Consider the following 71,868-nt stretch of genomic DNA (forward strand, 5'->3'; position numbering starts at 1 on the left):
GCTCTCAGTCTGAAGAAGGGTCTCGACCCAAAACATCACCTGTTCCTTCTCTCCAGAGATGCTACCTGTCCCACTGAGTTACTCCAGCATTTTGTGTCTATCTTTAGAGTTCTGTTCTGGCCACCATGTTATAGGAAATATGTTGTCAAGCTGGAAAGGGTGCAGAGAAGACTTACAAGGATGCTGCTCAGGTACGAAGACCTGAGGTATAGGGAGGGGTTGAGCAGGCTAGGACTCTATTCCATAGAGCGCAGGAGGATGAGGGGTAATCTTATACAGCTGTACAAAATCATGAGAGGAATAGCTCGGGTAGATGCACAGAGTCTCTTGCCCAGAGTATGGGGATCGAGAACCAGAGGATATGGGTTTAAGGTGAAGGGGGGAATGATTTAACAGGAACCTGAGGGGTAACTTTTTCACACAAAGGTAGGTGTATGGAACAAGCTGCCGGATGAGGTAGTTGAGACGGGTGCTATTGCAACGTTTAATAAACATTGGGACAGGTACATGGATCGGACAAGTTTGGAGGGGTATGGGCCAAATGCAGGCAGGTGGGACTAGTGTAGATGGGACGTGTTGGCTGATGTGGGCAAGTTGGGCTGAAGGACCTGTTTCCACACTGTATGGCTCTATTCCTCCTTAAGCTACACCCAACCCCTCTAGTTTTTCCACCAGTGTTATTTTTTTTATCTATCTTTGACTCCTCAAAGTAAAGCCAGGTGCAATATAAGCGCTGATTCCCTCGCCAGATTAACTTTCTGGCAGGTCGCAAGTTAATCAAGAGCCTGAACTTCTGCCTTGTGTAATTTAGCTGGTACCTGGACAATTCTCTGCTTCGACCTAAGCCATCAGGTAGAATATACATTCAAACTATTGCAGCATGACACTCCATTAGACTCTTAACAACAGCCAGGAACCTCATAGTGGAAAAAAAAGATGCACTGATGATGTGTAAAGTTATTAAATGCAAGAGTGTCTGAGACAGCTCGTTCTGCATTAGCACCTGTTTTCTCCTCCTTGTGTTCCTGACCTTGCTGTCAAGGCGAGAGAAATAGATTTAGCCTGACATTTCCCCTTTAATGTCTCATGTCGTTATCAGATCTAACAGGAAGTAAACTTTGACCGAGTTCTCTACATTGCTAGTGGCTAACACGAGGTGGGACGAAATGTGGCTTAGTGCAGTGTTGTTGTTGGTGCTGCTGCTTTTGTATTTTATGTTTAGAAGATTTCGCCGGGCGCCCCCCGTGAGTCCCAATCCTTTCGCCACCGACACCAGGAGAACCTCAGCGCCTCTGGTGTGCGACCAAGAAGCGAGGAAGCAGGTTCTCCACAAAGGTATTATAAATGCTGCCTCATGCTCCACACTTCCACAGCAGGGAAGTTGAAACTGGGATAAAGTGGCACAAAAAAAACAAAAAACTCTCTAGCATGTTAGCTGTTTTGGAAACGTCAGTCATTCATAAAACAGGTTCCTTTAGAGCTAGTGTAGTTGTTTTGGAAACGTTACTCATTCCTCCTTTAGAGCTAGTGGGCACTTAAAGATTTAACTGCTTATGTCCTTTTTAAAACAAAACTCTCACCGTTTTTAATTTATTAGACAATGAATGGTTAATTGTGCTGCAAATCAATTGTGATTTTTTTTAAATGTCAGAAATAAAAAGCCTCTGTTTAGAAAAAAAAAATACAATTATCTACAAATATATTGTAGTTATTACCAATGGAATATTATATGATCAAAACATGCTTTATATTTTTACATAGGAACTGGTTTCAAGATCGTTTAATTTGTCCTCCAGATTATTATTTCATGAAAGAGAAAAGAAAGTATAAAATGAATGTGTTTCTTATTCAGCTTTGGCCCCTTGTACAGTACTTTGGACCTTGATTTATATCCAACAGACATGTTTATAGAAAAGCTTTTATTATTTGGGGTGTTACTGGTGAAAATACGAAAGGAATATTCCTGCTGTTTGTGTTTATGGTTCCAAGTGCTCAAGGTTAGAACAAAGAACATAGAGCCAAGAACAGTCTCGTCAGCTGACAATGTACACCCCAGACATGAGGTCATGTTAAACCACCTGATCAATATCTCTCTCCTCCATGCAAATCCACGTGCATGTCTAAAAGCCTCTAAACACCACTACTGTATCTGCCTCCAATATCGCCCCAGGCAGCACATTCCAGGCATCCACCTCTCTCTGTTAAAGGAAAACTTGCCCCACTCAACCCCTTTAAAATTTGCCCCTCTCACCCTAAAGTGATGCCCTCTAGTCTTTAACATTTCCTACCTAGGGAGGATAAGGTTCTGATAGTTTATCTCTCCTCTCTATGCCCTTCATAATTATATTTACGTCTACTTTTATATACTTCTACCGGGTCTTTCCTTGGCCTCCATTTGCTGTAAATGTTTCTAATATGTCTTTGTGGCTCTCTTTAGGTTTTTCTGCAAATAAGGTTCCAGGGCATTTGGATGCTATTGTGATCGGCAGTGGAATTGGAGGCCTCGCAGCGGCAGCAATATTGGCAAAGTCTGGCAAGCGTGTTCTAGTGCTGGAGCAACATGACCAAGCTGGAGGCTGCTGTCACACCTTCATTAAAAAGGGCTTTGAATTTGATATTGGTAAGAACCTCGTGATTGATATTTACTTTAGAAAGCTGGTTTCCTGTTTTGTGTGCTATTTAAGTATTTAAATCCTCTCATCCCTCCAAACCTGTCCAAGTGCCTTTTAAATGCTGCCCCAGTACGTGTCTCAACCACCTCCTCTGGTAGCTCATACCCACTAGCCTGTGAGTGAAATGGTTGCTCCTCAGGTTCCTATTCAATCTTGCCCCTCTTCCCTTAAATTTTACCCCTCTCCATGTTTCTTTTCTCTTCAAAGGTTTCAGAGGTCTTTTATTGTCAATTAAGGTACAGTGATATTCGTATTACCGTACAGATACCTAATAAATGGTCGTGAATATACTTTTTTCCCCCCCCCCAATCATCCCGCGGGCCGGATTGGACCCCTTCGCGGACCGGATAGTTTGACACCCCTGCTGTAAGTGAACAAATTGTGACTGGAAGAATCCCTTCTGCCTGCAAGTGATCCACATCCTTCTATTCATGTACCTATTCTTTTGAAGAGAACTTGCATGGAAACTACATACGGAGCTAATCTTGCCATAGACGACGGTGGTTCTGACTTGTTGTACACAGTTGACAAGAGGGAAAGGAGTATCAAAGGTGTAAATTTGAAACCTGATCCTTCCATGGCCAATTTAAATCCAAACCAGACAGGACAACTTAATTTTTTTAATTATATATCCCCGAGCAGCCCTACACTTGAGGGGTAGTCAGGACTTGCGGGCTTGGTTTGGGGAGACCCCACAAGAGGTCAGCTGTGGGAGGCTCCCCCTCCCCTGGGGAAGTTTCTGAAAGTCAAGGTACACCACATCCATGCTGACTCGGAACGATCCTGTTACTGCTATCCAAATGCTCTGCAATTTCGTCTTTTATAATTGACTCCAGCATCTTCCCCACCACTGATGTCAGACTAACTGGTCTAACTAGGGCTGAAGAGGGCCTGAAAGGAGGGGACAAGAGTTCGCGGGTTAACCAGAATGGAGGTGAAGGCTGCAATGGGCCTTTGTGGCCAGATGCAGCTGGGACTGTAAAATGGTGCCAAAATGGCGACTTTTGTATACGGTCTCTGTGGGCTGTTCTGTGCATTCTTTCGTTTAATCAGGGAATTGTGCTTGTGTATGGTGACAGTCTTGCTGATCTGTCTGCAAAAAAACCCAGACAAATCACTGTACCTTGCTATACGTGATAATAAAGAGACCATTGGATGTGTGGATTGAGGTGGTTGTGTTTTCTCTGCGTGGCCATACGTGTTGGAACTCTTCGCACTTTGTTTGTTTCAGGAATTCATTATGTAGGGGAACTCCATGAGCAGTCCTTACTGCGGACTCTGGTCGACCAGATCACAGATGGGCAACTGGAATGGGTGAAAATGGATGATGTGTTTGACCATGTAGTCCTGGGGGAACACCATTCTCGGCGCACGTATCAGATATGCAGCGGAGAAAAACATTATCAACATTGCTTGCAGTCGCAGTTTCCCGAGGAAAACGAAGCTATTGATAAATATCTGAGACTTATAAAGGTAACTTTTTCCACCAGGAAATTAAGTTGGTTTGAAGTATTTATTTATGTTGAACGTAGCACAGGAACAGCCCCTTCATCGCACAATATCCGTGCCGCACATAATGCCAAGTTAAACTAATCTCCCCTGCCTGCACATGATCCCATATCCCTTAATTCCCTGCATATCCAGGTGTCTGTTAAATACCCCAATCACATCCGCCTCCACCACTAACCCTGGCAGCAGGTAGCAGGCACGCGCCATCTGTGTTTTCAATAAAAAGGCCCCCACGCATCTCCTTTAAACTTTGCCCCTCTCATCTTAAAGTTATACTCTCTAGTCTTTGACATTTCCGCCCTGGGGGATAAAGGTTCTGACTGTCCATCCTATGCATGCCTCTCAACTTTTTCTACACTTCTATTAGGTGTCCTTTCAGCCTCTGATGCTGCAGATAAAACAATCCAAGTTTGCCCAACCTCTCCTGGCAATGAAGAGTTTCAGGTGTCAACCTCCGAATATTGATAAAGGCTGTATAGAGATAGTGGAAACTGGTCCTTTGGCCCACCGAGCCCGTGCCGACCAGCCCCATATATTAGCACTATCCTACACACTAGGGATATTTTACCGAAGCCAACTCACCTACAAACCTGTACGTCTTCGGACATAAATCGAAGAAAGGTCATGGGGAGAACGTACAAACTCTGCAGACAGCACCCACAGTCAGGATTGAAGCCGGCTCTTTGGCACTGTAAGGCAGCAACTCTACCGCTGTGCCACTGTTTTGTGTGCAGAAGATGGGATTTGATCTTTCCAACATGCTTTGCTTATTTTTCTACAGATGGTCGCAAAAAGATTACCGCAGTTGGTTATAATAAAAATGATCCCTCTTCAACTGGCCAGGTTCCTCATCAGGACTGGCATCATCCACTGGTTCACATCAATTTTCAAGCTGGCTTCTACCTCACTTTCCGATTTGGTGAATAGCCTGACAAAAAACAAAGACCTTCGAACCGTCATGTGTTACATCTGTGGGGATTATGGTAATGTGCTTTTATTATGTCTGTTTTCGCCTCGTAAAATAGCTTACTTTTAACTTTCTTTTCTTGCATTGTTTAATTCTGACAGTGTTCATTTCTTTTAGCTGTTGTTTGTGGAATATGTACATCTAGGCAGCGCGGTGGTGCAGGGGATAGTGTTGCTGCCTCGGCTCGCCTCGATCCTCACCTCTGGTATTGTTTGTGTGGAGTTTCTCTCCAGCCAACCTGAGTTCACTCCAGGTGCTCCAGTTTCTTCCCAAAGATGTAGGTTACCAGCTAGTGTAAATTAGTCCAGATTAATAGTAAGATAAATTAATGGGAAGATAGACACAAAATGCACTAGTAACTCAGCGGGACAGGCAGCATCTCTGGAGAGAAGGAATGGGTGACGTTTCAGGTCGATATCTTTCTTTAGACTCTGAAGAAACATCACCCACTTCTTCAGTCTGAAGAAGGGTCTCGACCCGAAACGTCGCCCATTCCTTTTCTCCTGAGATGCTGCCTGACCTGCTGAGTTACTCCAGCATTTTGTGAATAAATACCTTCGATGATGCCAGGTTAAAGTAATCTCCTCTGCCTGAATGTAACCTATATCCCTCCATTCTTTGCCCATCCATGTACCTGACTAAAGGCCTCTTGAATGCCGTATCATATCAAACTCCATACTTTGACAGTGTGTTTCAGACACCAACTGCTCTCTATGTAAAAAAAACCTTGGCCCGCACAACACCTTTAAACATGCCCTCTCACAAAGCTCTGCCCTTTAGTCTTTAACATTTCCACCCTGGGGGGAAAAGGTTCTGTCTAGCCTATACATGCCACTCTAACATGCTTCTATCAGGTCTCCCCTCAGCCTTTGATGCTCCAGAGAAAACTATCCTAGTTAGTCCAATCTCTCCTTATAGCTAATACAGGCCACTTTCTGTTCATACAGGCACCAGTCTGAAGAAAGATCCCAACCCTAAACATCGCACATCCATGTTCACCAGAGATGCTTCCTGACCTGCTGAGTTACTCCAGCACTTTGTGTCTTTTTTAGCATTTGGGTAAACCTCTTCTGCATCCACTCCAGAACCTTCACATTCACTATGAATAGAACCCAAAAAAAAGCTGTCAAAACGTTAGGTTACACTTACTGTACAATTTGGTGAATATTCTGTACTTTGGGCGCTGCTGTCTTTTGGTAAACCCATTGGGTATTCTCCATCTGTACTGCCCTTGTTTTCCTTCTGCAGGAGTGATGCCGAGAAACGCCAGCTTTCTCATGCACGCCGTTGTTGTGCAGCACTACCTGAAAGGTGCGTGGTACCCAAAAGGAGGGGCCAGCGAGATTGCCTTTCACATCATCCCGGTTATTAGGAGAAGTGGAGGAGATGTCCTTATGCGGGCTCCCGTTCAACGTATACTCGTCAACGAAGGTGGAGAAGCGTACGGTGGGTGTGAATTCAATGCTTTCATCACCGGAAGAGGAATGAGACAAACAAGTCCACTTGTTTTAACTTTAGCTAATCAAGTTTTATCCTTTCTTGGTAGGTGTGACTGTGAAGAAAGGTGAAGATGAAGTAAACCTGTTTGCTCCCATTGTGATTTCTGATGCAGGAATATTTAATACTTACGAGAAACTGCTACCTTGTGAAGTGCAAAGTAAACCAGGTGTGTAATTAGAGAGTTTTATTTTATTGCAAAATACACCGAGACAAGCAAGCATATAGTTTAAAGCCCATCACTCATGATCAACTGGAGCGATCGGGCTTGAATACACTGGAATTTAGAAGGATGAGGGGGGATCTTATTGAAACATATAAGATAATTAGGGGATTGGACACATTAGAGGCAGGAAACATGTTCCCAATGTTGGGGGAGTCCAGAACAAGGGGCCACAGTTTAAGAATAAGGGGTAGGCCATTTAGAACGGAGATGAGGAAGAACTTTTTCAGTCAGAGAGTGGTGAAGGCAGTGGAGGCCAGTTCGTTGGATGCTTTCAAGAGAGAGCTGGATAGAGCTCTTAAGGATAGCGGAGTGAGGGGGTATGGGGAGAAGGCAGGAACGGGGTACTGATTGAGAGTGATCAGCCATGATCGCATTGAATGGCGGTGCTGGCTCGAAGGGCTGAATGGCCTACTCCTGCACCTATTGTCTATTGTCTATTTGATTCTTCCTTGCTTATTCAGCAGTTTCATGTTAAATAATGATAATAGTTTCCTTTTAATGGGTCTACAACAAACTTTTCCTTCTCTTCCATGCTCTGTTTAACAGAAGGCCTAGTTAAGCTAACAAGTATTTAGAAGATTAATATGATTTGAGTTTAGACTTTAGCCCTTATGATTATTATTAGTCCATTTATTTTTAAATATATCCATCGCGTGATCGGATTCAAATCGTGTCTTATCGTCTATTTATTATTGTCACATGTACTGAGGTACAGTGAAAAGCATGCTATTCAATCAAATCGGATAATGCTGCACTTGAGTACAGTCAAGACGCGCAGGAATACAATGGGTAGAGCAAAGGGAAAATACCAGATTGCACAATATAGTTCCTCAGCATAGTCGGGTAACAGTTCCAGAGGAAAAAGTCCGTTGTCTGCAATAAAGTAGGTTGGAAGATTAAGACATATCAGTACTTGAATTGTTTACCCCATATACTAACACTATCCTGCCCACTAGTGACAATTTACTATTTTTTACCGAAGCCAGTTAAGCTACAAGCCCATTTATTCACAAGATGCTGGAGTAACTCAGCAGGTCAGGCAGCATCTCGGGAGAGAAGGAATGGGTGACGTTTCGGGTCGAGACCCTTCTTCAGACTGATGTCAGGGGGGCGGGACAAAGGAAGGATATAGGTGGAGACAGGAAGATAGAGGGAGATCTGGGAAGGAGGAGGGGAAGGGAGGGACAGAGGAACTATCTAAAGTTAAGCTACAAACCCATATGACTTTGGAGTGTGGGAGGAAACCGGAGCACCCGGAGAAAACCCATGCAGATCACTGGGAGAACGTACAAACTACAGGTAGACAGCACCCATGGTCAGGATTGAACCCGGCTCTCTGATGCTGTAAGGCAGCAACTCTAACGCTGCGCCACCCCTAAATAATGAGGAAGTAGAAGCAATTTATTGTTTGGGAGGGTTGTAGAATGATGTTACCCGAGAACTGGTCAAACTCTCGTGTCTTGGTTGTAGAAGCATTTGAGCAAAGCTACCTAGTAACGGAGCCATTTTTACTATGGAAAGACATAAATTCATTCTGGTCAAAGAGACCAGATTGTGTTATTCACAAAATGCTGGAGTAACTCAGCAGGTCAGGCAGCATCTCGGGAGAGAAGGAATGGGTGACGTTTTGGGTCGAGACCCTTCTTCAGACTGATGTCAGGGGGGCGGGGACCAGATTGTGTTGATCTGCACTATTTAAAATCCATTTTTTAATTCCCCATTTAAGAAAAGTAACATAGCATCACAAATCGTCCTGATTAAATGGCATTCGCTGTGCCTGGAATTTGAGAGTGGTGAGGCTAAGAAAACTGCACCACATAAGAATTTTCATGACATCGCAGGTCATTACAATGGAAAACATCATTCAAACAAAATTGGGTGGCAGGGAGGCGCAGGGGTAGAGTTGCTGCCTTGCAGCGCTTACAACGCCGGAGACCCGGGTTCGATCCCAACTATGGGTGCTGTCTGTGCGGAGTTTGTATATTCTACCGGTGGCTTTTCTCCGAGATCTTCGTTTTTTTCCCACTATCCAAAGACATACATGTATGTAGGTAAATTGGCTTGGTAAATGTACAAATTGTCCCTAGTGTGTGTGGGATAGTGTTAATGCGCGGGGATCGTTGGTCAGCGTGGACTCGGTGGGCCGAAGGGCCTGTTTCCATGCTGTATCTCTAAACTAAACATTCATATTAACACCAGCCCCAATATCTGGGAGCGTGAAAATAATTCCTTCAATGGAAGGCCGATCCGATGGTGATTGATCTTTCTGTTTGCCCCACAGCAATCCAGGCACAGCTGAGCTCAGTACAACACGGACTGGGAGGATTCAGCGTGTTTGTCGGTCTTGATGGCTCGAAGGAGGAGCTGGGGTTGAAAGCAGCAAATTACTGGTTCATTAAGGAAAACAATATTGACGATATGTAAGTCAATTTAGTGTTTTAATTGATTACATTTTCTCCTATGTATTACATTCAATTGTTGTGAAATAACATGAATATGATCCATAAAAATACCATGCAATTCCCTATGGAGAAGTGTGACTGGATGTCTCAATCGAATCATGAATTTTCATTCATAATCTGTGTTTGTCATATTTAGTTTCGTTTAGAGATACAGCATGTAGTCAGGCCCTTCGGCCCACCGGGTCCGTGCCGACCAGCGATCCCCGCATGTTAACACTATCCCACACACACTAGGGTCATTTTTTGCACTTACCAAGCCAATTAACCTACATACAATAGACAATAGACAATAGGTGCAGGAGGAGGCCATTCGGCCCTTCGAGCCAGCACCGCCATTCAATGTGATCATGGCTGATCATTCTCAATCAGTACCCCGTTCCTGCCTTCTCCCCATACCCCCTGTACGTCTTTGGAGTGTGGGAGGAAACCGAAGATCTCGGAGAAAACCCACGCAGGTCATGGGGAGGCATACAAACTCCGTACAGACAGCACCCGTAGTCGGGATCGAACCCGATAAATATTTTGCTAGGTTTGAACATAGAATTGGAACTAATTTGCCATTAGTGCAGAAAATGACTGAAGTTTCATGGTTCAGGAACCAGGATATGTACTTCCCTTTGGTATGTACAACAGTAAATACACCAAGGGAGAGATGTTGATAAAAATAACCCATCAACCAGACTTTTTACATTTCTCTCATTAGTGTCGTTTAAGAAGCTCGAGAACAGAGGCAGGGAATGGAGAGACGTGGATCATGTGCAGCCAGTTGAGATTCGTTTACCTTGGCATCATGTTTGGTGCAGACATTGTGCGATGTTTAAATTTTTTTTAAATTCCAGGTTTCTGAGAAAATTCCACGTCATTTACTGAGTAAACCATTACCTATACTTTTCTTCATTGGCATTATTTCAGATTCATTAAATACTTGTCACTCAAGAATGAAGATCTAATCCAAGAACGTCCAATGATGTTTGTCTCCTTTCCGTCAGCTAAAGATCCTGCCTGGGATGACAGATATGCAGGTAATTAGCAGCCGGCATTGATTAAATATCAATATTGCCCAGTGCACGTGTCTCTTTCCAATAGCTTGTTAAGAAAAGGCAAGATAATTTTGAGATAATATCAGACATCTTGTTCACAAGATGAACTGATCTCACTCTTAACATCAGGAACCCCGTAAACCATGTGTCGGAAGGAACTGCAGATGCTGGTTTAAACCGAAGATAGATACAAAATGCTGGAGTAACTCAGCGGGACAGGCAGCATCTCTGGAGCGAAGGAGTGGGTGACGTTTTGGGTCGAGACCCTTCAGTCTGAAGAAGAAGCTCGACCCGAAACATCACCCATTCCTTCTCTCCAGAGATGCTGCCTGTCCCGCTGAGTTACTCCTGCATTGTGTGTCTAGCCCAGTAAACCATACTGCTTAAGTTGGAAGGGACATTCCAGCCAGAGTCTTGCCACAGATTCAGTCCACGATGGGTGGAAGCCACCATTGATTTTGGGTGTAAATAAGAACAGGTTCAGATGCAGTGATAATTAACCTATACCTAATAATAGTACCTATTGCTAACATAACAGGCAGTCCTTTGGTGGGGCAGATGGTAGAGTTCGCACCTCATAGCGTCAGAGACCCAGGTTCAATCCTGACCTCGGGTGCTTCTGTGTGGAATTAGTACGTTCTCCCTGTGACCCCATGGGTTTCCTTCGGGGCCTCCGATTTCCTCCCACATCCCAAAGAACTGTGGGTTAGTAGGTTAATTGGCCCCTGTAAATGCCCCCGGTGTGTAAGGAATCGATGCAAAAATGGGATAACATAACTAGTGTGAACGGGTGACCGATGGACGGCGTGGACTTGGTGGGCCAAAGGGCCTGCTGCCATACTACATGTCTAAACTAAACTAAAATCAAAAGTGACCACTTAGATTAGGTATTCAGATGCTTATTGGGAAGCATATAACAATGGCCCAACACCTTGGTTATATATTTTATCATAATTGAGGAAGGAACTATAACAATGAAACTCCTTGCATAAGTACCATGTTCCCCTTACCACAACCTCAGTGGTTCAATGGTGCTTTATTGTCGCATGTGCAAATGCACAGTGAGATCCTCAGCTAAGCACAATCGCCGATTAGCAAAGTGTACAGAAATAATCCACTGAGACCGCATGCAAGAGGCGCACGGTTATGGCGCCATTTCCAAAGTCCGGTCTACATCCTAGATCCTGGCAAGCACCAGCCTGCAGCAGGGCCTCCAGCTGCTGCCTTCCTTGGACGTGTGGAGCGACCAGCAATCCGACATCCCGCTCCTTGCCCGTTCACCTTTGTGCCCCTGAGGTGCCTTCCGCAGGTGAGATTGAGGGCGCGGTGGACCAGACCCCGGTGCCTCTCCTACTGGCCTTCCTCCTTGTGACCACCATCACCAACTCCATCCTCTCTGGTCTCGGGTCTTCGGGAGATCAGCAGGGGCCTGCTCGGTGGCTTCCCCACCACTGGCCGTGGCCCGCCAGGGGTTTGTGCCCTCCGGGAGCTGCTGTCACCTGGTCTGCCAGAAGCAGCAACCATCAGCCTGGGGAGAGACTGAACCTGCCAGGGATAACTTAGCTAAGGTAGACACAAAATACTGGAGAAACTCAGCGGGCCAGGCAGCATCTCTGGAGAGAAGGAATGTGTGACGTTTCGGGTCGAGACCCTTCAGACTGAGGTAGAGTCTCGACCTGAAACGTCACCCATTCCTTCTCTACAGAGATGCTGCCTGTCCTGTTAAGTTACTCCACCATTTTGTGCCTACCTTCGATTTAAGCCAGCATTCGAGTCTCTCAGATCCATAACACCAGATTATCCCCCAAGGGTTATTCTGAATAATTAAATAATAAGAAAACAGTTCAAAGGATCTCTTCTTTGATTAATAAAAACATTTTTTTTGTATTTGAAGGCAAGTCCAGTATGATTATAATTACATTTGTACGCTATGAGTGGTTTGAAAAATGGAAAGATGAACGTGTGAAGAAACGAGGAGAAGACTATGAGAATTTAAAGATGGCCATTGCCAGAGGGTTGATAGACCAAACCACTGAGTACTTTCCACAACTCAAAGACAAGGTATGTTTACTTAACTTTGTGCACTAACAAAGTAACTTGTTTGCAATGATAAAATATTAAATGGTGAAAGTTACCTTCATAGTGTATAAAATCATGAGAGGAATAAATCGGGTAGATGCACAGAATTTTGCCCAGAGTAGGGGAATCAAGGACATAGGTTCAAGGTGAAGGGGGAAAGATTTAATGGGAATCTGAGGGATAACTTTTTCACACAAAGGGTGGTGGGGGTATGGAACAACCTGCCAGAGGAACCTGTCAGTCTGAAGAAGGGTCTCGACCCGAAAAGTCACCCATTCCTTCTCTCCCGAGATGCTGCCTGACCTGCTGAGTTACTCCAGCATTTTGTGAATAAATACCTTTGATTTGTACCAGCATCTGCAGTTATTTTCTTATACAACCTGCCAGAGGAGGTAGTTGAGGCTGCGACTGTTCCAACGTTTGAGAAACAGTTAGACAGGTACATGGATCAGACAAGCTTGGAGGGATATGGACCAAATGCAGGCAGGTGGGACTAGTGTAGCTGGGACATGTTTACCGGTGTGGGCAAGTTGGGCTGAAGGGCCTGTTTCCACACTGCATCACTCTATGACTATGAGTAGTAATGCAAGAGTGAAACATTGTATTGAAGTTTATATTACTGTAAAGTTTGTTCATGGATTGAAGGGTTAACAGTTATGAGTAGAAACCTTCAAGGCTTTTTTAGGAGAAATGTAATTGTGGACAAGGGGAAATAAGATGATGAACGAAAGGACATTATGTACTTTTGTTGGTGAAGTAGGTGAATTAAATTAATCAGTACAACAGTAGAAAGCATTGAGAACAAAATTAGTCCACTCGTTGCATGACAGAGGTTGGGAATTGACTGCATCAAAGGTTGATGGAGGTAGAAATCCTGATTACATTTTATATATTATATACTTTGATGAGCCATAACCCGCTGATCTATGGTCTGAGAGCTGGGAAATAGAATTAACCCAAATTCCTTTCATGACTGGCAAATGGCAAAAAAGTTGCTGTCGTAATTGTATTGCAAGAGCAAAATAATTATAGACAATAGACAATAGGTGCAGGAGTAGGCCATTCGGCCCTTCGAGCCAGCACCACCATTCAATGTGATCATGGCTGATCATTCTCACTCAGTACCCCGTTCCTGCCTTCTCCCCATACCCCCTGACTCCGCTATCCTTAAGAGCTCTATCTAGCTCTCTCTTGAGTGCATTTGGAGAATTGACCTCCATTGCCTTCTATATTGAGGTTTATATTACTGTAAGGCAATCTAAGGTATTATTACAATGGATCAAATAGCTGATCTCCACTGTAAACCTCTATGATTCTCTGCCCCTTGTATCTGTGTCAAGTTGCAGCAAGGGCACAGTGGTAGAGTTTCTGCCTTACAGCGTCAGAGACCCAGGTTTGATCCTGACTATGGGTGCTTGTATGTGCGGAGTTTGTACGTTCTCCCCGTGACCTGCATGGGTTTTTTCCAGGATCTCTGGTTTCCTCCCACGCTCCAAAGACGTAGAGGTTTGTAGGTTAATTGGATTGGTATAATTGTAAAAGATTGTCCCTATTGCGTAGGGCAGTGTTAATGTGCGGGGATCGCTGGTCAGAGTGGACTGGGTGGGCTGAAGGCCCTGCTTCTATGCTGCATCTGTAAACTAAACTAAACTTGTAAATTGCATGTGTCATTTCTACTTCCAATTGTTTTGGACTAACTTGATAAGTTTGTGTTTGACTACATTCCAGATTGAGTACATCAAGGTTGGGTCTCCACTGAGCAATCAGTTCTACATCGCCGCTTCTTGTGGAGAAATGTACGGTGTTAACCATGATATGTCTCGTTTTGCTGCAGAGACTATTGCCACCTTTAGAGCAAAAACACCAATCACGAACCTTTATTTAACAGGTATGCCACCTTGCATCACACAGAAAGAATTTAGCATGCTATACAGATGCGGTAAGATTTTTCCAATTAGATTAGTTTAGAGTGCAATGAAATTCCACAAAGTAAACGGTATATGCACGACAATGATCAACGCAACAAAAACCGTTGAGGGCAAAGTAGTAGAAGATTTAGGATTTTCATGCTAAATCCAAGTCGTGCAAAGGGCTTAAAGTGCAGTAGTGGTATGTGCTAGAGTTTAAGGTAAGATTGTACATGGCCGCACCTCGGAGAGTGGGATGTGCAGGAGGAGATTGGTTCCGGAGTCTGTTAGCAATGGGGAAGAAGCTACTCTTAAGTTTGGAAGCACAAACTTTCAAGCTCCTGCATCTTCTCCTGGGAGGTAGGAGAGAGAGCAGGGAATGGCCAAGATGGCAGGCATCCATCATGAGACTTCCAGCCTTCCTGATGCCCCACACCATGAAGATAGACCGGATGGGTACGACGAGCCTGTGATAGACTGGGCTGTGTTTACCATTCCTTGAAGGTTCAGGAGGTCAAGAGCAGAGCAGTTGCCATTCCTGCTGAGATGCATCCCATCAGGAAACTTTCAACAGGCCATCTGTAGAAGTTGGAAAGAATCCTCGAGGCCATGCCGAATCTGCTCGGACACCCAAAAAAGCAAATCACAGCATCGGGCTGAAGGGAACAGGTTAGGTTGCTGGTGTTGTGGATGCTGAGGTACTTGCAGCTACCATCATGTTAAGTTGCTGGTGTGGTGGAAGCTGAGGTACTTGCAGCTCCCATCATGTTAGGTTGCTGGTGCTGTGGGTGCTGAGGTACTTGCAGCTACCATCATGTTAGGTTGCTGGTGTGGTGGAAGCTGAGGTACTTGCAGCTCCCATCTCTGCCGCTGCTCCAGTGATGACAGGGATATATATGTTCACTCCCTCACTTCGATATGTCAACGGCCAACTCTTTTGCCTTGTTGACGTTAAGGCCTAGGTTACTATCTTGACATGAAAATGCAAAACATGCTCTGTAATATATTGGATTTTAGCAACAAATGCATTCTCAGACTATGAGGCTATGTAATTGCATCTAGTGAGCGGGCCATTAATCAGGACGTGCGAGTTTGTTGGGGAACATAAGAATGAGCAGGAAAATGTAGACGGGAGGAAATGCAGATGCTGGCCTATAAACAAGGCAAAGTGCTGGAATAACCCGGTGGGTCAGGCAACATCTCCGCGGCACGTGGACAGGAGACGTTTCGTGTCGGGACCTTTCTTCCGTTTGTTTGTAGGAGGGAGAGGAAAGCTGGAAGGGAGGTGGGGGCGGGACAAAGCCAGGAACGTGATAAGGATATAGGTGAGGAGGATTTGATTGGCAGATGGATGGACAAAGACTGAAGATGAAAAGACAGAAGGCGATGAGATAAGAAGCGAAGAAGCATGACATGTGAAGCCAGAGGAAGGGATAGAGGTGGAAGGAGGGGCACAGGGAGGGGTAAATTACCTAGGTTAATTACCTAGAAATGGACAATTCAATGTTCCTACCATTAGATTGAAAACAAGCAGAATGAGAGAATGACCAATTCAATGAAATCTAGCGGGTGCTGGGGGAGGGAACATTTATCAAAACTCATGCTCATCGGGGAATGAAATCTGCCGCCTTTATCTGCTCTGGTTGATATGTGGCACTAGATCCACCAATATGGTTGATAAACACCCTTCATGGACGATAGCCAAGCAAGGCGCTCAAGTCAAGTGGGTGGATGGTCAATAAGTACTAGCCTTGTCTTTGAGGCCTGTGAATTAATAAATTAAAAAGTGCCATGTTTATTCATATTGCCAATGTGGTTCACAAAATGATGTGAAATGTGTTGTGATGCAATGTTTTGTTGTCATGCAAGGAAATTCTGGTCCGTTGTAAAGACCATTTATTTATATTATGAAGCTGAGGCTGGATAGACTAGGATTTATTTCCCCTGGAGATTGAGCGGTGATATTATGGAGATTCATAACATCATGGTTAAGGTGAGTAGACATGGACTTTTCTCCAGGTTAGGGGAATAGACAGCTACAGTACATAGGTTCACATTCATGTTCATAAGGCATAGGAGCAAAATCTCCTATTGACTCTTGCCTTTATCATTCCAGGTCAGGACATATTTTCGTGCGGTTTCTTGGGAGCCAGCCAAGGAGCCCTTATCTGTGCATCTGCCGTTCTTCATCGCAATCTATACTGGGATATCGGGAACCTAAAGAAGCAGATCAAAAGAGATGAAACAAAAAAGAAAGCTTAACAGTGCAAAGATAGCTCAACAGTGCATTGTTAAGGTGTTTAATCCTACTGCTTTAGTGATAACCTGCACTGACATCCAATTCCTAAGGGATGTCACAGATTTTGGACATATTTCTTTACAGAGCCACAGTTTTGGCATTCGGACAAGCATCATTGTAGAAGCAACTTTCTGAACCAACATACGGAAGATAACTGGACGATTAACATTCTGCTTAACAAATCTGGATCCAATTGCAATTTGCAAGCAACTGATTTTTAATCCACATCATCCATTAACATGTGCAAACTCATTTATTTTGCTTTCAGTTTTCAGAATTCACATTTCAGATTATTAATCATGTAAAATATAAAGAGTAATGATTTGCAAGTAAATGAGTCGTTTCGGAATTTAGACTTGAAGAATTAACTGTGTTAAGTAAACTTGAAGAGCTCGCACATAAAGAAAGCAATTACATACCTCGTGACTTATAATAGACAATAGGTGCAGGGGTAGGCCATTCGGCCCTTCGAGCCAGCACCACCATTCAATGTGATCATGGCTGATCATTCTCAATCAGTACCCCGTTCCTGCCCTCTCCCCATACCCCCTGACTCCGCTATCCTTAAGAGCTCTATCTCTTGACTTGACTGAATGTTATACAAATAAACACAAGTGGCATTTCATTGTTTCCATAAGTGACCTTTATTTTCCCACTGCGAGAAACATCTTTCATTCGTGTTAACGTCCTTCATAATCTTAGAGATGCATGAAGCTACAGATGCCAGAATCTTGAGCAAACCACAACGTGCTGAAGGAACTCAGTGGTCAGGCAGCATCTGTGGAGGGAATGGATAGATGGTGTTTTGGGGCAGGACCCTTCTACATAAAGGTCTGGCTTCAGATCTGTAATGTCCATTCCCTGCGCAGATGCTCAGAACGTTGTGCTTCATTCGTAATCTTGTACCTCTCAATCGTCCCTTCCCATTCCTGTAAACTCCATGAATGGAAGTTTTGCCTAATCAATGTCTCCTCGTAAAATTACTCCTCTCATTACAGGGATTAGTTTTATCGACCTCCTCTGACAAGGGTCGTGGGCATATGGAACGAGCTGCCAGAGGATGTAGTTGAGGCAGGTACTATCGCAACGTTTAAGGAACATTTGGACAGGTACATAGATAGGACAGGTTAAGAGAGGAATAGATCGGGTAGATGCACAGCATCTCTTGCCCAGAGTAGGGCAATCGAGGACCAGAGGACATAGGTTCAAGGTGAAGGAGAAAAGATTTTATAGGAATCTGAGGGGTAGCTTTTTCACACAAAGGTTGATGGGTGTATGGAACAAGCCGCCAGAGGAGGTAGTTGAGGCTGAGACTATCCCAACGTTTTAAGAAACAGTTAGACAGGTACATGGATAGGATGAGTTTGCAGGGATATGGATGAAGCGCAGGCAGGTGGGACTAGTGTAGCTGGGCAAGTTGAGACGAAGGGCCTGTTTCCACGCGGTATCACACTATGACTCTAAGAGGGATATGGGCTAAATGCAGGCAGGTGGGACTAGTGTAGATGAGATATTTAGGCCGGTGTGGGCACATTGAGCTGAAGAGCCTGTTTCAATGCTATAAGGCTCTATAACATCTTCCATAAAAAGAGTATTCCATAAGCTTAGATTCAATACAAAGGTACTTTAACTTTTCCCTGATGATGCCTTTAGTTGTGCAAGCCCTGGCTCAAGGCAAAGACTAATAGGGGTCCATTTAACCCCATTCTGAAATTAGGCGCAGAATTTACATTAAAGTCACCTTTAAACAACTCCCTTAACAATGTGATCTATAACAACCATTTACACATAACTGCAATGGTGTACAGTTTAAAAAAAAATGTTATAATGGCTTCAAATGTTTCCAAAAAAATTGGCCTGTTTATTTCTCCTCCTCTTCCAGCACATTCTGACAGGCTCATCGGGGAATGAAATCTGCCGCCTTTATCTGCTCTGGTTGATATGTGGCACTAGATCCACCAATATGGTTGATAAACACCCTTCATGGACGTCAGCCAATCAAGACACTCAAGTCAAGTGGATGGATGGTCAATAAGTACTAGCCTTGTCTTTGAGGCTTGTGAATTAATAAATTTAAAAGTGTCATTTTTATTCATATTGCCAATGTGGTGGTTTGGTTTGTCTAATGTACCGTGTTGGCCATCTCCATGAACTGTCGGGGGTTAAATGTAATGGTTGCCGTTTAAAATCGAGGGTTCGGAATCCAACATGAATCCCCCAATCCACAGGTTGACTTCCATTGGTTGGGTTTCTACTTCGAGATGACTGGAAGGTTCCCCAACTGAAACATCGCCTGTCCATTCCCTCCCCTAATGCTGTAGATACAATGAGCTGGAGTAACTCAGCAGGTCGGGCAGCATCTCTAGAGAAAAGGAATGGGTGACGTTTTGGGTCAATCTGAAGAAGGGTCCTGACCCGAAATGTCACCCCTCCTTTTTCTCCAGAGATGCCGCCCGACCCGCTGAGTTACTCCAGCACTTTGTGTGTGTGTCTCTCTCTCTCCTGTATTAACCAGCATCTGCAGTTCCTTTCCACACTGTTCCCAGTTGCTAGCTGACCAGCTGAATTCCTCCAGCATTTTGTAGTTTTGTTCACCGCCATCAAGTTTCTCCATTGAGTTTTATTAAGAGTGGCTGCAACCTTGTGCGTCTGGTGAAGTCCCTTGCACCAGCACAAAAGAGGGCGAATTTGTTGAACCTAATCACCTATTCAAAAAATAAAATTACAGGGGCAGCTAGCTACCCCTGTAATGAGCAGTGAGTGAAACTACTCTGAACATTTTTATCAATCTCAGCAGGAATATCCAGCATGACATTGGTGCAATCTCATTGCAGCTATTGCTGTGTGCAAAACTAACGTGAATGACAAAGTGAAAGACATATTTTCCAGTAAACTAATTTCTAAGGGGGGGTGAGACACGTGCAGTGAGAGGGCGGAGTCGACCTGGAAGCCACTGGATCGAATGGTTATTGAACAACGTCGCCCAAATCTCCAAAGGCAAGGTGCCTGGCTGCAAAAGACCCTCTGGGGCGTTGTCTAGATCAATGATCAGCAGGGGTTTCTGCAACTTGGCATCTTTATTTTTGAAGTCACCTTTCTTCTTGAATATATGCATCTTGTAAAGTGAAGAAGTCGAGTTAAGTTTGATGTCGAAAATCAATGTTTTAATTTGCAAAATTTAATGTATTGCCAAAAAAAAAAACATGCTGGAATGTTTTGGCAGTGAATTCATCTATGTCTGGAGAACAGGACTTACATTTTTATAATCTCTGCGTGTAAACAATCGCTTCGATTGTCACTTTGGCACAATAATAACATTGAGTAGTCAGGAAAACTGTTGGTATTTCTCGATCAAATGCAAATTTTAGCTCAAAAGTTAAATTCCTTACAATGCTGTGCTTCAAACCCCAGTCGAGTGGTAATATCTGATTTTTTTTTTAATGTTGTATTAAAATTATTGCAAGATGTAGTCATTTTTAATCATTTGAAATGTTTGCAAACATTTGAATTTTAAAAAAAACCTCTGTTTTGAACGCTGCCCATTTAGCATCTCTGGGGTAGGATTTGTAAATATATATATGTATATATTTTTTAAAAGATGTGTTCTGGTTATTGGAGAGAGATGGAAGCGGTGTTTCGTTTATTTAACTAGCATTTTGCAAATCTGAGCTTCGGCTTTAAAATCTCTGAAGGATTTGCAATTTAATAGATTGCAAATTGTCCCGCAGTTCCTTCAACTAAAGCAGTGAAAACAGCATCTTTCCCAGCATTTATGTTGCTTTTGCAGAGTGCAGGTCGCATGGAGCCATGCCAATTATAAATATTTCACGTTTTTGCAAAATATTACTTGCAAAAAATATTTTTTAATGATTTTGAATTAAAACGTGATGAATGTCATCGATAATATGTTACATTGTTAGTAAAGAAATTGCCCGTACAAGCAGCTATTTGGAAAAACCCCAGAGATAATTCATTATATCCTGGGTGAGACAGTGTTTTCTAATTTATTTATCCAAACCTCTGCATGTTCCCCGCTGACTTCCTCCTCCATGGAACCCCAGACTGTTTAAATATCCCTGTTTCTGCTCTTGCCTGCAGAAGGATACAATTGCCTTCTATCAGGTTATCCTTGTTTAATCCAGGCAAAAGAAACCAGTCAGTTCACTCTCTCCCCATCTAATGCATAGAGTTCAAGGAGTGGACAACCATCATCACTTCCATGGCAATCTAATAAACCTCATGATGGCATCTTATAATCTACACGTACACATTTTGCAAGTTTTGGAAATGTAAGGCCTATATTAAAATTAAAGATTGCGTATTGTTTTTTTCAGAGGTGATAGAGACTTGAAACCGAGCTCGTTGTATGAGATGGACGTTTGTGAAGCATTGCAAGACCCTGAATAATTTAGTTTATTGTTTAGTTTAGTCTATTATTGCCACATGTGCCAAGTTACAGTGAAAAGCCTTTTTGTAACGTACTATCCAGTCAGTGAAAAGACTATACATAATTACAATCAAGCCGTCCACAGTGTACAGGATAAAGGGTTTCACATTTTTTAGTGCAAGATAAAATCTAGAAAAATTGGGTTAATGCTGGTTTGAAGGTCTTCAGTGTGGTGTCAGGACCGCTGTCTCGTAGGTGAGACACCAGCTCTTGTATCTCTGGATCGGCAGCTTGGCGTGTGGTCTCTAATGGGTGGGTGTCATTCTTTGGAGGAGTTGGTGATAGTCTCCATTGACCTGGCCAACTCCCATGTTGCATGCCTGTGGCATTGACGTTCCTAAACCAGGCTCCGTGCAGCTGGAGTAAGGAAACTTAATGGTGCAATTCCAGCAACGTCTCTGCTCCGCACCTTAATGGCACTGTCTTGGACCTGAGGTATCTGTTTGCAACTGTGTGTGACTGAGGAATGGCCTGGATGGATTGTCCAAAGATGGACAATCATCATCAATAAAAAAAGACACGAGGTAAACAGGTTTCATGCATCTCCTGCCACTGAGGTTTTCACGAATGCTGCCTGGATTAGTGAGGATTGGCTACAAGGAGAGGTTGGACAGGCTTAAATTGTTTCCCCTGGAACACCAAAGGTTGAGGGGAGACCTAAAATGATGCAGGCATAGATGGGGTAGACCGTCAGAACCTTATTTGCAGTATGGAAATGTCAAAGAATAGAGGGCATAGGTCTATGGTGAAAAGGGCAAAGCATAAAGGAGATCAGTTTCTTTTACACAGAGGATGGTGGGTATCTGAAACATGCTGCCATGGGTGGTGGTGGAGACACACGGATATACAGGGAATGGAGGGATATGGATCATGTTGCCGGAGAGATTAGTTTATCTTGGCATCATGTTTGCACAGATATTATGGGCCATAGGGCCTGTTCCTGTGCTGTAATGTTCCGTGTCCTGTGAAAGTTCAGTGCCAATTGATTTTAAATACTTTGGTCTACGAAACATGTTTTTCCACTGTGGGTATTTGCCTTTCTTTTCATACCTTATTTGTTGAAAAAGGTGGTGAGTGATGCCACAGGACGGCTGTTATATCCTCGGTAGACACAAAATGCTGGAGTAACTCAGCGGGTTAGGCAGTATCTCTGAAGAAAAGGAATAGGTGACATTTCAGGTCGAGACCCTTTCTTCAGACTATATCCAGACAGACATTCTGTTATATTCCACAGCTGTAGGAGACACTAGTTGCCTTTCGATAGTGCTGATGAAAAAAATATCCGGTTTCACTAATATTTCATTGTTGTTCCGAAACATTTTCAAAGAGTTGGATGTGGCTTTGGATTTCACTGATGCCGTGGTTTGCTTACTTCAGGTAGTGCCTCACAGTCCTTCAGCTGTCCGGTATGGAGAGCTGTCTTCCCGTACGATACGAGCTGCTGGCAGAGATTGGGGAAGGAGCTTACGGAAAGGTGTACAAGGCGAGGGACCTGGAGAACAACGGGAAGTGTGTGGCTCTGAAAAGAATAGCCGTTCCAAGAACGCCAGAGGGTATCCCCCTCATAGTAATTCGAGAAGTGGCCTGGTTGAAACACTTAGCCCTCTTTGACCATCCAAACATCATCAGGTAAGATCACCAACGTATCTGAACATATAGCATCCGAACAGGACCTTCGCCCCACAATGTCTTTCAGACTTTATTTAGACTTTAGAGACATAGGGTGGACACTGTTTCACAATTTACAGAAGAAAATTAGCCTGTAAACCTGCACGTCTTTGAAATGTGGGAACCGGAGCACCCGGAGAAAACCCACGAGGTCACAGGGAGAATGTGCAAACTCAGTACAGACAGCACCCGTAGTTAGGATCAAACCCGGGTCTTCTGGCGCTGAAAGGCAGTAACTCTGCTGACGCGCCACTGTGCCGCCCCTAATACTAAATAAATTCAATTTTATTCTTCTCACATTCCCATCAACTCCAAATTTTATTTGTCAGTAAACGCACAGAGCATTCACAGTGACCGATTAACCTACGTTTCTTAGGGATTGAGAGGAAACCCACAAGGTCATGGAGAGAACGTGCAGACTACACACGGACAGCACCAGTGCTCAGAATCGAACCTAGATCGCTGGAGCTGTGAAGCAGTGGCTCTACTAGCTGCACCACTGGGCCACGTCCTTACCACCGAGCTGCATTAGACAAAGCATCCTAAAATAGTTCTGAAAACAGCCAAATACATCGATGAGACCAAGCATAGACTACCTGGCCCGCTGAGTTCCTCCAGTACTTTGCGTTTTGCTCTAGATTCCAGCACCTGCAGTTTACTGTAACGTCTCCTCGATATTTTTCAAACTTTAATAGTCCATTTCTGGACAATAACCACAGTCCATCAGCACATTTAAACAATCAGGCGCACAAGGCACCATCAATGCAATGAATAACTTGAATGTAAATGATGTCTTTATTTTCCTTGAAGATAGACACAAGACGCTGGAGTAACTCGGCGACACAAGCAGCATCTCTGGAGAAAAGGAATGGGTGATGTTTAATGTCGAGACTCTTCTTCAGACAGTCTGAAGTGTCCCGACCCGAAAAGTCACCCATCTCTCCAGAGATACTACCTGTCCCGCTGAGTTACTCCAGCATTTTGTGTCTATCTTTGGTTTAGACCAGCATCTGCAATTCCTTCCTACTCTTTATGTTCCATTATACTCCAAGAGAATGTATCCAGACAAAACGAGATACTTCAAGTAGCCCTTACTTTCCCTCTCTCTCTGTCCCCTTTCCCTTCCCAGTTCTCCGACTACATTTTATCTCTGTTTGCTTTGTTATTAGCTTCTCCCAACTAACAATAATAATAATAATAATAATGCATTACATTTATATAGCGCTTTTCATACACTCAAAGACGCTTAACAGGGATTTAAAGAACATAGGGAAGTGAATAAATAGATAAATAAGTAAACAAACAGAGAAAGGAGACAGAGGGTGAGGTGACCTTCAGTGGTTGAAGGCAGTACTGAACAGGTGAGACTTCAGTGATGTTTTGAATGTGGTGAGTGAGGAGGAGTCTCTGACGGTTTGGGGTAGTGAGTTCCATAGGGTGGGAGCAGCGATGGAGAAAGCCCTGTCCCCCCAGGATCTGAGTTTGGTCCGGATGGGGGGGGATAGGAGATTGGCAGCAGCAGAGCGGAGGGTGCAGGTGGGAGTGTGCCTGTGGAGGAGGTCAGTCAGGTAGGATGGGGCCAGGTTATGGAGGGCTTTGTAGGTCATGAGGAGGATTTTGTACTGGATTCTCTGGGGGATGGGGAGCCAGTGGAGTTTGTAAAGGACGGGGGTGATATGGTCACGGATCGGAGTGTGGGTGAGTAGACGGGCAGCGGAGTTTTGAATGTATTGAAGTTTACTGATGATTTTTGAGGGTGCGCCATAGAGGAGGCTGTTGCAGTAGTCCAGACGGGAGGTGATGAAGGCGTAGATGAGGGTTTCTGCAGCTGTAGAGGAGAGGGATGGACGGAGACGGGCAATGTTTTTGAGGTGGAAGAAGGCTGTCTTTGTGATGTGTTTGATGTGTTTGTCGAAGGAGAGGGTTTGATCAAAGATGATTCCAAGATTCCGGATGTGAGGGGAGGTGGATACTGGGAGACCATCAATATTGAGGATGAAGTTTTGGGTGGATTTGGTGAGCGTTTTTGGACCAATGATGATGATTTCAGATTTGTTGCAGTTGAGTTTGAGGAAATTTGATTGAAGCCAAGATTTTATTTCAGTGATGCAGTTTGTCAGTGTAGAGTGTGTGGTGGTGGAGATTAACTTGGTGGAGATGAGGAGCTGGATATCATCGGCGAAGCAGTGGAAGTTGAGACCATGACGGCGGATTAATTGACCAAGGGGGAACAGGTAGAGGATGAAGAGGAGGGGGCCAAGGACTGAGCCTTGGGGGACACCTTGGGGGAGGGGAGCGGTGGGGGATTTACAGTTGTTAATGGACATGAACTGGTGCCTGTCAGAGAGGTAAGATTTGAACCAGGATAGGGCTGTGCCGGTGATGTTAAAGGAGGTTTCAAGTCGGGTGAGGAGAATGGAGTGATTTATGGTGTCAAAGGCGGCGCTGAGGTCAAGTAGGATGAGGATGTTGAGGTTGCCAGCGTCGGAAGAGAGGAAAAGGTCGTTTGTGATTTTGAGGAGCGCAGTTTCAGTACAGTGGTTGGAGCGGAATCCGGATTGGAAAGTTTCATACAGGTTATTGGTAGAGAGGTGGTATTTGAGTTGGGAAGCTACAGCACGTTCCAAAACTTTGGACAGAAAGGGTAGGTTGGAGATTGGTCTGAAGTTGTTTGGGGTGTCAGGGTTGAGACCAGGTTTTTTCAGAATGGGGGTGACAGCAGCGATTTTGAGGGATGGCGGGACGATGCCAGTGGACAGGGAGGAGTTTATTGTTGCAGTGATAAGTGGAGAGAGAGCAGGAAGGCAGGCCTTGACAAAGCTGGAGGGGATGGGGTCCAGAGAGCAGGTGGCAGTTTTTATTCCTGTGAAGAGGTCAGAGAGGTCGGTGGTGGAGACTGGGGAGAACTGAGGCAGGGGTTGACTGGATAAGGGGGGGCAGGTGGTTTGAGGGGGAGCAGGTGCGTTGGTGGTTAAGGTGCTGTAGATGCTGTCTATTTTGCTTTGGAAGAATGAAAGGAAAGTGGTGCATTTGTCAACTGTGAATGATTGGGAGATGGTGTCCAGGGGGCTGAGGAGTTTGTTTATTGTAGAGAAGAGTGTTTTTGGGTTTCCGGAGCCAGAGTGAATTATTTGAGAGTAGTAGGTGGAGTGGGCGCGGGAGAGGGCATCTTTGTAGTGCTGCAGGTGGGCTTTGTAGGCTTGGGAGTGAATTGTGAGACCTGTTTTGTTGCGGAGTCTTTCAAGTTGGCGGGCATGAGTTTTCATCATGCGGAGTTCGGGGGTAAACCAGGGAGCAGAGTGGGTGAAGGAAACTGTTTTGGTTTTTGTAGGTGCAAGCTGGTCGAGGCAGGAGGAGAGAGTGTGGTTGTAGTAGTCTGTGAGGTCAGAGGGGCTGTGTAGGTCAACGAAGGGAGAGGCGGACATTATTTCAGAGAGGGAGGATGAGAGCGAGGTTGGTGAAACTGAGTTCAGCTTACGGAAGTTGATTTTGCGTTTTTGCCTTGGAGCTGGGGTGGGAATGTTGACGGACATGGTGATGGCTAAGTGATCAGAGAGGGTGGGGTCGGAGCCAGAGAGGTGATGTAGATTTAGTCCAGTGGAGCAGACAAGGTCCAGAATGTGCCCACGGTTATGGGTGGGAAAATTGACGTGTTGAGTGAGGTTAAAGCAGTTGAGTATTTCAGTGAAGTCAGCGGTTATTGTGGAGTCAGTGGAGTCCATATGGATGTTGAAATCACCGAGGAGGAGGATTGAGGGGGAGAGAGAACAGAACTGGGTCAGAAAGTCAGAGAAGTCAGAAAGGAATGATGGGTGTAGTTTGGGAGGGCGGTAGACAACTGCCATGACTAATTGTGAACTATGAACTAATGAACTATTCTACATGTTCCTTGATCTCCATTCCCTTTGTTCTTTTTCACACCTTACACATCCTTATCTACACTTCCTTATCTATGTACCGTCAACTCCCCCAACATCAGTCTGAAGAAGGGTTTCGGCATGGTGGCGCAGCGGTAGAGTTGCTGCCTTACAGCGAATGCAGCGCCGGAGACACGAGTTCGATCCCAACTACAGGTGCTGTCTGTACGGAGTTTGTACGTTCTCCCCGTGGCCTGCATGGGTTTTATCCGAGATCTTCGGTTTCCTCCCACACTCCAAAGACAATAGACAATAGGTGCAGGAGTAGGCCATTCGGCCCTTCGAGCCAGCACCACCATTCAATGTGATCATGGCTGATCATTCTCAATCAGTACCCCGTTCCTGCCTTCTCCCCATACCCCCTGACTCCGCTATCCTTAAGAGCTCTATCTAGCTCTCTCTTGAATGCATTCAGAGAATTGGCCTCCACTGCCTTCTGAGGCAGAGAATTCCACAGATTTACAACTCTCTGACTGAAAAAGTTTTTTCTCATCTCCGTTCTAAATGGCCTACCCCTTATTTTTAAACTGTGGACTCTGGTTCTGGGCTCCCCCAACATTTGGAACATGTTTCCTGCCTCTAACGTGTCCAACCCCTTAATAATCTTATGTTTCGATAAGATCCCTTCTCATCCTTCAAAGACGTACAGGTATGTAGATTAATTGGCTTGGTAAATGTAAAAATTGTCCCTAGTGGGTGTAGGATAGTGTTAATGTGCGGGGATCGTTGGTCGGTGCGTACTCGGTGGGCCGAAAGGCCCGTATCTCCGCGCTGTATCTCTAAACTAAGACCTGAAACGTAACCTATTCCTTCTCTCCAGAGATGCTGCCTGTCCCGTTGAGTTACTCCAGCATTTTGTGTATATCTTCAACATGAGATAATGTTGAGTTTTGCCATTGAGAAGTCTCTTCCCTCGTGTTGTTCAGGTTATTTGACGTCGAGCTTGATCACCAGACGGATCAGGCAATGAAAGTGACACTAGTATTTGAACTCATTGAGCAGGATTTATGTGTCTTCCTCACAAAAGTTCAGGAGCCGGGCCTGCCTCTGAATAAAGTTAAGGTAGGTGAGCTAACGTGGACATTCGGAGCAGTTTTCTCACCCCAGAGTCCTTGTACATTAGACTGCGTGTGAAATAATCAAACACAATGGCACCTAATACCAGTTACCATTAAGACTTTTCTACAGGCTGATCTCTTCCAAACACAGCAGAACTCCGAGGTTGTCTACAAGCAGTTCCTTGTCCTGAATGATATTCAGTCTGAAGAAGGGTCTCGACCTGAAACGTCACCCATTCCTTCTCTCCCGAGATGCTGCCTGACCCGCTGAGTTACTCCAGCATTTTGTGAATAAATACCTTCGATTTGTACCAGCATCTGCAGTTATCTTCTGATATTCAATGATAACTGGCATTAAATACACCCCCTTCCATCTGCCATTTTTGCTGTAGGGTCTTGGCCCAAAACACCACCTCTCCCTTTGCCTCCACAGCTGCTGCCTGACCCACGGAGTTCCTCCAGCAACCTGTTTTTCCATCCATATTCCAGCACCTGCAGTTTCATGCACCTCCATTGTATCAGCTGTTGTGTGTAGCAACCCATCCAGCCTCTCCTCCGAAGTATGTTCCCTTTAACTTCAGTACAGGTGCTCCTCAGCTTACGATGGGGTCCCGTTCCGAGAGACCATCGGAAACCGAAAATATCGTACGTCGAAATGCACCGACCTGAACACGTGGCCGGAAGCGAGCTGCGGCTCGCCACGGGTCGCTGCCGATGGCACCATCGCAAAGTCGAAGCTTCGTAAGCAGGGGGGCACCTGCTGTGACCAACTGAGGAAGCCTTTTCACATCCTTAATCAGAGTAATAATGTTTTTCTGAACCTGATTTTAACGTACTATTCTGCACTTAGGACATGGTACGGCAGCTGTTTAGAGGCTTAGATTTTCTCCATTCAAATCGTGTGGTGCACCGGGATTTGAAGCCGCAGAACATTCTGATTTCAAACAAGGGCCAGGTGAAATTGGCCGACTTTGGGCTGGCGCGTGTGTACAGCTTCAACATGGCACTGACACCCGTGGTGAGCTCTGAGTCCGCTCTCTCGGTTTGTTGTGTGGTTCCGCTGTGTCTGAGGGAGAGACTAAGGTCCAGTAGTTTGGATTCTCCTAAGAAAGACGAGACATTAAAAGATAGACACAAAATGCTGGAGCAACTCAGCGGGACAGGCAGCATCTCAGGAGAGAAGGAATGGGTGACGTTTCGGGTCGAGACCTTTCTTCAATCTGAAGAAGGGTCACGACCCGAAGCATCACCCATGTCCCGCTGAGTTACTCCAGCATTTTGTGTCTACCTTCAATCTGAACAAGGGTTTCGACCCAAAAGGTCACCCATTCCTTCTCTCCCGAGATGCTGCCTGACCTGCATTTTGTGTCTGTCTACGGTTTAAACCAGCATCTTCCGTTCCTTCTGACATTAAAAGATTGCTGATTTGTGCAGTGGATGTGGTTTACACTCTTTGTTATTTGCAAGGGATAGGGTCATAGACTCTCTGCAAATATCAAACGTTGATATCCCTAAAACTTAGTTTTAGAGATCCAGCATGGAGCCCTTCAGCCCACTGGATCCATGCTGACCCTTTATCACCCGTCCACACTAGTTCTGCGTTATCCCATTTTCTCATCCACTCATTACACATTAGGGGCAATTATACAGAGGCCAACTAATTTACAAACCTGCATGTCTTAGGGATGTTGGAGGAAGCTGGAGCACCCGATGGAAACCCACGCAGTCACTGGGAGAACGTGCAAACACCACACAGACAGCATCCGAGGTCACGATTGAACCCGGGTCTCTGGCACTGTGAGGCAGCAGTTCTACCAACTGTGCAGCCCTTAAGTTTTGGCCCTTCCCATACAATGGCCATCCTCTCCATAGATGTAAAACGTCTGTGTTTCAGTTTCCATGCTGTATCTTTAGACATTACTTTATAATGTAGAGACACAGCGCGGAAACAGGACCGAGTCCGTGTCGACCGGCATTCTCCGACACACTAGAGACAATTTACAATTGTTACTAAAGCCAATTACCCTACAAACCTGCACTTTCTTTGGAATGTGGGAGGAAACCAGAGCACCCGGAGAAAACCCACACGGTCACAGCGAGAACGAACAAACTCCATACAGACAGCACCCGTAGTCAGGATCGAACCCGGGCCTCCGGCGCTGTGAGGCAGAAACTCTACCGCTACACCACTGTATCTCTAAAGTTTAAAGTCTAAAGTCAATGGGCCAAATGGTTGCCCTCTGTGTCGTGGGAGATCATGATCAATATGTACTGTTTAGGATAGGGAGGCAGGCAAATGGAGACATCATCATTCTCTGTAGTTCTCCGAGCACAAACCTCCACAGTCTGTTTTGGGGGCGAGTATTTTCTAACTAGTGGTCTTGTGTTTAGGTTGTGACTCTGTGGTACCGGGCACCAGAAGTCCTTCTGTATTCACGGTACACAGCTGCTGTGGACATGTGGAGCGCAGGATGTATCTTTGCTGAAATCCTCCAACTGAGGTAAGGAAGCAAACTGCCGTGTAACAGGGCTGGGAAAGTTAAATCAGAATTAACGTCCAAGAGATGTTTCTGTGAGAATTTTGTAACACTGATGTTTTAAAGACAGTCTTAGAGTGATACAGTGTGAAATAAGGACCTTCAGCCCAACTTGCCCGCACCAGCCAACATGTCCCAGCTACACTAGTCCCATCTGCCTGCGGTTGGTCCATATTCCTCCAAACCTGTCCAATCCATGAACTTGGCTAACTGTTTCTTAAAATGCTGAAGTAGTCCCTCCTCTGGCAGCTTGTTCCTCCTCTGGCAGCTTGTTCCATACACCCACCACCCTTTGTGTGAAAACGTTACCCCTCAGATTCCTATCAAATCTTTTCCCCTTCACCTTCAACCTATGTCCTCTGGTCCTCGATTTACCTAATCTGGGCAAGAGACTCTGTGCATCTAATGTATTTATTCACAAAATGCTGGGGTAACTCAGCAGGTCAGGCAGCATCTCAGGAGAGAAGGAATGGGTGACGTTTCGGGTCGAGACCCTTCTTCAGACTGATGTGTTCACTTTCAATGTGTTCTAGTTTACTTGTAATAGACCCACATTAACTTTTTGCACTAGGTTAGTTTTTGAAGTAATGTTAATCCTGTCATACATCGCCCTATGTAACTCTATTCCCTGCCGTATCTTAATGTCATCCTTTGCCATTTTTGAACGGTGGATTACTGCCATAACTCTCTGCCATACCATTATATTGCCCAATTTCAGATAAATCACGTAGTCTATTCTACTGCTTCTGACTGGTGGGGAGACTGCCACAATCACCGCTGAAGGGTCCCCACCCAACATGTCAGCTATCCATGTCCTCCAGAGATGCTGAGTTACTCCAGCACTTTGTGTCTTTCTTTGTAAACCAGAATCTGCAGTTCCTTGTGTCTGTGTCTCCAGTTACTTCATCTGTTTTCTATCACGTTGTAAATTCCTTCCGTACAAAATTGCAACTCCATTTAATTATCGCCCTTGCCACAACCTACACATCATTACCCAACATGTTAATTTACCGAGTCCCACATTGGAACGCCATTCTCTGCAACATCGTAATCCCATGTGGCCTCGTTTGTGTTCTGTCAGAGCAGGAAACGAACAAAACAACAAGCTCAGTGTTTTGGGGGAGATTCTGTGAAACCTGAAATTTGTGCGTCAGGCTACTGTGGAGCTAATTTCTCCCATTGGGAGGCAAAGAAGCTGAACTATTCACATCTCATTTCACTGCCGTTTCGCAGGCGTTTAAACGTCCCGACAGGCAAGTAGATATCCAGGGAATGGAGGGATATAGGTAAAGTGCAGGTAGATAAGTGAAGGTCTTGACATCATGTTTGGCACAGACATTGTGTGCTGAAGAGCCTGTTCTTGTGTTTTATATGTTCTATAAATTGACATGTTTTACAGCAAAGTGAATTTTCAATCATTTTGCATTAAGAATTGTCATTAAGTTGGAAAGGATGCAGAAGGGATTCACTGGGGCTTGAGTTATAGGGAGAGGTTGGATAGGCTAGGACGTTTCTCTTTGCATTGTGGGAGGCTGAGGGTTGACCTAATTGAGGTGTCTGTGACCATGAGGGGCACGGATAAAGTGAATGCTCTTTTTCCCCAGGGTAGAGGATTCTAAAACGAGGGGGCATTGGCGTAAGGGGAGAGTGAGACCGGCCTCGGGGGGGGGGCAACTTTCTCAATCAAAGGGTAGTCCATATGTGGAATGACCTGCCAGAGAAAGCTATAGAACAGGATACAGTTGTGACTTTTAAAAGACATTTGGACAGATATATGGATAAGGAAGGGTTGAGAGGGTTTGGGGCCAAAAGCAGGAAAGGGAGGACTAGCACAGTGGTCGGCCAAGATGGGCCGAAGGGCCTGTTTCAGTGCTGTTCATCTCATTGACAGATCTGGAACTAGAGCTGGCAGCTTCAGGATGGCCGTGTTCAACAGTGCGCCGTGTTGTTGATATCAATTTTCTCGCGCAGCGACAGTGAAAGCTGACAATTTAATCATTGTTATACCCGAAGAGATCAGGCCACAGCGGTGCTCTCAACAACAGGTTAACACTGCGGAAACAAGCCTTTGGAACGATGCTGCCTAGCACAGCATTCAAGGCTTTATCTAAAAAGATGGACCGCTGAGTGGAAAAAGCATCGCTTGAAGAAATAAATTACATGGTGCGTTCCAAATGAGATGGCAGCACAGAGAGCAGTGAAGGCACAATTATTATTTGGGGAATTGATGGTGTTGTGCTGCACAGAAAGATATGCTTTGGTATTTCTCAAACTGAAAATCTTAATAATGAGAGGATCATTTGACTTCTTTTTCTATCTTTAGACCCTTTCTTTGTGGAATTTCAGATATTAATCAGCTTCAAAAAATATTTGAGTAAGTATCAGGACTGGTGTACGGATTCCGAACAATCTATGTTTACTATTTTTGATTGAAGTTAAATGAAATCTAACTAACAAATTGTTGGTGGGGATAATCTCAGATCAGATTTATCGCTGTTGACTTGTAATGCTCCTCAATTAATTGCTCGGGTTCAGATTGACCTCATCAATCGGGTCCATTGATAGGGTTGATAGGGTTAGGGTGGAAATATCAAATATTGGAGGGCATAGCACTAAGTTGAGAGGGGCAAAGTTTAAAGGTGATGTACGGGGCAAATGGTTTTACACAGAGGGTGGTGGGCCTGGGACACGATACCTGGGGTGGTGATCAAAGATACTAGAGGAACAAGATGGACCACTCCGTTGAAATCGCCTATACTGAAGTGTTGTACGCAAAGGAGCGTAACGTCCGCCATTTTAGTAGGCAAAACCCGCCATTCGCTATGCCTCCCGCAGTGTAATCAGTGTTTTGGGGAAACAGTATGTGTGATGTTACCATTAAAATGCAGAATATATCTCATCTATCAATTCACAGATTTTTGTTATTTTTCTTTTAAAATGTTTCTGCAAGTTTCTGCCTACTAAAATGGCGCCGTGATATACTACGGTTTTTAGGGTCGAGTGGTCTATCTTGTTCCTCTAGTATCTTTGATGGTGATGAAGGCAGACATGATAGTGGCATTTATGAGACTTTAGGATAGGCACACGGATATACATGGAATGGAGGGAAATGAATTACGTGCGGGCAGAGAAGAGTTGGTCTTGGCATCATGAACCATCCTCTCCATGTCCACTCTATCTAGGCCTTCCGTTATTCGGAAAGTTCCAATGCAACCCCCCCCCCCCCCCCTTCATTCCTTCTTCAAGAGATCAACACAGACGTTGTGGGCTGACAGGCCTGTTCCTGTGCTAACTGTTCAATCTTCTGGCGGGGGTTAATTTGACTGCATTTCCACAGAGATGGCTCAGGAAATGGTGGGCTAAAAGGTGCAATGATTCTGTCATTCACTTTTTTGCCATTGTGGCAAATCTCATTCAACGGAGGTTCTTTTATTACAGTTGAACAAAGGCTCCTAGCCTAAAACGTGACCCGTCTTCCCCCTGGAGAGATGCTGAGAGCTTCTCATTATTTAATGGGTCTAAGTCTCACTTAAACCACTTGAAGTCTCATCTGACAATCCAGGATAGTAATGCACTGCCTTTGAGAGGAAGCTTTAAACCACAGGTCTTTATCCCCCTTGGGCAGTTATTAAAGATCTTTTAGAAAGCCAAGGTATCTATTCCTGAGTAGTATCCATATAGTTATAGAGTTAGAAACATGTAAAATTCTTAAGGGATTGGACAGGCTAGTTGCAGGGAAAATGTTCCCGATGTTGGAGGAGTCCAGAACCAGGGGTCACAGTTTAAGAATAAGGGGGAGGTCATTTAGGACTGAGATGAGGAAAAACTTTTTCACCCAGAGAGTTGTGAATCTGTGGAATTCTCTGCCACAGAAGGCAGTGGAGGTCGATTCACTGGATATTTTCAAGAGAGAGTTAGATATAGCTCTTGGGGCTAATGGAATCAAGGGACATGGGGAGAAAGCAGGAACGGAGTACTGATTTTGGATGATCAGCCATGATCATATTGAACAGCGGTACTGGCTCAAAGGGCCGAACAGCCTACCCCTGCACCTACTTTATATTTCTATGTAGTATCACTCCAACGTTAGGCTGCATTTGGAGTATTGTGTTCATTTCTGGTCGCCCCATTGAAGGAATGACCTAGAAGCTTTGGAGAGGGCGCAGAATAGGTTTACCAGAATACTGTCTGGATTCGAGAGTATTTGCTGTAAGGAGAGATTGGACAAACTTGGGATGTTTGCTCTGGACCGTTGGAGGTCGAGGGGAAACATGATAGTATATAAAATTATGAGAGGCATAGAGAGGGTGGACTGTCAGAACCTTTTTCATGCGATGGGAATGTCGAAGACAAGAGGCCATCGTTTTAAGGTGAGAAGCAAAGTTTCAAAGAGATGAGCGGGGCAAATTTTTTTAATGCGGAGGTTAATAGATGCCTGGAACACGGTGCCAGAGATGGTGGTGGAGATGATGGATGATAGTGGCTTTTAGAAAGGCACATGGATATGCAGGGCATGGAGGGATATGGATCACATGCAAGCAGGAGAGATTAGTTTAACTTGGCATTGTGTTCAGCATGAATATTACGGGTCAAAGGGCCTGCTCCAGTGCTGCCCTGTTCTATGTTCTATCACCAGAACAAAATCAGATCCTTGGGATCTTACAGATCGTAGGGCTTTGTGTGTAAATAGTTTCTGTGTTTTCCCACATTCCGATACTTTGGAAAGACATGCTGAAGTCATGAAAGGTATTATTATGAATGCCAAAGTCTTTCGTCGCCAAGTTGTTGCAACTTTCTTTGTTACTTCAACAATGCAGTTGTTGCTATGTCCGAGATTGCACTGAGATTTCAATCAATCAATAGTCATTTATTTGTCACTTACACATAAATGTGCAGTGAAATGAAACATTACCCGCAGTTCAACAATAAGACCAATAAGAATAATCAATAAAAATGCAATAACACACACAATCACAAACCAACACCAAACAAAAGAAACATCCATCACAGTGAGTCTCCTCCAGTCCCTCCTCACTGCGATGGAAGGCCAGAATGTCTTTTTCTCTTCCCTGCCGTCTTCTCCCGCGGTCAGGCTGTTGGAGTTGCCACGTCGGGGCGGTCGTGGCTCCCGACATTGAAGCCCCCCGCCGGGCGGAGAAAATCCCGTGGCCTATTTCAGGCTGCGCCAGACGGTGAAAGGTCCGCCTTAGTTACCCAGCCCTGAGCACTAAAATGGTGGGTTTCATTATAAATATCTCTTCCGTGCTTTCTCATGTGGAAGTCTTCAGATTTGCGTCCCTGAGCACCTGAAGGATGAACGGTGGAATCTGTAGCATTCAAACCAAACACACAGCGACCATTTCCATAAACCAACGCCTGCAGACTGGGAGATCAACCAAGATTGCACAAGTGGTTAGGAAAATAACTGCAGATGCTGATTCAAATTGAAGGTAGATACAAAATGCTGGAGTAACTCAGCGGGTCAGGCAGCATCTCGGGAGAGAAGGAATGGGTGACGTTTCGGGTCGAGACCCTTCTTCAGACTGATGTCGGGGAGGGGGCGGGACAAAGCTGGGATGTAGACGGAGACAGGAAGATAGTGGGAGAACTGGGAAGGGGGAGGGGAAAGAGGGGGACAGAGGAACTATCTGAAGTTGGAGAAGTCAATGTTCATACAGCAGGGGTGTAAACTGCCCAAGCGAAATATGAGATACTGTTCCTCCAATTTGCGCTGGGCCTCACTATGACAATGGAGGAGGCCCATGACAGAAAAGTCAGACTGGGAGTGGGAGGAGGAGTTGAAGTGCTGAGCCACCGGGAGATCAGGTTGGTTAAGGCGGACTGAGCGAAGGTGTTGAGCGAAACGATCGCCGAGCCTGCGTTTGGTCTCGCCGATGTAGAGAAGTTGACATCTGGAACAGCGGATACAATAGATGAGGTTGGAGGAGTGCAATGGAGGAGGTTGGACCAGTGTTTCATTGTTGTATTTAAAGATGGAGTCACACAGGCCCTCCCACCCAGCTTGGCCATGCCGACCAAGCCGCCCCATCTACGCTAGTCCCACCGGCCTACGCTCGGCCCTTATTCCGCTAAAGCTTTCCTATCGATGTAAGGTCCAATTTCCCTCTGGGGATGAATAAAGTTTATCGTATCATATCGTAAGGATGCAGGATGTCTTGCAATCAGTGCACAGCTAGTTTCCACTGGGGGCGGATGTGACGTGGACCCACTATTACATCATCACAATTACTGACGGAAACACGAAACTGCGCGCCGCTTCCCGATCCCACCGCCAGTAACGTCAGTAGGTTGCATCGTTTTAATTGTGAGTCACATTATTTGCAGATGATCCCTTACAAAAGTGCTTGGTTCTGCATTGGTACAGGCAAACGACAGAGGTCTGAAGAAGGATCTCGACCCGAAACGCCACCCATTCCTTCTCTCCAGAGGTGCGGTCTGTCCTGCTGAGTTACTCCAGCATTTTGTGTCTATCTTTGGTTTAAACCAGCATCTGCAGTTCCATCGTACTCAAACGACAGAGACAGAGACAGGGATCTTGCGTTAATGTGGGAGGCAGGCCACGCACAGGAGCTGATGTATTTGCAGTGGGGGTGCATTCAGTGTGAAAACAATTTGGGGAGCATCTGCTTTGGATAGTCCAGTAACACGGTGTTACAGAGTGTTCTTGTCTTTTCAGTGTCCTCGGTCTTCCTGATGAAGAGGAATGGCCCACAAGTGCCCCTCTGCCCTACAGTTCTTTCACTCCCAGGCTGGTGAAACCCATTGAAGATTCACTACCTCAGATTGATTCACTGGGCAAAGACCTACTGCTTGTGAGTTTGATTGTTTTAACCACATCCTGATATAGACTTGACCCAAAATGTACATTTACACCTTTGTGCCTCCAGAGGGCGGCACAGTGACACAGCGGGTAGAGCCGCTGCCTCTCAGCACCAGAGACCCGGGTTCGATCCTGACCTCGGGTGTTGCCTTCTGCGTTTTGCAAGTTTTCTCTGTGACCGTGTGGATTTGCTCCGGATGCTCCAGTTGCTTCCAACATCCCAAAGATGTACGGGTTTGTACGCTAATTGGCCCCTGTAAATTGCCCCGAATGTGTAGGGAGTGGATCCGAAAGTAGGATAACCCAGAACTGGTGTGAGCGAGTGATCGATGGTCAGCATGGACCCAGTGGGCTGAAGGGCCTGTTTCCATGTTGTATCTTTCAATCAATTGATGGAGCAGATGCTGCTCGACTTGCAGGGTTCTGTTTATTGTTCCAGATTCCAGCTTCTGAGCCACAGCAATGTGCAGCATCAAACAGCCCTTTGGCCCGACTCGACCATGCTGGCCAAAATGTCCCACTGAGTTAATCCCATCTGGTTGCTTGGCTCATATCCCTCTAAATGATCACCCCACACCCTCCTGTGCTCCAAGGAATAAAATCCAAAGCTGTTTTGCAAAACACTTACACAAAACCCTCCATTGAATTTCCCCTCAACTGATTAAGTCACTAGAAATAATAGCAACATTTTATATTTTGGTGGGTGAACAGATTTAATCCAGTGTACTTGGTAATTGTCAAAATCAATCAACATCATGTAATCGATTGTATTAAAGATCAATTTGTGTGGGAGAGGAGGGGATATCTCTTTAAGCAAGGAATGATGGGGGATCTCAGTAAAACCCTCTGATTAATGGAAGGCCTAGATAGAGTGGACGTGAAGAGGATGTTTCCATTAGTGGGAGAGTCTAGGACCAGAGGGCACGGCCTCAGAATAAAAGGCGTACTTTTAGAATGGAGATGAGGAATTTCTTTAGCCAGAGGGTGGTGAATCTGTGGAATTCACTGCCATTAGGCGGCAGTGGAAGCCAAGTCATTGGCTATTTTTAAAGCGGAGATTGACAGGTTCTTAATTTGTAAGGGTGTTGAAGGTTTGGGGAGAAGGCAGGAGAATGGGGTTGAGCAGGGAAAAATAGGTCAGCCAGGATTAAATGGTAGAGCAGACGCAATGGGACGAATGGTTCCTGCTCCTATGTCTTGTGAACATCCACACTGTCACAGGGAGAACGTACAAACTCTGTACAGGCAGCACCCATAGTCAGGATTGAACTTGGGTCTCAAGATCACTTTTTCCCGCAATACGATGTTGGGACACTTGAGGGCCCCGTTGAGCTGCATAACCCCCCTTCCTGCTCAAGAAAAAAAAATCACTGCTAACCTCCCGATTGTTGTTGCAATTAACAAGTTCGCTGACCATGATCTAAAACATCACAAAATGGATGTCAAATCTGAAGGATGAAATGGGACCACACTTCCCTCTGCAAACACGCTGCTGCCTTAGAGATGAGACCAGTGGACGAGCGTGGGGTAAGTCAGGGGAAGCTGCCCTCTGGTCACCCTGACAACCAACTCAAGCGAATCGTGCAGCAAACAAACAGGCACATCAGCCCACCCATGTCTACGTCCACCAGCAAATATCCCTCTACATCAATCCCATTATCAGGACACGGTGGCGCAGCGGTAGAGTTGCTGCCTCACAGCCCCAGAGACCCGGGTTCGATTCTGACTACGGGTGCTGCCTGTACGGAGTTTGTACGTTCTCCCCGTGACCTGCGTGGGTTTTCCACTGGGAGCTCCGGTTTCCTCCCACACTCCAAAGACATACAGGTTTGAGGATTAATGGCTTGGTAAAATTGTGAAATTGTCCCTAGTGTGTGTAGGATGGTGCTCGTGTGCAGGGATCGCGGGTCAGCACGGACTCGGTGGGCAGAAGGGCCTGTTTCCGTGCTGTATCTCTAAACTAATCTAAAATCACGGCCCAGGATGTCCATGCTGACCATCGTTATCCCTCTAAATCAATCCCTTTACCAGCAGTTGGTCTCCATCTTGGTGTTTCACGTTCTCATTCAATTATTTCACAAATGTTGTAAGAATCTCGTCTCCGTCACCCCCTGAGGCAGATTCCCACCTTCCTCTGGGTGAAAAAAAGTCTTCCTCAGATCTTTTCAGAGTCTTTCACACTTTACCCTAAAATGGTGCCCTCTAGTTTTTAGATCACTCCTCTTTGGGGCAGTTTCCCACTATTTACCCTAGCTATACGTGTTAACAGGTAAAGGAAAACAAACCGGGCGGTAAAGTTGCTGCCTTACAGCGTTTGCTGCACCAGAGACCCAGGTTCAATCCCGACTATGGGTGCTGCCTGTACAGAGTTTGTACGTTCTCCCTGTGACAGCGTGGGTTTTCTCCGGGATCTTTGGTTTCCTCCAACACTCCAAAGATGTACTGGTTTGTAGGTTAATTGGCTTGGGTTTGTATACATGGTATAAGTGTAAATTGTCCCTAGCATGTGTCGGCTTGTGTTAATGTATGGGGATTGCATGGCGGTGCAGACTCAATGGGCCGAAGGGCCTGTTTCCGCGTTTTATCTCTAAACTAAACTAAACCAAGCATTCCAGCTTCTCCTTACAATTCAAATGCCCTTTCTGACCTCCAGGACTTTCCCCACAACCGAACGCAGGATTGGGGTAGTTTGGATACTTTTGTTAACTTGTTTAACAGCAAAATGGACTGTTGCTTCCTGATCGAGGAGCACGGCCTCTGTCTGTGGATCCTAGATGTCTACAGTCCGCACCCAGGCCTGGGAGCCTGGTGTGACTTCCTCCTTCCAAGGCAGTCTGCTTGTCGGTCACAGACAAGTCTCTTGATAAACTAGCAGAGTACTTTAATTTAGAGATACAGCATGCAGCCCACCGAGTCCACACCGGCCATCAATCACCCGATCACAGTGGTTGGATGTTGTCCCACTCTCTCCTCCACTCACTGCACGTTAGGGGCAGTTTGCTGAATGCAATTAACCTACGAGCCTGCACATCTTTGACATGTGGGAGGAAACTGAAGCACCCAGAGAAAACCCATGCGGTCACGGGTCAGGCAGATTCTTCCGGTGTCTGTCCATTTCCTCCATAGATGCTGCCTGATCCACTGAGTTCCTCCACCTCTTGTTTTGATGCTTTGGTTAAAAAATATCAGTGGTCTGATTAGTAAGTCTGCAGAAGACAGGAAAATTGGTAGAGATCGTGAGGAAGGTTATTAAATGATACAGTGGAATATACATCAGTGGTAAATTTGGGCTTCTGAAACGCCAGATAGAGCTTGGAACAGAACGGTACAGCACCAGAACAGGCCCTTCATCCCACAATGTCTGTGATGAACATGATGTTAAACTGATCTCATCTGCCTGTATGTGATCCATACCCCTCTATTTCCTACACTACCAAGTGTCTTTCTAAAAACTTGTTTCCAGAAATTGCACCCTCTGGTACCTTACTTGCAAACATGTCCCACTCCCATCCGACCCCAACAGCAAATACAACTGGAATCTTTTTTTTTTTAGAGATGCAGCGCGGAAATGGGCCCATCAGCCCAACGAGTCCTCGCCGACCAGCGATCCCCGCACATTAGCACTGTCCTACACACACCAGGGACAATTTTCAATTTTACCAAGCCAATTAACCTACAAACCTGTACGTATATGGAGTGTGGGAGGAAACCAGAGCACCTGGAGAAAAACCCACGCAGGTCACGGGGACAATGTACACACTCCGTATGGACAGCATCCAAAGTCAGGATCAATCCTGGGTTTCTGGTGCTGTGAGGCAGCAACTCTACCGCTGCAAAGCCCAGTTGCTACAGTGTGACGGACAGAACTGCACACTGTACTCCAAATGTGGCCTAACTAGTTTCATACAGTTGCTAATATTACTTCCCGACCATTATACTCAGTGTACCGACCAATGAATGCAAGCACGCTGGGTCCCTTTACCACTCGATCCACTTGTGTTGCCACGGTTAGGTAGCTGTGGACTTGCACCTCAAGGTCCCTCTGTACATCAATGCTCCGAAAGTCCTGCCATTTACTTTCCTTTTACATTTAACTTAAAACATAACACCTCGCACTTGTCAGAATTAAGCTGCCTGGATTAGAGGATTTAACCGTTGGGTCGACTTCGATGGTTTTCTCTGGAATGCCAGAGGCTGAGGGGAGAGTTGAGAGAAGCATCTGCTTCCTGTTGATCATGATACTTGTCTCTTTTAACATTCCCACTTCCAAATGACTATCAGGTTGTGATGCTTTGACCAGCAGCCATTACTTTGTGGAATTGGCCAGGGTTCAAATGACGATGCAATCCTCTCATTGTTAAAAGCTCCTGATGCCGTAGGATTAAGGTTTTCCAAAGATTTAGGATTTCCTCAGTCGGAAAGATTACTGGTTAAAAAAAAATGCAGAACAGCACATTGGTAAAAGAAGACAAAATGTGCTCTTGTAGCTCAATGCTACTTGCTTTGTGGACATGAAAGGAACCAAGCCTTTCTATCCATTCAACTGCAAACAATACCATTCATATTTTAAATGTGTTCTCCTTTGATCCCAAATTATTTTCGATATTGTTGTTGAGGAAAGCAATTGCTTTTGCCCATGCCTGTGTATTTGTCGGGTAGTGTCCTCTTGATTTCTCTGAGTGATTGCATGCATTTGCCATTGTTTACAGAAGTGTCTTCGCTTTAGTCCAGACCAAAGGATGTCCACCTATGAGGCCCTTGCCCATCCGTACTTCCGGGACACACCAGGACCTTTTTAGCTCTGAACAAAAGAGCGGGCCTGTGTTGGAGTGAGAAGAGGCACACCTCTGGCAATAAAATCCAAGCTAGCTACAGACATTACTGGGAGAAGGAGCGACATTGAACTGAAATTGTTCCCAGCACTTCCAACACCTCAGAAGGACTTGATCAACAGTGAAACATTTTTAGGATGTACTTGGATAGTGAACGACTCCTCAAAAAAGTGTTGCTTTCCTTTTTCTTACGAAGAGGAACGAGGAATTAGCCTGAAGGAAATCCAGATGTTTTGAGTTTTGAACTTTTAGGTTACAACGTCAGCCGTAGAGGGAGAAATTAGTACTTGGCCGCATGTATTAAATGCTGGGTTTGGTCCACGGGGAAAATACGCTGGAAGTGGAAATCAAGCTGCCACATTTCCCACATGTTATTGGAGATGAATTTCTGGCCCCACAATGTTTTGTCATTATTTGACCGTTCCACTTTGAGTTTCACAGGGGATGTGAAGAGACGCTAGTAGCTTTTGTTTTAATTTTGAGGTCACAATATGCAGCTGAATCATCTGTAACAGGAGGAGGTTTTTACCTTGAAAGTGAGTCTTTGGATTTGTTGCAAGTGGAAGGTGAAGGAATGGACGTGCAGACTGGTTAAAGAACCTGGGTTGAGGAGATCAAGAGTAACTGGTAACTGAAGCGCAAGGTTTAAGCTCACTTAACTGTGGGGAAAAGTGAATAACTTCAATCCATGATTAATCATCTTGGATTTCCATCCTGCAAGCATCCGATGTTTCCATCCTTTGTTCATTAACTCTCCATTCAGTTAAAACTACAGGTCCACCACCAATTTTCCACCATCTGAACGGTGCCTCTTATAATTCAGGCAAAATCATGAGAGGGCACTTGAAATCCCCCCCCCCCCCCCACGGAGGTCCCTCCGAAAATGTGTTGCCTAGGTCGGATAAGGCAGCCGATCTCGACCTCATCGGGATCTCCGCGCCGATCGGCGGGTCGAATCTGTCCCTGTGGCTGCGAGTCTAGAACTCTGGTCCAGCCAGAGCAGCAGATCCGTTCCCATAGCCGACTTTGTGGCCCGGTATCTACGGACGATACGGCAAGGCTCTGGAACCAAGGGTGCCGGCAAATCGGTGGTGGGCCTGTACGTAAACAGGATCTACTTGTCGGCCAAGGACAAAACAATTTGTGAAAAATAAGTACAGGCAGAATCGCACTGTACGGCAACAATTGTGTTAAATTGTAATGAGCAGAACATAGGACTTTCTAAAGCCAACTCAGCCCTCACTCCCTGCCACAGCGGCTCGGACAGGCACACTGGCATTAGGGTGAGAGACATCCGTCAGTGAAGTTCTTCCCAAGCAGCGCCACTCAGTGTCCTTGTACAACACCACTTAAAATTAATTGAAAGCTCGGTGCAAACAAACACAAGAACGATACAGGAATTCACAGGAACAGGCCCCACGGCCCACAATGTCCACGCCAAAGATGATGTCAAGATAAACTAATCTCCTCTGCCTGCTTAAGGTGTGTATTCCTCCATTCCCTGCATATCCAGGTGCCCATCTGGAACCATCATAAATGCCACTATTACATCTGCCTCCACCACCACCACTGGCAACGCATTCCAGGCACCCACCACTCTGTGTTTAAAAATATATATTCTTGCCCCGCACATCTCCTTTAAACCTTACCCCTCTCACCTTCAAGCTGTGCCCTCTTGTCTTTGCCGGTTCCACCCTGAGACTGCCGACCCTCTCATAAATTTATGTACTTGTCTCAACCTCTGGCGTTCCAGAGAGAACAATCCAAGTCTACCCCACCTCTCCTGTAGCTAATACTCTCTAATCTAGACGGCATTCTCGTAAACCTCTGCTGCACTGTCTGCAAGGTCCCTGCATCCTCCCTGTAATGGGTCGAGCAGAACTGCATGCAATAGTGCATGGATATGCTAGTGTACATCCATAAGATGCCGTAGGAATGTTGCTGTTCGGATCCAGCTGCGGCACTCCTGCTGAAGTGTGTCAAGTCGTTTTTCTTCACTGATGTTTACTATGATTTTCTTTTGCCTTTTGCAGTTTTAGCTGGAGACTGCTTCCCATTACCAATGACTGACACTGCCAAGCAGGGTTTAAATGGACATGAAAGGTTCTGGATGATAAAAATAAGAGGAATGTGGAGAAATGTTCAGTAAAGTTGGAAAATGATATTGTGTGGGTGGTAGGAAAATAACTGCAGATGCCGGTTCAAATTGAAGGTAGACACAAAAGGCTGGAGTGGTTGTAAGTTAAAACTTGCAAAAATTGCCCCCAAGTGTTGGGTGTGGAAAGTGAATGCAAAAGTGGGATAACAGATCTAGGGTGAGCAGGCGATCGATGGTCGGCCTGGACTAGGTGGGCTGAAGGGACTTTTTTCCAGGCTCTGAACTAAAATAAACTTTATGCGAGGCTGAATCCTTGAGAGTAGCAAGATTTCACATCTAAAACATGCATTTAAGCAAAGATTCACCAATCTCATCACAATCAGTGCTGAGTTCCCAACATCCTGACCCCAGGACTTTGGCAATATAATGATGTATCTTATGCCAATAAAGTATTTTAAATTGAAATTGAATTGAAATTTAAAAAATAGTTCCTTGAGGATGACAGAAAAATATAATAGCAAGCTGCATGGTTCCTGGTTATATAAACATGAGGGAAAATACCATCACATTGACTCTGAAAAGCAGCTTATCATTTATCAAGTAACCTCACAATGACCAACAGTGAATAGGGAGGGACGTCTGGATATGGCAGGAGGCTTTACATAAGGTATGTGCTGATAGAAGGAATTTGTAGAAGGGGAAAGTATGCCAGGCATTTGGATCAGGGTTTGTCAGAGGTCATTGGCCACTCCCCACTATTCCACATTCATTCTAACTGCTGCATTGTCAAATACAAATTTTCATAACCAAGGGTCCGGTGAAGTTCCTGTGTGTACAGACTTACCGCTCTCACCCGCTGGTAAATCAACCTCCGAATGTTTGTGGGTTGAAATATTCAAAAAAGCCTTGCATCCTCCTTGTAGTTTAGAATTTAAAATGGACCAACAAAACTCAAGGTGCTGTAGGAAGTCAGTGGGTCGGGCAGCATCTGTGGAGGGAATGGTCAGGCAATGTTTCAGGTTGGGACCCTAAAGTTGTCTGTCCATTCAGTCTGAAGAAGGGTCCTGTCCCGAAATGTGGTCTGTCCTTTTCCTTCCACAGATGTTGCCTGAGTTCCTCCAGCATTTTGTGCTTTGCTCAAGATTCCAGCATCTGCAATTCCTTGTCTCCTAAAGAAGCACAAATTTCCTTGAAAGTTGATGGAATAATATTAGTACAGCGTTGGCCATTGCTGCAACTGCAAAGGAATCAGTGCGTGCACTTTGCTGTGTCGAAAGAACATTTCAAAATCATCATCTCCTTTTCTACCCGGGTTCTCCTTGTCCAGATCCTAAAATCCTCCAGTTCACAAATAGGACCATCTTTCTCACCCCATCAGTGGATGCATAGTGCCTTTGGAGTCCTTTAATTTGGACGATTCAACTCTTATTTAATTAATCATAAACGAACATTATTATTGTGCTTTCTTTCAATGCTCTCCATTTGTGAAAATGCCTTGATGTATTGCAGTGTTTACTTGGAATATATAACTTTTTGTTCTTGGACATTGTCCAAACAATTTTATACTATAAAGTAACTTTAAATAAACTTGAAAGAATACTGCCAAAAGTGGCCTGATTCTACATTTGTTTTTCCTGCACCTAAACTCTTGTGACTGTATTTGAAAACCATGCGTTGGGGCAATGAAAGTGTGACTGGAAGGGTGGTTGCTTTCACGAGGGGCAACTGTTTTGCTTCAAGACTTATCAAGCCACGCTTGGGCCTAGTCTGTATGAAGGGACATGAATGCCTCAAACAGGGGGGAGGGGTGTGTTTGCACGGAAGGTATCGGGAGGGGAAACAGATGGAACTGGAGGCTGAACAGTTGAGTGATCAAAGGGTGTCTTCCTATTATTCCCCTGACAACTCCAGGGTGTCCACAGTGGTGCAGCAGGTGGAGCCGCTGCCTCACAACGCCAGAGACCCGGGTTCAATCCTGACCTCGGGTGCTGCCTGTGTCTGTAGAAATTTTATGAAACCACCCAAATCATATGATATTAGTCAGGTGATATTAATTCAAGTGACTGTCCACTTGGCCAAAGTGGTAGGTTTTAGGAAGATTTTAAAAAGAGGAGATGTTTTGGGGAAAAGAACCATGCCGAACTTCTTTAGTCTTTTGGGGAATAAGATGCGTAGGTTTTGCTGTCTTTGCTGGAGCTTTAATGTGGCCACTTGGCCAGTTTGATAACATGACTGGGAAGGAACTGCAGGTGCTGGTTGAAACTAAAGATAAACACAAAATGCTGGAGTAACTCAGCGGGACAGGCAGCATCTCTGGAGAGAAGGAATGGGTGACGTTTCTGGTCGAGACCCTTCTTCAGACGTCTGAAGAAGGGTCTCTACCCGAAACATAACCCATTCCTTCTCTCCAGAGATGCTGCCTGTCCCGCTGAGTTACTCCAGCATTTTGTGCCTTATCTTTGATGACATGACTGTCGTGGGATGCCAGTTAATTGTCCAGAACCGATACCCAGCCACAGTTCCCAGAACAGAAGGCCGTAACTCAGAACTGGAGCGAATGTGGCCGGCAGCTCTCTTCGTGCTCAACAGTAGGCACTGCGTCACACCACTGAGTGCACGTTTATCTCTGCTGCTAGGCTGGAAAAATCCACTTAAATTTAGACTCAGGATATTTTGTTTCTGAAGGCCGGTGTGTTGTTAATGTACTTAAATCAGTACCCACAGCGGGGGCCGTCAGATTACCTATGGTGTGCAGAGGATCAAAATGAATTTCACCAACGCCTGCCAAAAAATTAAACAAGGGCCGCCGAATCAGCTGATGTTTTTTTTTTACTGAGTTTAGCCAGCAGTCTGCAATTAAAAGGAAATGAGTGACAGAGATCACAGCTTGTTCCCAGCATTGCAGGCACATCCCAGTGTTTGGTGAGAAATTAAACGTTGATTCCATTTGCGAGACTCGTCGGCATCGGTTGCTGCCTGGCAATATATCCTCGGGTAGATGAACATTAACAGGTGTGGTGACTAATTAATTGCCCACTCATGCACCGTTTGCAGTGCTGGAATGAGCTGTCACTCGGTGCAGTGACGGGGAAGCCAGCTACACATCTGGCAGAAGGCATTTGTTTCCATGGCAACGTCAGGCATGCAGCAGTGCTTGTTATGATTCAGGAATCTCTACTTGTGCCCGGAGCGTGATTTCACTCTTTTGTGAACTTAATCACAAAGAAATAGAAATTTTATGTTGTGGTACAATGTTCTTGAGCTATGTACAGTTATTTAAAGCATCTTGGGCCTTCTGTACACTTACACATGGTGACTGCAAAGATGGCAAGTGATGTGATTTGTTGGACTGAAAGGCACAGTATGGAAACAGGCCATTCAGCCCATCATGTTCATGCCGACCATCGATCAGCAGTTCACACTAGTTCTATGTTATTCTACTTTCGCTACCACTCTCTCGACACCAGGGGCAATTTACAGAGACCAATTACCCTACAAACCTCGGGTGTGGGAGGAGACTGGAGCACCTGGAGGAAACCCATGCAGTCACAGGGAGAACATGCAAACTCCACACAGACAGCACCGGACGTCGGGATCGAACCCGGGTCTGTGAGGCAGTAGTTTTACCAGCTGGAGTTTATAACTGCACTGATTTGTTTAAGAATAAACAAGGACAGCAGTGCTGAAGTGTGCCTGAGTTAAATAGTCATCTCCACCATAAGATAGAGACCTCACGGAGGAGATGGCTTAACAGCTGAGATGGTTGACAAAGTTGCAATAATCAAAGCTGATGCCAATGTCCTTCATATCTGCAAATCCCCAAATCTGCCCCATGACTTAAAGAATTATTTCTCCAAAGTGAATTAGTGCTACAGAGGTCAAGTTTTCGCGTTCAACTTTTGATGTAAATAACTGCTTAAACAGTTCTTAATGCACAAGGCTTCGGTTTCCTGATTCATAAGGTCATAAGTGATAGGAGCAGAATTAGACCATTCGGCCCATCAAGTCTGCTCCGCCATTCAATCATGGCTGATCTATCTCTCCCTCCTAACCCCATTCGCCTGCCTTCTCCCCAAAATCCCTGACACCCGAACCTGTAAATTCCTGTAAATATGATGTACTCAATATTGTATGATTTATTGAAATGTACTGCAGAGAGCAGGCCCTTTGGCCCACCAAGCTCTATGTTATCCCACTCTCGCATCCACTCCCTAACACTGGGAGAAATTAGGAGAGGCCAATTAACCGACGAACCTGCAAGTCTTTGGGATGTGGGAGGAAACCCACGCAGCCACAGGGTGAACTCCTTAGCTCCCAAGGTCAGAATCAAAGATACTAGAGGGGCAAGATGAACCACTCCGTCGAAATCGCCTATACTGAAGTGTAGTGCGCAAAGGAGCATAATGTCCGCCATTTTAGTAATGAAAACCCACCTTTCGCTATGCCTCTCGCAGTGTAATCAGTGTTTTGGGGGAACAGTATGTGTGTGATCATACCATAAAAATGCAGAATATATCCCATCTATCAATTCACAGATTTTTGTTCTTTTTCTTTTTAAATGTTTCTGCAAGTTTCTGCCTACTAAAATGGCGCCATGGCATACTACGGTTTTTAGGGTCGAGTGGACTATCTTGCTCTGCTCTATTATCTTTGGTCAGAATCGAACCCGGGTCTCGGACGGTGTGAGGCAGCACCTCTACCGGCTGCATCACTTTGAGGAAGGACATCCTTGTAATTGAGGCAGTGCAGCATAGGTTCACAAGATTGATCCCTGGGATGGCGGGACTCGCATATGAGGAAAGATTGAAAGGACTAGCCTTGTATTCACTGGAGTTTAGAAGGATGAGAGGGGATCTTATAGAGACATATAAAATTATAAAAGGACTGGACAAGCTAGATGCAGGAAAAATGTTCCCAATGTTGGGGGAGTCCAGAACCAGGGACCACAGTCTTAGAATAAAGGGGAGGCCATTTAAAACTGATGAGAAAAAACGTTTTCGCCCAGAGAGTTGTGAATTTGTGGAATTCTCTGCCACAGAGGGCAGTGGAAGCCAAATTACTGGATGGATTTAAGAGAGAGTTAGATAGAGCTCTAGGGGCTAGTGGAATCAAGAGATATGGGGAGAAGGCAGGCACGGGGTATTGATTGGGGACGATCAGCCATGATCACAATGAATGGCGGTGTTGGCACAAAAGGGCGAATGGCATTCCTCCTGAACCTATTTTCTATTCTATCCTATTCTATTTGCTGCCCTAAGCGGCTGGGAAGTAGGAAGTTGTGTCTCAGATGTAATGCTGATTCAGCACACAGCATGGTAAACCTTATAGGCTACAGTATTTGGAATATTTGTCCAGTCAGCAATTATTAAATAGGAAATAATGTGGTGTCTCTTGGACTTCTGTGGCTAATGATGTGCACCTGGAGGTTGTGCATTGGTGCATATTTAGAGAGCAAACACAAACCCACTGCTTACAATGTGGGAAACAACGATAACAGTGCCTCCCTGCTTAAAGTTGTCCACAAAAATACATTCAAAGATCCCATTATAAACCTCGTGACTAGGTAACAATGTTCAAGACCTCCCACTTTAGGAGCACAGCAACTCAAACAGCTTTAAGTGACTGTGTGCACTTAGTTCAACCTGAATATGCTGAAGTGGACAAAATGGATAACCAATTAACTCCCATAACAACAATGTGGTTCTTACAAGTGGCTCCTGTTACAGGGACACACTGATCGTTGAATATACAACATAGAACAGTACAGCACAGGAACAGGCCCTTCTGCCTGCAACGTTTGCACCAAATGTGACGCCAAGTTGTATAAAATCACGAGAGAAATAGATCGGGTAGATGCACAGAGTCTCTTGCCCAGAGTAGGTTAATCGAGGACCAGAGGACATAGGTTTAAGGTGAAGGGGAAAAGATTTAATCAGAATCTGAGGGGTGATTTTTTTCGCACAAAGTGTGGTGGGTGTATGGAACAAGCTGCCAGAGGAGGGACTATCCTGACATTTAAGAATCGGTTAGACAGGTTGGAGGAATATGGATTGGTTTGGAGGGATATGGACTAAACGCAGGTAGGTGGGACTAGTGTAGCTGGGACGTGTTGGTCGGCGTGGGCAAGTTGGGCCGAAGTCTATGACGAAGTTAAAGTGATCTCATCTGCCTGTACACAATCCATATCCCTCTGTTCCTACCTCCAAATTTGAGGAAGGATATTCTTGCTATGGAGGGCGTGCAGCGTAGGTTCACTAGGTTAATTCCCGGAATGGCGGGACTGTCGTATGTTGAAAGGCTGGAGCGATTGGGCTTGTATACACTGGAATTTAGAAGGATGAGGGGGGATCTTATTGAAACATATAAGATAATTAGGGGATTGGACACATTAGAGGCAGATAACATGTTCCCAATGTTGGGGGAGTCCAGAACAAGGGGCCACAGTTTGAGAATAAGGGGTAGGCCATTTAGAACGGAGATGAGGAAGAACTTTTTCAGTCAGAGGGTGGTGAAGGTGTGGAATTCTCTGCCTCAGAAGGCAGTGGAGGCCAGTTCGTTGGATGCTTTCAAGAGAGAGCTGGATAGAGCTCTTAAGGATAGCGGAGTGAGGGGGTATGGGGAGAAGGCAGGAACGGGGTACTGATTGAGAGTGATCAGCCATGATCGCATTGAATGGCGGTGCTGGCTCGAAGGGCTGAATGGCCTACTCCTGCACCTATTGTCTATTGTCTATTGTCTATTGCATTTCCATGTGCCTATGTAAAAGCTTCTTTAACACCACTATCGCATCTGCCTGCACCACCACCCTTGGCAATACATTCTAGGCCCCCACCACCCTCTGTGTAAAACACCTTTCCCCCCCACATCTCCATGAAACTATTCCCCCTCTCATCTTCTAGCTGTGGCCTCTAGCGGTGGAGATTTCCAACCTGGGAAAAATGTTCTGACTGTCCACCCTGTCTATCCCTCTCATGATTTTATACACCTGTATCAATTCTCCCCTCAACCTCCAACATCTTATCGAAACATATAAGATTATTAAGGGGTTGGACACGTTAGAGGCAGGAAACATGTTCCCAATGTTGGGGGAGTCCAGAACCAAGGGCCACAGTTTGAAAATAAGGGGTGGGCCATTTAGAACGGAGATGAGGAAAAACTTTTTCAGTCAGAGAGTTGTAAATCTGTGGAATTCGCTGCCTCAGAAGGCAGTGGAGGCCAGTTCTCTGAATGCATTCAAGAGAGAGCTAGATAGAGCTCTTAAGGATAGCGGAGTCAGGGGGTATGGGGAGAAGCCAGGAATGGGGTACTGATTGAGAATGATCAGCCATGATCACATTGAATGGTGGTGCTGGCACGAAGGGCCGAATGGCCTACTCCTGCACCTATTGTCTATTGTCTAACATTCTGGAGAAAACAATCCACACTGATCGAACCTCTCCTTGTAGCTGAAACCTCCTAATTTTTAGCAGCATGCTGGTTACAGCATCCTCCACATCCTCTCTAAAACTTCCACATTCTTCCCTTCTTCGGTGTAAACAGTCATCTGCAGTTCCTTCCGACACACTTTGCTCAGTGGATTCAGATATTTAATTAGATTCTGGTAACCACTTTTGGTGATGTGAACTGCATGCAATACTCCAAATACGGCCTAACCAAAGTTTTATTGAGCTGCATCATGACTTCCTGACTCAATGTGTAGGAAGGAACTGCAGATACTGGTTTACACCAAAGATGGACTCAAAATGCTGGAGTAACTCAGTGGGTCAGACAGCATCTCTGAAGAAAAGGAGTAGGTGACGTTTCAGGTCGGAACCCTTCTTCAGACCGATGCAGCCTGACTTACTCTAACATTTTGTATCTATCTTATATTCAATGAGGCAACCACACCATACGCCTTCTTTATCACCTTCACTAACAATATTGCACAGACCTACACGCTAGTTAGAGTACAGGAGGAAATGGGTGGCTATTTATTGGCATATATTTGCAGTCACTCTGTAATGGTAGTTTTTAATAGCAGTTACTTTATTGTCATGAATCTGGGTTCCTGGTTAAATCCTGACCTTGAGAACTACCTACATAGAGTTTGCATCCTCCCACTGTGAATGCATGGGTTTCCTCTGGGTAATCTGGTTTTCCAACACATCCCAGATGCTAGAAGATTAATTGGCTACAATATGTTATCCATTTTAGAATCACACATCACAGAAACTGGCCCTTCAGCCCAACTAGTTCATGTCAGCCAAGATGTCCATCTAAGCTATTCCCACTTGCCTGGATTTGGCCCGTATCCCTCTAAACCTTTTCTATCCATGCACTTGTCCAAATGTCTTTTTAAATGCTGTTATAGTACCTGCATCAACTACCTCCTCTGGCAGCTCATTCCATACACTCACCGCCCTCTGTGTTTAAAAGGTGTTCCTCAGGTTCTTTTTAAATCTTTCCTCTCTCAGCTTAAATTTATGTCCTCTGATTCTTGATTTCCCTACTCTGTGTTAAAGACTGTGCATTCACCCTATCAAGCCCCACCCCCCACCCACCATAATCTTATGTACCACTATACACCCCTCAGTCTCCTACTCTCTAAGGAATACAATCCTAGCCTGTCCACCCTTTCCTTATAGCTCAGGCCTTATAGTCCTGGCAACATCCTCGTAAATCTTCTCTGCGCTCTTTCCAGCTTAACGACATCAAGACCGTTGATGAACCAACTGAAGGTGGCTGTGACCACTTCACCTGCCATATCAGGACCCTCCACAACCTCCATTGTCTCCCAGCTGTGTAAAGCATGCTGGTCTTCCTGCTCCCATTTCACCAGCCCACACCCAGCCTTGCCCTGCAAAAATGTGTGAATGCCCTTGAGTTGTAATCCATACACTTTAGTTTTGGGCACAAATGTAATTTGCAGTCTCCACTGCCGTGCCAACCTAACACATCGAGGTTGGCGCACAAGAATTTTGAGGCCGTGGTCTTTGTGGAAGTTGTTAATTGCATTGTTGGACACTAGAGGGCGAATGAGACCTGATCTCCAGTCACCACCATCACGTGCTTGCTCCTCCAAACAACTCAGTCGGCTTAATGTTGGCCAACAACAAGCTATCATGTCTGCACAGCTGAAGCAAGGCCTGTGACAAGAATTCATTAACAGCAATATCTTGGACAAGATGATCCATCTACTCTCCCATAAACTCTCTTGCCATAATAAAAATGATCATTTTCATTTATTATTTTGAATGTTTTTTTGTAATGCAAGAGGTATATTGTTTGCCCTTGCTGCCAACACACAAATTTACTTCTGATGAAAACAAATTTTAAGCAAATGATGCAGTTCCATAGCTTAGGCGTTTTCTATATTTTCTGTCCATCTGCCATGCTCCTTGGTTACAGGTAACAAAAGAATATGTGTCCTTCTCACAACAGCATGGTTTGCAGGAAATCGCAAAGTGCTGGAGGAACTCAGTGGGTCGGGCAGCATCCATGGAGGGAACTGGCAGAGCATGTTTTGGGTCAGGACCCTTCTTCAGACTGATGGGGTATGAGGGGAAGAGAGGTGGAGATGGGGCAAAATCTGGCAAGTGATAGGTGGATACAATTGAAGGGTAGGGGTTGATTTGGCAGATGGGTAGTAGAAGTCACAAAGGCTAGAGCTTTAACAGGGACACAAGGGTGTCAGATAAGGAAAGAAAAGGAGTGAAATGTGAAGCCTGGGGGAGAGATATAGATGGAAGGGAATGGGGGGGGGAGATGTCAATTGTGGGAGAAATAATGGTCCCATGGGGAGGTGGGCACATGAAAGAGAGGGGGTGGGGAGGGAGGGGTAGGTTTCATTCAAAATGGATAAAAATAGAGAAATTTATCACACTTTGTGTGTGCGTCTGAGTTGAGTAATAATTCCCCAAAATTCCCATTGTAAAGCCAACAGATACCTTGGTTTATTTTGGAACTGACCAGGGTCAGGACTAGCAGCCCTGTGTTTCAAAGAACACAAGATAACAGGGATAGGCACAAGAAGCTGGACTAACTCAGTGGGACAGACAGCATCTCTGGACAGAAGGAATGGGTGACGTTTTGGTTCGAGACCCTTCCTCAGTCTGAGAAGGGTCTCGATCCGAAACGTCACCTATTCCTTCTCTCCAGAGATGCTGCCTGTCCCGTTGAGTTATTCCAGCTTTTTGTGTCTATCTCCTGTTTAAACCAGCGTCTGCTGCTCCTTCCTACACAAGATAACAAGGGGACTGGAGAGGTCTAATACGTCCTTCAAATCTGCCCCAGCATTTACGATGATCATGGCTGATCTATGGAGACACAAGAAACAGCGAATGCTAGAATCTACAGAAAAAAATAAACTGCTGGAGGAACTCAGCGGGTTTAGAAATCTTGGAGATACAGCGTGGAAACTGGCCCTTCGGCCCACCGGGTCCGCACCTGCCAGCAATTACTCATACACTATCCTACACATAATGGAGACAATTTTTTACAACTTACCAAAGCCAATTAACCTACAATCCTGCATGTCTTTGGAGTGTGGGAGGAAACCGGAGTAACAGAAAACCCACCAGGTCAAATGGAGAATGTACAAACTCCGTACAGACAGCAGCCATAGTCAGGATTGAACCCAGGCACTATAAGGCAACAACTCTACCTCTGTGCCACGGTGCCGCCCTGGGTCAAGCAGCATCCGTGGAGGCAAAGGGATGGCTGGCATTTTGAGGCAAGACCTCGCATGTGGACTGAGTGTGTAGAGGGAACATAGCCAGTAACGCAGATGTGATAATGCAGGGTTAGACTGAGACTGGTAGGTGAAATCAGACTGGGGGTGGTGGGTGTGTGGAGATAATGGGCAGATGGAGCCTGGAGGTCTGGGTGAAACAGCGGCAGGTAGATGGTAGGTCAAACCAGGTCGGAAAGAGTGCCGTGTGAAGAAGGGTCTCGACCCTAAACGTCACCCATTCCTTCTCTCCAGTGATGCTGCCTGTCCTGCTGAGTTACTCCAGCATTTTGTGTCCATCTTAGGAAAGGGTGCAGATTGCCCTAGTTACCCAAGCACCTGTGTCAACTCCTCTGATCCTCTGTATCTAAGTGAATGCAGGTTGGGGCTGTGGTCAGTTTGTTCAGGTAGTCGGCTGGGTCAGGCACCATGGCACCACTTCAATGTGCAACAACAAACGGCAGATGTTTGCGATGCTAGATATGACTGCTGCAAAGAAATGTCTCATATTGTTGTCGTTGACCTCAGGCCAAGGGTTCTTACTGCTGACAGACTTTGTTCTGAAGAAGTCAGAGTTGGAATGTGGGAATATGTTGAAATAAGGCAGGAAAATGATGGTGAAGATAGACGCAAAAAGCTGGAGTAACTCAGTGGGTCAGGCAGCATCTCTGGAGAGAAGGAACATGTGATGTTTCCCCTTAATTATGGTACGTTTACAAAGCAATGGTCAGCACACAACTAGAGGATTATTTGTGGAGTTTTAGTTTAATTTAGTTTTGCTTATTATTATCATGGGCATCGAGATACAGTGAAATCATACCAGTCTAATCATACCATGAGTACGATCATACACAAATATAAGAGTGGAATCATTGCAGTGGATAATGCTAGATTGTCTTCTGGGTCAGCACGCAGAGTGTCCGTTTTGCAACTTTCAATTCTCACGTATCTGAAAAGCCTGCTCTTGGCCCAAGAAGACATGTATTTCTAATTTTCTCACTTCCAGGCCTGGTGTCCAGACAGCACTGGATCGCTGATGTAGTGGGTTGTCCTGGCCACACTGCAGGAAGTGTACGATAGAACTGGAACAGTTACAGAGAAGATTCACTAGGCTGTTACCCGGGATAGAGCAGTTCAGATGTGAGAAGAGACTGAATGAACTCAGTAGGGTCTGAAGAAGGGTCTCGACCAGAAGCACCACCTATTTCTTTTCTCCAGAGATGCTGCCCAACTCGCTGAGTTATTCCGCAACTTTGTGCCTATCTTCTGAATAACCTGTGTGATTTTCTTAGAATGGAAGGGATCTGACAAGGCAGCGAGGGGATCGCTAGTGAGAAACCTCTCCCCATATCAGATGAGTTTGAACCTTGAGGACATAGGATTAAGATCAGGAGTAGGAAGTATGAAGGGGCCGAAAGACATTTCTCATGCATCAACTGGTTTGGTTTGGTTTAGTTTAGTTTGGTTTGGTTTAATTTAGTTTAGTTTAGTTTAGTTTAGTCTGGTTTAGTTTGGTTTAGTTTAGTTTAGTTTAGTTTAGATTAGATTAGTTTAGTTTGGTCTGGTCTGGTCTGGTCTGGTCTGGTCTGGTCTGGTCTAGTCTAGTCTAGTTATGTTTGGTCTGGTTATGTTTGGTCTGGTTATGTTTGGTTTGATTATGTTTGGTTTGGTTATGTTTGGTTTGGTTTGGGTTGGATTGGTTATGTTTTCTTTGGTTTAGTTTATTGTCACGTGTACCGAGGTACAGTGAAAAGCTTTTGTTGCGTGCTAACCAGTCAGCGGAAAGACTATACATGATTACAATCGAGTCATCCACAGTGTACAGATACATGATAAAGGGAATAAAGTTTAGTGCAAGAAAGTAAGAAAGGCTGCTGTTGGAGTTGAGTTTTAAAAGAGTGGAAGAATTGTAATGCATGATCGCAGATCCACTTCCTGCACCAGCATGCAGAAACTGCAACATGCTGCCTGAGACAGTGATGGGGTTCGATAATCTTGTAACATTTAAGAAGTAATGTATGTAAATGAGCACTTGCATGCCCAAGGCATCGTAGGCTGAGGACCAAATACTGGTAAATGTGATTAGTATACGTAGATGGTTCTTGATAGGTAGCATGAGCATGAAGTACTGTATGAGTCTATAGCTCCAATCTGTGCACAGAAAGCTCCCATAATTACAGACATTATTATTACTATTCTCGTGTTGTTAATTGACTGAAAAACAGCCGGGAAGGCACCAGAAAGAGTCACTTCCTCTTTTTCAAGTACTTCTGTAGATTCTATTCTGCATCGTTCTCAGATGGCAGGCAAAGTTTGACAACCCATCCAAAAGTCAGCACCTCTGGACGTGCAGCACTCCCTCATACATAGAAACATAGAAACATAGGAAATAGGTGCAGGAGTAGGCCATTCGGCCCTTCGAGCCAGCAACGCCATTCAATATGATCATGGCTGATCATCCAAGATTAGTACCCTGTTCCTGCTTTCTCCCCATATGCCCTGGATTCCGTTACAGAGCCGAACTTTCTGTCTGGATAATGTTCGACTCTCAAGAGTGGAAGTGAATCCCTGATTTTCAAACTCGGAGGTGAGGTAGCTGCAGTGTACTTTAAACACAGCACACTCCAACAAGACCAAATCTCTTCTCGAAATGTCTCTCCATTTTAAGCGGTGGAGACTTGAGACTTGGCCACTCTGCATTTTAATTCTCTTTTCATCCTTAATTTAGGTCTTTGATTAACGCATCAATAACATCTTCTCCCGGCCGCTTTGCTTTAGTCTGTAAAAGTTGCTGATGTGCGATCAGTCAAAGGCAGAGTTTAATGCAGCAGCAACAAATTGGTGATAAATGTTCCGTTGATTTGACGGACTGCAGGGATGGGTGTCTGCAGTCCATCAAACGTAACAATAGATCGACTTTTAGGGGTGACCTCTTCTTGTGCTTTATCAGTCGTGTGGAAGACATCATCTAACTAGAATATCCTGCAGCGGACAAAAACACACACTTGGCCCTATCACTTGGCTTAAGTAAAATTAAGAATTATAGAGGAATAATCAGTGGTTGAGTTCATGGCCCCAGGACTATTACTGGCCTGGGAAGTCCTTGCATTCTCCAAGGTCTAAAGACACCATGCAGACAGGGCAGGAGCATTACCAAAGTCCCCACAATGTATAAATGCCTGGATAATCAGACAATTTGTAAACGAAGGACTCCTCCAAACGACTCTTGTAAAATTCTTGTAATTATTCCAATAATAGAAACATAGAAACATAGAAAACAGGTGCAGGAGTAGGCCATTCGGCCCTTCGAGCCTGCACCGCCATTCAATATGATCATGGCTGATCATCCAGCTCAGTAACCTGTACCTGCCTTCTCTCCATACCCCCTGATCCCTTTAGCCACAAGGGCCACATCTAACTCCCTCTTAAATATAGCCAATGAACTGGCCTCAACTACCTTCTGTGGCAGAGAATTCCACAGACTCACCACTCTCTGTGTGAAGAAATGTTTTCTCATCTCGGTCCTAAAAGACTTCCCCCTTATCCTTAAGCTGTGAACCCTGGTTCTGGACTCCCCCAACATCGGGAACAATCTTCCCGCATCTAGCCTCTCCAACCCCTTAAGAATTTTATATGTTTCTATAAAATCCCCCTTCAGTCTTCTAAATTCCAGCGAGTACAAGCCTAGTCTATCCAGTCTTTCTTCATATGAAAGTCCCGCCATCCCAGGGATCAATCTGGTGAACCTTCTCTGTACTCCCTCTAAGGCAAGAACGTCTTTCCTCAGATTAGGAGACCAAAACTGCACACAATACTCCAGGTGCGGTCTCACCAAGGCCCTGTACAACTGCAGTAGAACCTCCCTGCTCCTAAACTCAAATCCTCTTGCTATGAATACCAACATACCATAATGTTAGGAATGGAATGTGAAAAAAGTCATATTACCTACAGCATTAGTCTTCTTTGGATTGGCACTTTAATTTTTTTCTATTTCTTTCGAATGTCAACTACAACAATCAAAAGTGGCAATTGGTGCTTCAGAGTACCGTAGTTGAAGCTTTGCTGCAGATTTTGCCAGTTCCGTAGAACTACCCAGGGTGGACGGCGAGGGCAGAAAGCAGCTCCCACCCCTTTTTAAAATTGAAAGGTACAGTATGGTAACAGCCCTTCGGCCCACAGAGTGCGTGCTAAAAGTGCCAGTCAATGTCAAACAAGTAATTCAATAAGTTCATGGATTGAAGGGAATTGCTGTAAGTTATGAAGTACAGAACCTACTTCTCAAATTGTGTCACTCATCCACTTGCTTCTAGTTTTAGTTTAGAGCTACAGCCTAGAAACAGGCCCTTCAGCCCACCGAGTCCATGCCAACCATCTGTCACACTAGTCCTATGTTATCCCATTTTCTCATCCACTCGCTACATACAAGGGGCAATTTACAGAGGTCAATTAGCCTACAAACCCACACATCTTTGGGATGTTGGAGGAAAGCAGAGCACCCAGGGGAAAGCCACGCAATCACAGGGAGATCATGCAAACTCCACACATACAGCACCAGGGGTCAGGATCGAACCCAGGTCTCTGGCGCCGTTCTCTTAAACAATTTATCTGCCTTAGCTTTGGAGAAACACCAGGAACAGCAAAACACAAAATGCTGGAGGAAATTTGCGGGTCAGGCAGCAACTGTGGCGTGAATGGACAGACAACGTTTCAGGACGGGACCCTTCTTCAGTCCAACTATCACTTGTCAGGCTTTGTCCTGCCCCCGCCTTTTTGCTAGCTTGCTCTCCCGTATCACAATCAGTCTGGAGAAGAGTCCTGACCCTGTCCATTTCCCTCCACAGATGTTGTCTGACCTGATGAGTTCCCCCAGCACTTTGTGGTTTGTAATTTTTAAGAACTGGCTTGGAATTTGCGCTTTGACTGCCATTTAAACTCATGTCAGAAATTCTTGCCTGGCAATTAAGATCAATGCAATCATTGTTATTGCAAACTCAATCAAGTTCCCTAGCCTACAAAGAGAATGTCGGTTTAATTTTAATCACATTCCATATTGCTGTCGATATTTAAATTCCAAATACTTTCTTCACTATTTCTTCTTGCGCTCTCCTAATTTTTTGTGTGTTAATTTTCCCTTCACTTTTACAAACAATATACAGTAGTACACAGCTGGTTTCCCCATCTTGACACAGCCAGAGTAACCCAGAACCTTACCCAGAATGCTAGAGGAAGTCAGAGGGTCTGGCAGCTTCGGGGAGAGAATGGACAGGTAGCGTTCCAGGTCGTACTGCTCCCCAGATACTGCCTTACCCTCTGACTTCCTCCGGCACTTTGTCTTTTGCTCAAGATTCCACCGTCTCCAGTTTCTTGTGTCCTACTCCAAACTATGGTCTCTGATCAGCCAGGATCATATTGAATGACAGTGCATGCTCGAAGGGCCGAATGGCCTACTCCTGCACCTATTGTCTATTGTCTATGGTCTCTCCAGTCTTTGCCATCAAGCTACATCAAGCTTGCATCTGCGTACGATCAGAATCTACAATCAACTCGTTTACTTGAGCATACAAGAGGATGGGCCTTACGCTCAATGTCTGCAAAACAAAGGACCTCCACTAACTTGCCACCCAGTACTCATAAGATGGAACCCAGAGGGTGGCACAGTGGCGCAGCGGTAGAGTCGCTGCCTTACAGTGCCAGAGACCCAGGTTCGATCCTGACCACGGGTGCTATCGGTACGGACTTTGTACGTTCTTCCTGTGACCGTGTGGGTTTTCTCCAGGTACTCTGGTTTCCTCCCACACTCCAAAGACATATAGGTTAGTAGGTTAATTGGCTTCAGTAAGGTTGTCCCTAGTGTGTAGGATAGTGTTAGTACATTGGGTGAGTGTTGGTCAGCACAGACTTGGTAGGCCGAATTGCCTGTTTCCACGCAGTATCTCCAGAATCTAAAATCTAAAGTCTACTAAAGGTTCACAATGAGTCTCTGAAATCATGAACCATTATCCATATTAGGGGAGCCACATCTCTACCAAAGGAGATATTGGAATTGGAATTCAACACCTTCAGTGTTGAACCACCACAGCTCTCATAAGACGTTTTTGAAGATATATATATTGTATATATCTGTGGTCTGACCACACGGAGTGAGTGACCACCCGGAGATGAGTGACCTCCCGTTGAGGAGTGACCACCATGAAGAAGCGAAAAGCAATTGTGTTATTGGTTTTGTTTGCAAAAAGCAATGGTGTTTTGGTTTTGTTTGTTAAATATATTTTAGCCCTAGAATGGTAAAGAAAACAATACAAAAAACAAAATGTAGACAAAACAAAGATTTAAAATAAGACAAGGGGGATGTTGTGATATATAAGACAAGGGGGATGTTGTGATATTGCTAGGACTACTTTGTTGGTCACAAGGACTACTTTGTATGCCTGTGTATATAAGTGATTGGTGTGATTAGGCGGCCACTCTGGTTCCAGGTGACCACGGAATAAACAGCCTGGAGTTAAGCTCCGGCATTGTAACCTTTTACACACGTGTACTTGTGGTCCGTCCGGAGTCTCAACAAAGGTACAACAGGTACCGGACCACGAAGTACAACAATCTATACCTAAAGTCTTTCTTCCAAGTGCCAGCAATTTTGAAGCTTTAGCAGAGATCAATTTAAAATGTCGACAGTTTTGCTTTGATGTTGTTGCTGATCTTTGCTCTTTGACCCTGGGGTTAGGAGCTTCTGTTGGCAGTAACCCAGTAGTGTGAAAAGCCTAGGTCATTGGAGTGAGTGTGTGCTGCTTATAAACACTGACAAACAATACCCAAACAGTCTTTCCAGGTGAGACAGAGGTTCACCTGCACCTCCTCCAACCTCATCTATTGTATCCGCTGCTACAGATGTCAACTTATTTACATCGGCGAAACCAAGCGCAGGCTCGGCGATCGCTTCGCTCAACACCTGCGCTCGGTCCGCATTGGCCAATCTGATCTCCCGGTGGCCGATCACTTCAACTCCCCCTCCCATTCCCAGTCTGACCTTTCTGTCATGGGCCTCCTCCAGTGCAATAGTGAGGCCCACCGGAAATTGGAGGAACAGCACCTCATATTTCGCCTGGGCAGCTTGCAGCCCAGTGGTATGAACATCGACTTCAACAACTTTAGATAGTTCCTCTGTTCCTCCCTTCCCCTCCTCCTTCCCAGATCTCCCTCTATCTTCCTGTCTCCACCTATATCCTTCCTTTGTCCCGCCCCCTGACATCAGTCTGAAGAAGGGTCTCGACCCGAAACGTCGCCCATTCCTTCTCTCCCGAGATGCTGCCTGACCTGCTGAGTTACTCCAGCATTTTGTGAATAAATACCTTCGATTTGTACCATCATCTGCAGTTATTTTCTTACACTAACAATACCGAGGAAGTCAGTTTGAATCTACACCAATCAGTGCTTTGTGGCCCAAGGTAACATGCAGGTTACTGCTTGCAAACAAGGAAAACAAACACCTTTCAACAGCGTTGCAGTGGTAATTGTTTAGGTGCCGGAGCTGTCACTGGTGCCAGAGCAGCCGCTGTTAAATTCCCCACTGGTTATTTTGGCTTTTATTTTTTTACATAGGTGCTGGAGTGACGCTCCGGTGAGCTCCAACCCCTGCCTTTAAAACACATGGATAAACAAGGAACTGCAGATGCTGGTGTACAAACAAAGACACAAAGTGCTGGAGTAGCTTACAGATTAGGCAGCATCTCTGGAGAACATGGATAGGTAACGTTTTGGTCGACCCAAAATGGCCCCTGTCCGTGTTCTCCACAGATACTGCCGGACCCGTTGAGTTACTCCAGCACTTTGTGTCTTTATCTCCAAAATACTGCTGCATTCAATGGCTGCCCAGTCATGCTGTTAGGTAGAAGCTGAGAATGAAGGAAGAGAATGGTGGGCGCATGGATCATGTGCAGGCCGATGATATTAGTTTATTTAACATGGCACCAGGTTCAGCCAAGCTGTTGAGGGCCGAAGTGCCTGTTCCTGGCCTGTACTGCTTTATATTCTGTGTCCTTCAAGCTGCAAGCAAAAGTGGTTTAAACAGCTGTCTTGCAGTTCCCAGCACTGTTAGTGAAGACCCTACTGTAGACCATGCCCTTGCCTGCTTTTCCTCTGTTAACCATTTTGAATGTATTCTTAGGGTGTCAGAGAGGGGCCCAGGTTTTATTGCTTGCTTTGAGGTGTCTGTTTTGGAGGGGTAGGAGGGGTTGCCATGGTAATGGCAGTATGGGGATTGTCTCCTTGACCTTTGGCGCTGGTACCCTTACAATTCTGCTTCGTCAGAAATCCCAGGATTTTCTCACGGCGACAATGAATTCCATGTGTACGTCAGCATGTTGGAAATTCACAGACGATTCACCTCCCATGCATCCCCTTCTAGCTAATGGAGACTAAAAAAATTGCAAGCTGCTGCTAGAGAAAGGCACAAATTGCTGGAGTAACTCAGCGGGTCAGGCAGCATCTCTGGAGAAAAGGAATAGGTGACGTTTCGAGTCGAGACCCTTCTTCAGACTGAGAGACGGGTGGGGGGGGGGGGGGGTAGAAAGGGCAACGAGAGATAGAGGCGGTACTTAGGAGAAAATAATTTAGGATATGCAAAAAGCAACGATAATCAAGGAAATGTGGGGCACACAATAGGCCATTGTTGGCTGTGGGATAGGTCACAGTGAGTGACAATAGACAATAGACAATAGACAATAGGTGCAGGAGTAGGCCATTCAGCCCTTCGAGCCAGCACCGCCATTCAATGCGATCATGGCTGATCACTCTCAATCAGTACCCCGTTCCTGCCTTCTCCCCATACCCCCTCACTCCGCTATCCTTAAGAGCTCTATCCAGCTCTCTCAGAGGAGATTAGTTTATCTTGGCATCATATTCGGCACGGACATTGTGGGCCGATGGGCCTAAGTACAGAGGAACAACAGGACGACAGTGAAACTAGTACGACGATGACTGGGCAAGTGGCTTCAGTGAAACCTTGAGGCTCCGGACATAGTCAATCAATTGTACCAGGAATGAGAGATGTTTAAGCAGGTGAATGGATCAAGCAGAGAGGAAGGAGGGAAGGAAAAGGCAACACTCGCAACACGCATATTTTTAAACAATAAGCCATTAAAGAACAGAGAGTCACAGTGTAGGGAATCATTAGCCAGGATTGACTGCAACCACTGTATGTCTGATCTCCTGCACACAGCACACAAGAACTCTCTCAATGCCAACAGGATCTGTCCCCTTGGTAAATGCCAAAAAAAACAAGTGCCACCGAACAGATCATTTCATGCCAACAATAATAGGAAAAGCCGACACTCAGAAGAAATGGAGGAGGTTTGGAGGGATATGGACCAAGCGCAGGCAAGTGGGACACGTGCAGCTGGGACATCGTGGGCCGGTGTGGGCAGGTTGGGCCGGGGGGCCTGTTTCCACACTATCACTCTATGACTCGATGACCCTAAATACAATCATAATAATGGAGAACTTGCTAGAAAAGCAACATGTTAGTGTTGTTACAGTGACATGCGTTTCTTTTTCTGAACATAGAGTGTGGAACAGTACAGTGCAGGAACAGGCCCATCGGCCCACTATGTCCGTGCCGAATATGACGCCAAGATAAACTAATCTCCTCTGCCTGCACATGATCCATATTCCTCCATTCCCTGCATATCCACGTGGCTCCCGAAAAACACCTCTTAAATGCCAGGATATGATCTGCAAATTCCACTATGTGATGGTGTGCAGGCTCCAATATAATAAATACTTAACCCAGTTCCTGATAATGAACACATTTGGAATCTAATGACGCACGTGTTCTACTTGAATGATATGTACATTTCAAATTTCATTATTTTTTACTTAGATTGTTGGGAGTGCATTGAAAAACCTATATATCTTGCATTGCTGTAATTTGTAATAAAGAGTCCATGGATCTTATTGTGTGCCCACCATTTAAGTCATGCTTAAGAGTCGTTGAACTAAATGAGAATTCAGAATTAATAGTTTTCTATTGAATCGGCCAACTGACAAATCCTTTCTTGGGGCATATTTATGGTAAATACTGAAAGTTTATGTTGCTGGCTCTGTCAACATCAGAAGCATGTAAATTTGTTGCCGCGAGTGTTTCACTAGTGGATCCAGTGGTTTAACCCTTAATCGGGGTTGATTATCAAAGGGATCTACAGGAAGCGCAGCCTCAAAAGGGCAGCCAATGTTACACAGAACCCACACCACCCTGGCCACACTCTCACTACCATCAGGAGGTGCAGAGGCCTGAAAACTGTGACCATCAGCTGCAAGAGCAGCTTCTTCCCAGGAACCATCATGCATTTGAACGGTACGGTACTAACTCCCCAGCCTCAGCCATGAAGAGCTGGAGTTTCTCAGCAGGTCTGGCAGCATCTTCTGGAGAACCTGGATAGGTGACATTTCGGGTCGGGACCCTACATCAGATTGATTGTGGTGTAGAGGGGGGTGGGATGGGGGGGGGGGGGGGGGGGGGGCGTGTGAAAGCTGGAAGAGAGGTGGGGCCAGGACAAAGCCTGACAAGTTATAGGTGGGTACAGGGTGAGGTACGATTTTGATAGGCTGATGGTTGGACATAGGCCAAAGATGAAAAGACAAAAAGTGTGAAATAAGGATAGAAGAGGTGAGAATTGTGAAGCCAGAGGATGGAATTTAGGTGGAAGAGGATGGGGGAGGGGGAAGGGGAGAAATAGGTGTGACTGGGGCACAGGGAAGGGGGGGGGGGAGAGTGTTTGTTTGTAGGTTAATTACCTAAAATTGGAGAATTCAATGTTCATACAGTTAGGTTGTAAGCTGCCCAAGAGGACTATGAACTGCAGTTCCTCCAGTTTGCATGTGGCCTCACTCGGGCAATGGAGAAGGCCCAGGTCAGAAAGGTCAGTGTGGGAATGGGAAGGGAAGTTAAGATGGTTGGCAATTGGGAGATGCAGCAGGTCTTGGCGGACTGAGAGCAAGTGCTTGGTGAAATGGTGCCTGGTCTATGCTTGGTCTCACCAATGAAAGGGTGGCCACAATGGGAACATCAAATGCAGTAGGTGTACAAGGATGTGCACATGAACCTCTGTCACATCTGGAAGGACTGACAGGGGTCTCTGGATGGATGTGAGGGAGGAGGTGTTACATTTCTGGCGGTTTCAGGGGAAAGTATTGGGGGAGAGGGTGGTTTGAGTGACTTGGGTGGGAAGGTCTGAAAAAGATCCCAGCCCGAAACGTCGCCTATCCATGTTTGCCAGAGACGCTGCATGATCCACTGAGTTACTCCTGTACTTTGTGTCTTTTTTTGTAAACCAGCAGCTACAGTTCCAACCATGAACTTCTAAGGACTGTGTCTTTGGCTGCACTATGGAATTTGGTTTTTGCACTATTGTGGTTACCTAGTGTTGAGGATATTAATGATTGATCTGGGCCTACTCCATTGGTTATCAATAATTAAATTTGACTGTATAGTACGCAAACAAGAACGTTTTTCACTGTACAGGTGACAATAATAAACCAATATCAATATCAATGTAGGGAAGATTGGAAGGTTGGGAAGATTCGGATGAGGCTCACCAGTAGGGTTGCCAACTATCTCACTCCCAAATACGGGTCAAGGTGTCGTCACCGCCCCGCGTCCCACGTGACCTCACCCAGCCAGTGGCCACGTGCTCCCGCTCCACCAATGGCGGCCGCCCGGGCCGGGAGGCGGGTTGCTAAGCAACCTCCGTTAGGCGAACACACTCGGCCCACCTCCCTGAACACACTCCGTTAGCCTACACTGTCCCGGCCTACAGCGGCCCACGGGACTAATAGGGGGCAAGTGCGGTCCCGTACGGGACAAGCCAATTTAGCCCAAAATACGGGATGTCCCGGCTAATACGGGACAGTTGGCGACCCTTCTCAGCAGGAACAAGCACACAAGAGAACCAAACTGCTGACTTAAGGTTGAGAGGAATTTGACTCCTACTCCAGTGTTGTCGAGCGAACATCAAGTTGGCCCACAGACGCCCAATGGCAGTGACTATCAGGACATCTTGTGTCCGATAAGCTTCCAAGAGTTGCGTTGCTTAGGGATTGATGTCGTCCCATGCACAGCCATCATGGGATTTGCATTAGGGATGTAATGTGACTCTTGGCTGGATGTGTTGAGTCAAATTGCTGGAATGACATGGTACTAACCAAAATGTGAACACTGGCGTTCATTGTTTTCCTTTTTTCCTATTTCAGACTTAAGAAGAAGGGTCTCGACCTGAAACGCCACCTATTCCTTTTCTACAGAGATGCTGCCTGTTCTGCTGAGTTACTCCAGCATTTTGTGTCTATCTTCAGTGTAAACCAGCATCTGCAGTTCTTTCCTACGTATTGCATATCTTCACTCTGGGAATAAAATCAACAATATGGGATTGAATTCCTATGCTTCTTCCCATCTCTGGATTACAGGGTATTAACTACAGGGAGTGGTAGGACAAACCTGGATTGTTTTCCTTGGAACTCCGGAGCCTGAGTGGAGACCTGATGGAAGTGTATAACATTTTGAGTGGCATTGATGTGGTAAAAAGTCAAAATCTTTTTCTCAGATTGGAATCACTAAATACTAGATGGCATAGCTTTAAGGTGAGAGGGGCAAAGTTTAAAGAAGATGAGCAGGGGCAGGTGTTGAGTGCCTGGAACATGCTGCCGGGGGTGGTGGTGGAGGCAGATACCATAGTGGCATCTAAGAGAAAGGCACATGGATATGCAGGAAATGGAGGGATATAGATAATGTGCAGTAAGGTAAGAGTTAATCACGTTTGGCACAGACATTGTGGGCTGAAGGGCCTGTTCCTATGCTACACTGTCCGATGTCCAATACATTTGGTCATGTACATTCAGGATGTTTGCTAAATGATTTCAAGATCTGAGGCATGTTGTCTCTGTCTGTCACTAAATGGAGGCTTGCAGTTTCAGAGCATAATTGGAAAAAAGAAAAGCAATTAATTTAATGAATTAGCCTTTCTAATCCCTTTTCATACTCCTGAGTCCAGAATTTGCAAGTTTGTAAATATGCCAGTTTCTAGTTCCCCTGTCTATTGTATTTAGGAAACAACCGTGCATAATACCCTATAAACTTCAGCCTAGATACTTGGTTTTATGTAACTTACAAATGCAACTCCAAGATATATATACACACTAGACCAAGTGGACCCGTTGGGCCCAAACCTCTCCTGCATTGGTGCAACACCCTCTCCTCTCCCCCTCCCCATCCCCCCTCCCCCTCTCCTCCTCTTCCTCTCCCCCTTCCCCTCCCCCCACTCCATCCCCCTCAACCCCACTTATCCTCCCTCCTCCCCCCTCCCTCCCTTCCCCCCCTCCCTCCACCCCCTCCTTTCCTAGGAGATAGATTTAAACTTTAAAATGTGAATAACTTAAAAAATATATCACTGATTTCAATGAAACGTCTTCCATTAGCATCAAAGGGACGATGGCGAGTAAGGGGGCCTAAAATTGTTGCGCTATCGTGTACTGTTTTGATTGTAGTTCAGGAACAAACAAACAAACGTACGGGAGTTTTAGTATATAGATAGACACAAAAAGCTGGAGTAACTCAGTGGGTCAGGCAGCATCTCTGGAGAGAAGGAATGGGAGACGTTCCGGGTCGAGACCCTTCTTCAGACTGAAAGTCACGGGAAAGTGAAATGAGAGATATAGACAAAGATGTAGAGAGATCAAGAACAATGAATGAAAAATATGCAAAAGAGTAACGATGATAAAGGACACAAGCTACTGTGGCTTGTTGAAATGCCTGTTTCTTTTATCATCATTATTTTTTTGCATATCTTTCATTCATTGTTCTTTACCTCTCTACATCATCGTTTTTTTTCTCTCGTTTCCCTTTCCTGTGACTTTCAGTCTGAAGAAGGGTCTCAACCCAAAATGTCACCCATTCCTTCTCTCCAGAGATGCTGCCTGTCCCGCTGAATTACTCCAGCTTTTTGTGTGTGTGTGTGTATATGTATACATGTGTGTACACTGTATATATTTATATATATATATTCATATTTATACATATACATATATATATTCTGTGTGTGTGTGTATATATATATATACATATATATAAAAGATAGACACCAAAAAGCTGGAGTAACTCAAGTAACTCAGCGGGTCAGACAGTATCTCTGGAGAAAATAAATAGGTGATGTTTCGGGTCGAAAAGAAGGGTCTCGACCCGAAATGTCATCCATTCCTTTTCTCCAGAGATGCTGTCTGACCCGCTGAGTTAGTCCAACTTTTTGTGCATATCTTCGATTTAAACCAGCGTCTGCAGTTTCTTCCTATATATATATATATATATATATATATATATACACAGTAAAACATTCCAATACAAGTCATAGAAACATGATCAAAAACAAAACAATGGCAAACAGGTGTCAGAGGTTATGGAGAAAAAAGCAGGAGAATGGGGTTAGGAGGGAAAGATAGATCAGCCATGATTGAATGGCGGAGTAGACTTGATGGGCCAAATGGCCTAATTCTATTCCTATTCCTTATGACCTTAAACTACTTAAGGAAAAGTTATGTCAGGTGATAAAAACATAGGCAGCTTTAATGGAGCAAGATTGAAGGAGATGGAGAGGAGATTGATGAGGGAGGGTAGTTCCTGATTGCAAGCACTTTGAGATGGAAGGCACGTCTACAAGGACAACACACCCGTGACAACCAGTGTCGTATCCAAAAAGGGCACAAAGTGCTGGCATAACTCAGCTGGTCAGGCAGGATCTCTGGAGAGCATGGAGAGGTGACGTTTCAGATCAAACCTGTATCCGTATCTGTATCTATCCGTATGCTTCTGACTGATTCTGATCACACCCGGGTTGAACTGAATGTCAGCACAATTCCACTCGTTGCAGTTCCTCTGCCATACATTTGCATCTACCTCACTGAAGCCAATGTACTGGGGAAAAAGACTCCCCCTTTGAAAACAAAGCACCGGAAGTATTACGAGAAATAGTCATAGAGTGATACAGAGTGGAAACAGGCTTTCGGCCTAACTTGCCCACACCGGCCAACACGTCCCATCTGCACTAGTCCCACCTCCATGCATTTGGCCCATATCCCTCTTAGCCTGTCCAATCCATGTAACTGTCCAACTGTTTCTTAAACATTGGGATAGTCCCTGCCTCAACTACCTCCGCTGGCAGCTCACTCCATGCACCCACCACCCTTTGTGTGAAGGGTAAATAATATTCTTTCATTAAGAGAAATGTTCAAATCTCACATCACATCTCTTGTTAGTTATAGATTAAATGCACTGCAATCTGTTTACATATTTGCACAGTTATGGCAGGCGGTGGATGTGCCAGACTGCCAAAACTCCCTTGCAATCACTGCACAACAGCTGTCCTGACTTTCACTTAGTAAGGGGTTAAATGTGACTCCCACTCAGTGCTTGGCATGTACTTGCATGGTCTGCCTGGGATCTTATTTCACGGTGTCCATGACCAATCAGAATAGCAGCTTGCTGACGTATTCTTAACCCTTGCATAGCCAGAGTCCTCTAAGGACGTGCACACAAAGAAACTGTTTCCCGAGAATAGAAATAATATTTGTTGCACACGATTGTTTTTCAAGATTGGCGGGTCTACCAGATAAAATTCTGTCTCTTCAGACCCAATGTGGCTAAAATGTAACACAAGGAACTGCAGATGCTGGAATCTTGAGCAAAGCACAATGTGCTGGAGGAACCCAGCAGGTCAGGCAGCATCCGTGGAGGGAACCGACAGGCGATGTTTTGGGTCGAGTCCCTTCTTCAGAGTGATTGTAATTGAGGGAGAAAACTGGAACAAAGAGGAGGGAGTGATAGGCAAGTGATAGAAAGTTCACACAATGTGCTGGACTAACTCAGCGGGTCAGTCAGCATCTCTGGAGAAAAAGGATGGGTGACGTTTCTGGTCGGGACCCTTAGGTCTGGACCGAAGTGATAGGTGGACACAGGTGAGGGGAGTTCGATTGGTAGATGAGTAGAGTAAGTCACAAAAGCTCGAGATGAAAAGGAGGCAAAAGGTTGTCAGATAACGAGTAATGTGATACAAAGCCTGAGGGGCAGATATAGGCGGAAGGGGATGGGCGGGAAGGGGCATAGAGAGGGGCAAGATAGTAGGAGAAATAGGTGTGCACTAGGATGGGGAGGGAGGGGGTGGAAAACAGGAAAGAGATGGAGAGTAGAAGGGCATTACTTAAAATTGGATAAGTCAATATTCATGCAGTTGATATGATATGAAGCATGCTTTCTCTATGTGTACAGCCTCAAATAACTTTATTTTCAGGAAGGAGTTTGTTTGAAGGAGTTTTAGTGCCCAGAAATTGAGTTGCATAATGCTTCTTTCATCGTTATCCAAGTGAAAATGCATTTTGGTTTTCTGAAGTTAAAAACAATAACGACTATTGTCTTCGATAGACCCAATAGCTGGAGCAATTCAGCGGGTCAGGCAGCATCTCTGGTGAACATGGACAGGTGACGTTTCGGGTCGGGGTCCTTTCATTTCATTTTAAGGGATGTCTATTGCCTGTTTGTTTTGTGTCACCCGAGGTTGAGCCAGACATTTCTCAGCTTGGGCATCATTCGGCCCTGACGTGATTTCCTTGCTGGCCTAGATGTGGTGACATCATTCCCTTCCCAATGTTAGTCTTGGAACGTTGCAGGGAAGCTGGACCATCTGGGACACGGATCATTGGGTCGTGCTAGGATAACGTAATCCATGCAGCTCAGGGCTAGATTAGGATGCCCGTCCGATTTGTCAACAATTCAACCATTCTATCCCCCAAATCCCACGTCCCAGCCCCTATTATGGTGTTCCACAATTAAACTCAAACATCAAACTCAACACAGCAGTAGAGTTGCTGCCTCACAGCGCCAGAGACCTGGGTTCAATCCTGACCACGGGTGCTGTCTGTACGGTGTTTGTGCGTTCTCCCTGTGACCTGTATGGGTTTTCTCCAGGAGTCCTGGTTTCCTCCCACACTCCAAAGACTTACAGGTTTGTAGGTCAATTGGCTTGGTAAAATTGTAAGTTGACCCTAGTGTGTGTAGGATAGAGTTAGT

The 71,868-nt window shown here is 45.3% G+C and overlaps 2 protein-coding genes across 2 annotated transcripts; both read left to right on the top strand.

The window, feature by feature from the left end:
* Positions 1 to 1,140: 1,140 nt before the first annotated feature.
* LOC144607590 (all-trans-retinol 13,14-reductase-like) lies at positions 1,141 to 17,283 on the top strand. Its single transcript, XM_078424509.1, has 11 exons — positions 1,141 to 1,335; positions 2,438 to 2,620; positions 3,904 to 4,145; positions 4,963 to 5,164; positions 6,397 to 6,594; positions 6,695 to 6,814; positions 9,153 to 9,291; positions 10,246 to 10,355; positions 12,268 to 12,434; positions 14,181 to 14,340; positions 16,476 to 17,283. Exons 1-11 carry the CDS (start codon positions 1,167 to 1,169, stop codon positions 16,619 to 16,621), a joined length of 1,836 nt encoding a protein of 611 aa, XP_078280635.1. The 5' UTR covers positions 1,141 to 1,166; the 3' UTR covers positions 16,622 to 17,283.
* A 2,376-nt stretch (positions 17,284 to 19,659) lies between these two features.
* Positions 19,660 to 42,806, top strand: LOC144607591 (cyclin-dependent kinase 6-like). Its single transcript, XM_078424510.1, has 8 exons — positions 19,660 to 19,794; positions 22,483 to 22,734; positions 27,617 to 27,752; positions 28,599 to 28,766; positions 30,140 to 30,249; positions 32,609 to 32,659; positions 36,983 to 37,118; positions 41,836 to 42,806. Exons 2-8 carry the CDS (start codon positions 22,514 to 22,516, stop codon positions 41,923 to 41,925), a joined length of 912 nt encoding a protein of 303 aa, XP_078280636.1. The 5' UTR covers positions 19,660 to 19,794; positions 22,483 to 22,513; the 3' UTR covers positions 41,926 to 42,806.
* Positions 42,807 to 71,868: the final 29,062 nt, after the last annotated feature.

The sequence above is a fragment of the Rhinoraja longicauda genome, chromosome 29 (assembly GCF_053455715.1).
Source record: "Rhinoraja longicauda isolate Sanriku21f chromosome 29, sRhiLon1.1, whole genome shotgun sequence".
Lineage (NCBI taxonomy): Eukaryota > Metazoa > Chordata > Chondrichthyes > Rajiformes > Arhynchobatidae > Rhinoraja > Rhinoraja longicauda.

Bases quoted from the DNA above. Each gene is read 5' to 3' on its own strand.
- LOC144607590 (XM_078424509.1), top strand. From the start codon at position 1,167: ATGTGGCTTAGTGCAGTGTTGTTGTTGGTGCTGCTGCTTTTGTATTTT. The intron at 2,621-3,903 runs GTAAGAACCTCG...TGTTTGTTTCAG, and splicing joins GGGCTTTGAATTTGATATTG to GAATTCATTATGTAGGGGAA. The intron at 10,356-12,267 runs GTAATTAGCAGC...TTGTATTTGAAG, and splicing joins CTGGGATGACAGATATGCAG to GCAAGTCCAGTATGATTATA.
- LOC144607591 (XM_078424510.1), top strand. From the start codon at position 22,514: ATGGAGAGCTGTCTTCCCGTACGATACGAGCTGCTGGCAGAGATTGGG. The intron at 22,735-27,616 runs GTAAGATCACCA...CGTGTTGTTCAG, and splicing joins GACCATCCAAACATCATCAG to GTTATTTGACGTCGAGCTTG. The intron at 32,660-36,982 runs GTAAGTATCAGG...TTGTCTTTTCAG, and splicing joins CAGCTTCAAAAAATATTTGA to TGTCCTCGGTCTTCCTGATG.